Source organism: Salvelinus namaycush, chromosome 33, assembly GCF_016432855.1.
Source record: "Salvelinus namaycush isolate Seneca chromosome 33, SaNama_1.0, whole genome shotgun sequence".
NCBI classification, from domain to species: domain Eukaryota; kingdom Metazoa; phylum Chordata; class Actinopteri; order Salmoniformes; family Salmonidae; genus Salvelinus; species Salvelinus namaycush.
In genome coordinates this window covers 6998497-7070585 of record NC_052339.1, presented here as the reverse complement: position 1 = coordinate 7070585, position 72089 = coordinate 6998497, and the positions used below count along the sequence as shown (strand labels likewise).

Genomic DNA, 72089 nt, shown 5'->3' with positions numbered 1-72089 from the left:
AGAGAGGGAGTGGTGGGCCAGAGGGCGGGGCTAGGATACCGTCGGCAGTGTAGACTGGAATAGAGAGGCAGTTGGTTTCCTGAACTGGGACAGGGTTGCAGCTTGGAGGGCAGCGGTCCCGTGGGAATGCTGGCAAAGAGACAAGGTGACATGAGAGAAAGAGTGGTGGCAGCGGGACCTGAAAGAAAGCGGTTGACACTGGCAGAGAGAGAGGGTGAGCTGCTACTGGATCAGCGGTCACGGGGCCAGCGGGATCTGAAGTGGGGAGGAGAGCCAGAGGCTGTGAAGATAGTGCAGGCAAGGTAGCCAGGAGACCAGAGCGGGCATCCGGAAAACCAGTTGCGACGCTGGCAGAGACAGAGCGTGAGAGGTGGGAGGGGGGGTAAGCAGTTTACTGAGAGAGAGGTGATCTCTGGCATAGAGAGTGGTTGAGACACTGCCTAGGCAGTGGTCCCAGGGCCAGTGAGGCTGGAGAGATAAGTAGGAGCAAGAGGCAAGGAAGCCAAGGGGCCAGAGCAGACAAACAATGTGGGGAGGGCACTACTGGCAGAGGAGGAGACAAGGGCAGGGAGGGAGGGGTGGAGAGTGGGAAAAGCTGACGATAAGGTAGAAAAGGAGATGACAAAGTGAGAGATGGAAGGCCAGAGCCACGACATCCAGGAGTTTACTGGCTGCTTCTGGGTGGAAGCCATGTGCTTACCCCCCAGGGAACCCACATACAGGCAAAACAGCTCAGCCTTGTTGTCATTACTTCTTCTGTAGCCTGGAAATGGTCCAGTATGACAGCACTGGACGCCTGGATTTGGATGCCTTAGTGGTAGTAGCGGAAGCAGAGGGGAGAGCTTTTGTAGATGGGTGGGATGGTGGGGGACCAAGCCATCAACGCATGCGGAAAGGCTGGTGAGTTCCGATGGGTAGGGCGGTGGAGAGATCAGCCTGGCCACGGCATTTTGGTTCTTCGTGAGGCCTGGAACGGTAACGGGGGACTGAGACAACGGACCGCAACAATCTGGTTTGAGATTGTGTGTCCCTGATAATGGAGAATGTTGAACTTCGTCTGTAAACATCTCAGAATCAGAGTCGATGAGCTCAATCTCCATTGTAAACAAAGTAAGTAAGCTAACTAAGTTAACTTTGAGTTTACTTAGATAATCAATCGATGCTTGACACACACACACACACACACACACACACACACACACACACACACACACACACACACACACACACACACACACACACACACACACACACACACACACACACACACACACACTTTCCAGCATGCCTTTCAAGTGAATGTGAGAGATGCTCACCGCTGACTGAGACATGGTTGTTGCATTCAATCATTTCTATTTCTGAAGCCTTCACCAAGTGACTGCCTGAGTCACCTGTCAACCTCATGCCACGGAGGGCCGAGTGTCTGCGCGTTTTCACCCTTCCCTTGATTGAGGAATTAAGGTCACTGATTAGTAAGGAACACCCCTCACCTGGTTGTGTAGGTGTAAATTGAAAGGAGAAACCAAAAACCATTAGACACTAGGCCCTCCATTGAATGAGTTTGACACCCGCCGATTAATTGAATGTGTTTAAATTTAAAGTACACCCTTTATGACCACATATTATATACTCGGCAAAAAAGAAATGTCCCTTTTTCAGGACCCTGTCTTTCAAAGATAATTTGTAAAATATCCAAATAACTTCACAGATCTTCACTGTAAAGGGTTTAAACACTGTTTCCCATGCTTGTTCAATGAACCATAAACAATTAATGAACATGCACCTGTGGAACGGTTGTTAAGACACTAACAGCTTACAGACAGTAGGCAATTAAGGTCACAGTTATGAAAACTTAGGCCACTAAAGAGGCCTTTCAACTGACTCTGAAAAACACCAAAAGGAAGATGCCCAGGGTCCCTGCTCATCTGCGTGAACGTGCCTTAGGCATGCTGCAAGGAGTCATGAGGACTGCAGATGTGGCCAGGGCAATAAATTGCAATGTCCGTACTGTGAGACGCCTAAGACAGCGCTACAGGGAGACAGGACGGCAGCTGATCGTCCTTGCAGTGGCAGACCACGTGTAACAACACCTGTACAGGATCGGTACATCCGAACATCACACCTGCGGGACAGGTACAGGATGGCAACTGCTCGAGTTACACCAGGAACGCACAATCCCTCCATCACTGCTCAGACTGTCCGCAATAGGCTGAGAAAGGCTGGACTGAGAGCTTGTAGGCCAATTGTAAGGCAGGTTCTCACCAGACATCACCGGCAACAATGTCACCTATGGGCACAAACCGACTGTCGCTGGACCAGACAGGACTGGCAAAAGTGCTCTTCACTGACGAGTCGCAGTTTTGTCTCACCAGGGGTGATGGTCTGATTCGCGTTTATCGTCGAAGGAATGAGCGTTACACCGAGGCCTGTACTCTGGAGCGGGATCGATTTGGAGGTGGAGGGTCTGTCATGGTCTGGGGCGGTGTGTTACAGCATCATCGGACTGAGCTTTTTGTCAATGCAGGCAATCTCAACGCTGTACGTTACAGGGAAGAATTCCTCCTCCCTCATGTGGTACCCTTCCTGCAGGCTCATCCTGACATGACCCTTCAGCATGACAATGCCACAAGCCATACTGCTCGTTCTTTGCGTGATTTCATGCAAGACAGGAATGTCAGTGTTCTGCCATGGCCAGCGAAGAGCCCGGATCTCAATCCCATTGAGGACGTCTGGGACCTGTTGGATTGGAGGGAGGGGGGTGGGGCCATTCCCCCCAGAAATGTCCGGGAACTTGCAGGTGCCTTGGTGGAAGAGTGGGGTAACATCTCACAGCAAGAACTGGCAAATCTGGTGCAGTCCATGAGGAGGAGATGCACTGCAGTACTTAATACAGCTGGTGGCCACACCAGATACTGACTGTTACTTTTGATTTTGACCCCTCCTTTGTTCAGGGACACATTACTTCCATTTCTGTTAGTCACATATCTTTAGAACTGTCTCAGTTTGTCTCAGTTGTTGAATCTTGCTATGTTCATACAAATATTTACACATGTTAAGTTTGCTGAAAATAAAAGCGGTTGACAGTGAGAGGACGTTAAATTTTTTGCTGAGTTCAGATTTCATTATGACTTCAGTTATGGCATAGTTGTCCTCAACATTAGAGTCTTAAAGTTCTGGTTCATGGGCAACAACAAACCTGCAAGTCATATTAAACTGGTATATGCAGTGAATAGTAATTCCTGTCAGATTCCAGCCATTGGGAGCCTAGCCAACAATTTGAATAATTTATCTTCAACAGCACACACAATGCTTGGCTATTATGTTAAATTATTTAAAAACTAGACTACCTTAACCACCTAAAATGGAACACCCATCTCAGTAACGGGTGCAATAAGTCCAACCCCTCACAGATTGATGTAAAGTATATGATCAATTAATCAACCAATGTGCATGAGATAGATATTAAAACAAACTATTCTAAAAATCTACTTGCTACACAGCATGCTGGGAAATATGATAATTTAGCCCCTCCCACATCCTTTTCACTCTAAGAGGGTTAACGGAAATGAACTCTGCAAATCATATTGTGTGTTGTAAGGTGTGTGTGTATTTGGATTGAAGTATTTAGCAGTCTCAACAGTTGAGAAACAACATCATGGATTAAAAATGCTTTCTTGAATTATATGTCCTGTTCATTTGTGCTGAAATGTAGGTAAGGTGACAAACGTTCCTAATGCTGATCTGAATAAAAGGCATGGAAAGTCACATACATTTCTAATGATTAAATGTACTCTAAAAAGAACGATGGGGAAGTAAACACGTTTAAAATCTGAACACAGGAGATATATCGTAGGTGTTGTCCTGGTTGGAAACTGACTGGAAAAAGATGACTTTCATGTTTAATCTTGTATTCTAAACACATGTGTTTAAGATTATATCACTTAATTGGCAAAGCTAAATGCCTAAAGTTTACGTTTTAAACAATGACATTTGTTTAGGTTATAAAGATGTCACGTTTTATGCTTTTACAGTGTACTTACAAATGTCACGTTGGCATGAAGGATCGGGAGACAGACGCAGGAATGCATAATATTTTTTTTAAATTTAGCTCAAATTACAGTGTGCCGGGGACGAAGACCAAACAATCACGTAACAAAAACACGGGGTTGAAACCCAAACAAAAGAGCGAGGAGTACCTTGAATAAATAACACACGCGCACGTCGTTGATTAACACATGGGACGAGACACGTAATCATATGCACAATCCACAAGGGCACAAAAGCCCAAAACACACATCACAGGTACTCACACTCACCAACAGACATAGTAACAATAATCAACAGCACCATGGGGAACAAAGGGCACATATATACAAATACAATCAGTGGGAATGGGGACCAGATGTGCGCAATGAAGGTTCCAGAGGGATCCGTGACAACCAAATTGAATATTTTTTCCTAATTGGGATCCAAATGAAGAATAAAGTACAGTGTAGTCATGGAAAGTCTTCAACTGTTATGTACATTTACTTGGTAATCAATAAATAGAAGAGTGCAGTGGTGAAATGGCAGCAGAACCTGGAGCTGTCTCTGGTGGTACTGCTGGAAAGTAAATGGTATTGTCCATGTTGTTAGAAGCTTTCTTGTGAAAGTGCCAGAAGTTATTTTTATTGTCACATACAGCAGATAGGTGCAGTGAAATGTGTTATTTCACAGGTTCAACCATACTAGTACCCCTGGAGCAAATTAGGGTTAAGCTCTTTGCTCAAGGCCACATCGACTGATTTTTCACCTTGTCAGCTCGGATATTTGAAACAGTGACCTTTCAGGTACTGGCCCAAAGCTCTAACCGCAAGGCTACCTGCCACCCTATACTGTGCTGTGCTCTGTGCTGTCTTCTGTGCTGTCTTCTGTGCTGTCTTCTGTGCTGTCTTCTGTGCTGTCTTCTGTGCTGTCATCTGTGCTGTCATCTGGAGTGAGGACATCAGAGCTCTACAGCCTATTAGGAATGAAGCCTTTGTATTGCCCTACAGGATCCGGATACTTGTCTCGAACATGCCAGTCACAACAGCTAGGTATCACCACTCTGTTCTTGTGCCAGTGTTCCATACTGCCAAACAACATACTGTCTTTATGCTGCATGGCTGTACTCCTTGTGATCGGTGCCTGGATCCTGCAGATCAGCCAAACGCCAACATGTGATTTCTGGTAGACCGGACAAGCTGCAAAATCCCTTCCTCCAGGCAAAAGGTTTCCATGCACCTCAGTACTTCCTCTCAAGGTCAGTGGCCATCTCCTGGCAATTCAGGCAGGTGCACCAACGGGGCTGTCCTCAGTCTGGGATGTCTGGAGATCCTGTGATAGCTTCCCCTGAATGAGGACTGCGGCTCTTCAAAACTGGAATCCCACAGTGAAAACACATGTAAACAACATTGTTACTTAGGAATGTATTGTAATTTTCTGTACATGGTCTATTACAGAATGTATGACTGATAATGGTTTTCATGCAGAAGGGTCAAGTATTGTACTTCTACAATCAATAGGCTACATAACATATTGATAAACAATGGAGCTAATGAAATAACCACTTGTATATACCAAATAAAATCCAGTACTTATTGATAAATATAAAATAAAATGTAATGTTGTCTATGATTGGGCTACATCATACTCATACCATTGTTGCACATTTATCAATGATTGTCTATTTCACAAAGGTCTTGTCCGTACTCCCAAATTTCCCGCAGCCTAGACTGTTCAGAGAGGATGTTGCTGTACTACTTCATTCCCAGCCGACTACTCATGAGAGCGGTGGCTTCTGGGAAATCATGTTCAAATCTAGAAAAAATACTGCATTCTTGCCAGAGGGGTCTTCTAAACCCCCTGTACACACATAGTTATGCAGTGCAGCTTTAACTGGCTCCATTGTGGTTGTTGATGTGTGTCATAAGTGAAAGGCCCTCTCCGTGCCTCTCTAAGCAGTGGACATGATTAGGGGCTAACATGCTCTCTCTCTCTCTCTCTCTCTCTCGTTGTCTTTTTCTCTCTTTCTTTCTTTCTCCCTTTTTCTGCCTCTCTCTCCCTCTGAGGGAAAGAGCTGTTTTAATGGAACAAATGGAGGTGGTTAATTACCTTCCTGACAGAATGTCAATAAATATTTGAGGTGAAAAGAACAGAAAATGGAAGGATGTGAGCCAAGAAAAACATACTAATCAGACCTGTTTGTTTCACTAATTTGAATCCATAGTAAATAGCTAGTATATTTCGTTTTTCTTGGTTAAATTCAGAGAGGAAGGGGGGGGTTGTTAAAATATAAGACCAGCTAGGCCAGCTCGACCGCCATACCGGAAATGTAGGCTGCATGTTAAATACACCTTGGATCTGCAATGTAATTGGTAATTAATCTAACACATCTAGGGTGTGTTGTATGGTTTTCAGCTTTTAACAAATTAATTGCAGGATTGACACAAAATGTGTTGAAAAATGTACACATCATGTTGTGCCAACAAGGTGATTGTGTTAAAAGTAACACAACATGCGTCGTCCCTAACTAGACACACGGATGTGTTAAAAAACATTTTTGAGATATTTTCTGAGTGTAGAAATGGGCGGGGTTCATGACTTTGTGGGTATAGAACAGATTGTTATAGAAGCTAGTGACGACCCTGAAGGATTACAGAACACAAATGTGCGCTGGGAGAGGAGTGCATCTCTTCTATGAATGTGGTAGTGTGTCTAGAGTTGTGATGATTTTAGTTTTCCCACAAAAGTATTGTTTGTTATTATCTCACCCTGTCCAGCCTGGCCTCAAAGACATAACATAGTAAACGTACATCTGTGACACTCAAATTAGTATGATATGTTTGGAAATCTGTGACACTCAAATTAGTATGATATGTTACGTTTGGTACAGAGTAAGGATCTTAATTTAAACCAGTTTTCTACAGCAGGTAACAATCCTGCAGCAGCAGGAAATGTGAATTATTATGTGAATTATAATTAATGGACATTTCTTGTAGGGGTTGATCCATTTTTTCGTTATGGCAAATCAAGTCTAACATTTGAATGTGGAAATTACAAACTTTAGAAGCCTTTTTAAACCTCGAATATACCACAAGTTTGCATTTACTGCTGTGCAGGAAAATCCTCAGCAATAAAAATGTGATCAAATGAAGATCCTAAATCTGTATGGTTACAGAAGACAGAAGGTTACTTAAGGCAAACATGAAAGGGGGGAGGTTGTATAACGCAAGCGTCTAGCAAGCCAAAGGTTGTGTGTTCCAATCACATCACAGACAACTTTAGCATTTTAGCTAATTAGCAACTTTGCCACTACTTACAACTTTTTACCTACTTTGCAACTCCCTAGCATTTTAGCTAACCCTTTCCCTAACCTTAGCCCTAACTCTAACCCCCTAGCCAGGGTTGGGGAGTAAGGGATTACAAAAAAAACTGTAACTGTAATGCAACACGTTACCAGCAAAAAATATTGCAATCAGATTACAGATACTTTTGAAAAACTAGATGATTACTTCTAGGATTATTCAGAAATTCTGTTTGTGAAAAAATGATTTGACACCTTTCTGTTTTCTCATTAACATTCAAATCATCTTTGAAAAAAGACGCAAGTTTAAGTTTGTTCCACCTGAGCACAAGTCAGAGACCACTATGTTGACACACCAAATGCATTTGGTGGATCGCGGGGGAAAGAGCAGTAATAGGCTTTTGTAGGCTACAGTCCAAGTTATGTCTTCCAATGGTGTGACTGCTGTCAGCATCCAAAGATTATCCAGTTTAAATAAACGCTTGGAGGTAAGGATGACAGTAGTGGTGTATCCTACGAGCTATACGGATATCCCTTTTATTGATATCTACTCAGCACATTGATGTGAATCACACTGCTGCTCTCTCAATTAGCTATTTGCGGCTTAAGGATTGTGGTTGTTATGGATGGCTGTTCACAAATGTATGTGTATTTTAACCCAATAATGGTTGAATTGAAGCAGTTTGTAAACGTGAACAATAGGCCTATAGGAAATGCAGCACATGGCATGAATTTTTCACATAATAAAAAAACGTTCTGGTCGTGCTCAAAGCATGCCACTCCATGAGAGCAGAATTTATGTTCCAACTTGAAGCATTGAACCCAATCAGTCCTCCATGCCAACAAAATCATAAACAACATAGTAGGCTAATAATTCCTTAGATTTTAGGTTATGCCCAGGTAAAACTATTTGGCGAATGTATATTTTCATATTTCCAAGTCCTATTCTTGAAGATCAAGGGGTATTCAATTAATTGGAGTGACTGGACATCTGACAGACTGGTTTTTAATGTAAAGATATTGTATAGCCTAATCATATTATTATTTATAATAGAAAGCAATAGGTTACAAGAAGCCTACATACAGTAACCAACCCATAAAGTAAAATGTAACTTAGCTAGCTAATGTTAGCAACATACGGATTCCATATTCGTCACATATTGTACGAAGAGCAAATATGTGAAGAGACACACACAGGCACAGTCACATGCATACACACACACATGATAACATACACACTACAGACACATGTATACATAGATTTTGTGTTGTAGATATATGGTATCTTTGGTGAAATGGATATATGGTGAAATGGAGGATGAACATCCACAAATTAATACATACCAATGCGAAACGTGACATATCATACTAAATGGAGGGAGACAGATTAATATTTACTATGTTACGTCTATCCCTATGTTGAGGTTGCACGGTCACATGTAACTAAAGTTGCATATTTATTCATGTTCAGATAAGAACTCACATTTGTATGTGTTAGCAATAGTACTTCTTTATATTCATGCTTGGATTGGGTCATTAAGTTCCTTAGTTTGCCCAAAAACACAGTTTGTAACATTTATACTGCAAATTAACATCTTGAGGGTCTCATGTTGGTTGTTCTAGAGCAGTGGTTCCCAAACGTTCTATAGTCCCGTACCCCTTCAAACGTTCAACCTCCAGGTGCATACCCCCTCCAGCGCACTCTCAAATGTTGTTTTTTGCCATCATTTTAAGCCTGCCACACACACACTCTAAGATACATTTATTAAACATAAGAATGAGTGTGAGTTTTTGTCACAACACGGCTCGTGGGAAGTGACACAGTCTAGGGTCTATTTTTCTCCACTTCCTGTATGACTGACGTGCCCAAAGTAAACTGCGTGTTACTCAGGCCCAGAAACCAGGATGTGCATATAATTGGTACCATTGGATAGAAAACACGTTTAAGTTTGTAGAAATGTTAAAATAATGAACAAGACTATAACACAATTGATATGGTAGGAAAAAATCAAAAGAAAAACCAACCTGAATTATTTTTGTTTTGTGAGAGCCGATGCTCTTTCAATGGAAAACTATGGTCCAATGCAATTCCAGCTCCCAGATTGCAATTCCTATGGCTTCCACTAGATGTCAGAAGTCTTTGTTAAAGGTTTCAGGCTTGTTTCTTCCCAAACGAGGAAGAATTTTGAGTTTTGGTTCTGGGAGTCAGAGTTGGAAATCAGCGTGCACTGAGCGTGCGCGACGAAGAGGATGCGCACTTGCTAATTTTACTTTTCTATTGAACATGTCACGAATCCCGCTTCCTGAGTCTGTTTTTGCCTGTGTTCTGTCCTGGAGTGTTTTTTCCGGTGTCCTGGAACGCACCCTGTCTGGTTGCCGGGCGACGTAGCAAGTTGGAAGATCTCTGAGTACCCGCACCTGTATCCCATCAGCTATCTGCACACCTGGTCCTGATCATCACCCCACTTCATAAGCGCTGACCTGACATCCATTCACTGCCGGATCGTTAGCCATGAACAGTATGTTGTGCCAGCGTATCAGCCTCCAGTTTGATAGAGATGTTTTGTTGTTTTGTACGTCTTGCTTGCCTTGAACTTACCTCCGTTTGTTCTGTCTACAGTCATTCATCCGGAACACTCACCCCATCCCTGCCTGGTCGTCGGTGGCTTCTGTTACTCCCTTGGATCTGCCTATTCACTCCCATCAACTCACCTCCACTGCCCGCTCCGCCACCTGGATCTTTCTACCGCTACGTTTAAACTTGTAAATAAATACTCACCTTCGTCCTACTCTCCTTGTCCTAGTCTGCTTCTGGGTTCAATTGTAGAAGAAGCGTGACAGAACATACTTCTTTCTGTATGAAATATTATAGTTTAATTACATTTTAGGGTTGGTGAGGATTAAATATACATTTATTTTATCTTATATCAGCTTTTAACTGATATAAGACAATGTATGTACCTAGATGTGTCACGACTTGAACCGAGGCAGGCTCTCCTTCCCGTTCGGGTGGCGCTCGGCGGTCGTCGTCACCGGCCTACTAGCTGCCACTGACTCTTTTTCCTCCCCCTCCTTATGTGTTTATTTGTATCACCTGTGTTTAGGTAATTGGTAATTAGTGTGGCTTTATTAGTCAGCCAGCCCGTACGCTTCTTTGTGCGGGATTGTTCGTTTGTAGCTTTGGATTTCGGGAGTGGTTTATGTATTGTGGACTGGGTTTGTCTCCCGTGTTTTTGGACAGTTGTTTATGACACCCAGTAAGTCCGTGTTGGACATTTTGTTTGCCAGTTGGGCATGAAAGAATCAACGTATTGAAGCTCTGCTGTTCCTGCGTCTGACTTCACACCCCCCGACACCCAGGTCGTTACAAGATGTTTAATATCCATAATTTTTAGGATTATTTATTTGTATTGCCGCCCTCCAATTTCACCGGAAGTTGTCGACAGGTGTCCCGCTGACGGGACGCCTAGCCCTATAGGATCAGGGCACAAATAATAACATTATAACAATCAATAAATATTATAAGAGAGTCCCTGTAATCCTAGATTCCGATCATTCAGGCGAGAAAAAATATCACCCAGATAGGCCAGTCGTGTGAGAAACTCTTCATCATGCAAGCGGTCAGACAAGTGAAAATGATGATGTCAGTAATGAAAACTTTAAGCTCGTCTCTCAATTTAAAGAAACGTGTCAATACTTTGCCCCTTGATTACCAGCGCACTTCTGTATGTTGTAAAAGCGTTACATAGTCACTGCCCATATCATTGCATAATGCAGAAAATACGCAAGAGTTCAGGGGCCTTTAACAAAATTAACCATTTTCACTGTAGTGTTCAAAACATCTTTCAAGCTGTCAGGCATTCCCTTGGCAGTAAGAGCCTCTTGGTGGAGGCTGCAGTGTACACAAGTGGCGTCGGGAGCAACTGCTTGTACATGCGTTACCACTCCACTATGTCTCCCTGTCATGGCTTTAGCGCCATCAGTACAGATACCAACACATCTTGACCACCAAAGTCCATTTGATGTCACAAAGCTGTCCAGTACTTTAAAAATATCCTCTCACGTTGTCCTGGTTTCCAGTGGTTTGCAGAAGAGGATGTATTCCTTAATTGACCCCTCATAAATGTAAGGGACATATACCAGGAGCTGTGCCAGGCCCGCCACATCTGACTCATCCAGCTGTAAGGCATATAATTCACTGGCTTGTATGCGAAGCGGTAATTGTTTCAAAACATCTCCTGCCATGTCTCTGATGTGTCGTGAACAGTGTTTGATGAAGCCATTGTCTGTAAAGTTTTTTTGGGCAGCATTGTCCCAGCCATATCCGTGACAGCAGGAAGAATTAAGTCATCCACAATAGTATGGGGCTTGCCTGTCCTAGCCACTCGGTAGCTCACCATATCAGACGCTTCTAGACCCTTCTTATTAATGGTATCTGTTGCTTTTATACATGTATTACTACTCGAAAGTCATCTTTATTCTCACTCAAAAAACTCTTGTGGCTTATTTTTCAAATTGTCATGTTTCTTTTCTAAATGTCTGTGCAAGAGTGAAGGTTTCCCACGAGAGAGTAACGGTTAATGTGATTGGATGTTAATTATTTGACTAGGCTACCTGTATTTGACATTGTGTTGTTATTTCGCTGAACACTAGATGGTTAAAAAAAAATTGGGCAGTGAAACGAGGCTACTCAGGCAAGAAAAAAACCTCACCCAAATGTATAGCCCTGTTGGAAAATATAAATGTACTGTTTGAAAAAAGTGTGAAGATTGTTTGGGATAATCCATTCTAAAATGTCAGTGACATAATATTACATTTTGTGATCATTAAAATTCATTACACTATTTCCAATTACTATTATGTTTGTTGACTTGAAATAAACGTTTATTTTATCTCGCTTTGAGGTGCATTTGTTTCATGTGTGGTTCCACTTGGAGTACGTTCAGTTCAATGTTTGCTAAGTGGCTTGACTGTATGTACTGAATGACACGTTCCCCCAAAACGTTTTTCAGAGTTCTTGAACAGACTTTGAGGTACGTTTGCTCTATTTGTTGGGTGTGGCTTGAAGCAATGAGTGACATATTTAAAGGGCAAAGGTGCATTTTGAACACACAACCCAACCCCTCACCGTTTTTCAACTGGTTGTTCAGAACAGAAGTGAATGTTGCACACTTTTTTTTGTACTCAACAGCCCTGCCATTGGTAGGCCTACGTCACCATTTCCGGTTTCAGGCTATTTAACCCATTTGAGCCATTTTATTCTGGTTGGTCGAGAGAGCTGGAAGTATTTAGACAACGTGCTGCTGTTGCTTTAGATTTCAGGTATTAGACTTGAGTCTTTCTGCAGTTTGTGCAGTGTTTGGGCGTTTTAACTTTGTGTCCATTATCTTGCTACAGTAGCCTAAGTATTTTGGATCATTTTTGTTAATGTCGATTTTTTTGTCAATACATTTTGTTTTTAACTACAACCATTCTTCCATGGATTCCGTCATCACTTTTGCACTTTGGGCCTACACAAACTTTTTTTTTCACGCTACTCCGTCCGCTCTCCAACTGTATGCTCCAAAATCCAACTAACTAGGCTGCTGGGTCCGTTATTCTTAATAAGAGTATTATTTGGTTTAAAATAACAAGTATTTTTTGAAAAAATAAATTACTCAAAAAGACTGCAGGTGAATTTCAGACAGTTTATTTAATAGATCACTGAAACAGCTGTGTGTGTCTGTCGAACCTGACACAAACAGAAACTACTACTGGAAATTTACATCACTGACTGACAAACACACAGGCACAGACTTGACAACCCTTGGACTTCTTCTCTCTCTGTCATACACACTCATACATAATATGTGTTCTAGAGATAGAAAGGTGAATGTGTTGCAAATGGCACTGTATTTTCTATACAGTGAGCTATATAGGGAATAGGGTGCCATTTGGGACGCACTTTGCGTTTCTGACATAGGAGCAGCAGGCATGACTGGATGGGAATTCAAAAACATTCCTTGTTAGTCTTCTTACCAAATTACCCATATTCAAATGCCACTTGGTGTGTCTGTTAAGTAAAATAGAGGGCGCTTCAAACGATCAGAGCCATGAAATAAACACTGGAATAAAAAAAGTATCCTATCCAACTTTAGGCTGGTATTCAATTCGATTGCTAATTTGGTCAATGCGACAATTTATACGTCATTTCTGATTCAGCTGACATATGCAGTGTTTACCGTGAATGTGGAACATTGCCTTAAAAATGTGCATTGCCGGGCCTCCCGGGTGGCGCAGTGGTCTAGGGCACTGCATCGTAGCGCAAGCTGCGCCACCAGAGTCTCTGGGTTCGCGCCCAGGCTCTGTCGCAGCCAGCTGCGACCGGGAGGTCCGTGGGGCGACGCACAATTGGCCTAGCGTCGTCCGGGTTAGGGAGGGTTTGGCCGGTAGGGATATCCTTGTCTCATCGTGCTCCAGCGACTCCTGTGGCGGGCCGGGCACAGTGCGCGCTAACCGAGGGGGCCAGGTGTACGGTGTTTCCTCCGACTGGCTTCCGGGTTGGAGGCGCGCTGTGTTAAGAAGCAGTGCGGCTTGATTGGTTTGTGCTTCGGAGGACGCATGGCTTTCGACCTTCGTCTCTCCCGAGCCCGTACGGGAGTTGTAGCGATGAGACAAGATAGTAATTGGATACCACGAAAATTGGGGAGAAAAGGGGGTAAAATTTATTTAAAAAAAAACAATTTCAAAAAAAAAGTGCATTGCCGAAAAAGCATGATAGGACTGAATCGCAGCATAGCCCTTTCCTGCAGTCAAATGAGTTAGTGGCCTCATGGGTGGAATGTTATTAATATTTTTCATAATTTCATAATTAATAAACAACGATTTTTTTAACTCTGAAAATCCAATGTTTCTATGTCAAAACGGGTTTTATATTTTTCAGTCTTCTGTGATGTATATAAAGTGTAATATTGTGATGCAAACTCAAAATGTAATACATTTAAACTCTATGTCTGACATGGTACAGATGTCTTCTTTTTTAAGCCCACAACCATGTGTGTGAGGTGTATACTTTTGTTTCAAAGTAGATTTGTTTAATACTACCAAGAAACACTTGGTGTGACCCTGATTTAGCCCACTGCAGTAAAAGGTTAAGGCTACAGGATGTAGTCCTTGGCTTTGTACATGGACTGTTGTTAAGAGTAAACAGTGTCCTCTGAAAATGATTCCAGTTTAAAAACAGGCTTACTGTAGCATGGAAAGAAACATCTTAGCGCTGTCCTTAATAGCACCCGCTATTCCTATGGGCCCTGCTCAAAAGTAGTGCACTATTACGGAATAGGGGTCAATTTGGGAAACACAATAGATCTACCCAGGGACGCAGTCCAAAAATCCCCAAATCCCCATTCTAATGTTTCATAGCTTCATTGTGCACAGACACCTTTTAAACTATACTATTTGACATTCCTCTGTACCTTCATTTGCGTATAAAACCATATCCTCTACTGACTCCATCCAAGCAAAATCACATCATGCATCTTTTAACAATGGATCTATTGGCAGTACAACAGGGGTTTCAAACACATTGAGTCCATCGGTTCAAATCATTTTACTGGCTGTATGTATTAATACATAAAATAACACTGACCTAAAGCAGTGGTGGCTGGTGCCACTTTAAATCGGAGGACGGGCTCATTGTAATGGCTGGAATGGAATAAATAGAACGGCATCATATACATACCGTTCTAATAAATTCCATTCCAGTGTATGAGCCGTCCTCCCCTCACCACCTACCACTGACCTAAAGAAACCCTTTAGGGCCAGACAACTGCTTCCCAAATGGCATCCTATTTCGTAAATAGTGCACTACATTTGACCAGGGCCCATAGGACTCTGGTCAAAGGTAGTGCACTATAACATTAATAGGGAATAGGGTGCCATTTTCGGTTGCATCCCCATTAACCCCTGTTATTGCTGTTTACTGTGGTATCTATCTACAGACAATGTAACTGGACTAGTCTGGTTTATTGGCACCATAAATGTACATACTTAAAAAAAATGAAATCTTCAGTGTTTGTCTGATATAACAATACTCAGTGTGGCATATATAGTTTTAGATCATTCCCCAATATTTCCAGATATCCTGGTTGGAACCAATCACAGCCAGAGAGGAAAAGGTTGTAGACATGAGACACTCCAGTTGTTCTGGGGATTGGCTGTTCAGCTCTTACCTAAGGATAATTGTGGCTATCAAACTGAGATTTCTCACTCACTGACTGCCTTTTTAAGGAGTCCAATATTGAGTTACATTAGTGCCGATCACAGTGGCAGCCCATCAGGTCTGTTAGATTTTTTACAGGGTGGTGGGGATAGAGAGAGCCTGTGACCAATGGCACCCTATTTCCTATATCGTGCACTATTGGGAAGCATACAGAATGCTTGGGCAGAGGCTCCATCTTGACCGTTGGTGGTTCCAGCACCAGTTTGATAGCAGCCAGACCCAGTGCAATTATCTGTAGGTAAGCGCTGATCAGCCAATCCCCACGAAACCTGGAATCTCTCATTTCTACAACCTCCTCCTCTCTGGCTGTGATTGGTTGCAACCAGGATTTCTGGGAATATTGGGGAATATTGGAAAAATGTACAGAATTCTGCAACCCTAACAAAGAGCCTAACAAACCCACTGTCTTGAGCACTGACCCTAGACCAGTCTGAACGCATCTTCACACTGTCCACCAAGGTTTCTAACTTGCTGCAATAAGAACTGATTCTAGACCAGGCTACTATTACAGACAGACAGAAGTAAACATGTAAACACAAATAGAAAGAATGACCACTAGGATAAATACAATCCTTCTGTACACGGCTGCTATACAAAACAGTTCACCCTGTTTGTTTGTGATTACACTCAATTGCTTTAATACAGTAGATACCGGATCATAATCATTTTGTCAACAACAACAAAGACACTGTGTCCCACATTTCACCCTGCACTCTATATAGTGCACTAAGTTTGACCAGGTCGCTATGGGCCCTGGTCAAAAGCAGTGCACTAGATAGGTGATAATGTGCCATTTGGGATACAAACATGAAGAAGAAGAAAATATTTATAACTCTTCATAAATCAATGCGATTAGCATTAAGACTTGGACCCTCAAGCCCGCCCACTCCTAACCCCTCCCAGCACCCTCACAGCCCCATATGAAGATCAAAGACAGTATTAGCATGAAGGGAGATCAGTGTGAGAGATAGAGAATGTGACTTGAGACCTGGTTATCACGGACGCCCACCCACATGCTCTCTCTCGCACTGATCTGCCCTTCATGTTAATACTGACCAGAGACCTCAATATTAAAAGCAACGACCATCTGTTCTCAGTGAAGGGCATTGGGGTTAGACAAATCATTGCAACACTACATCAATCATTATTACTTTAGGCTGGCTGGCTACTGAAGACATGTAGTATGTGCTTTCTATCAAATATAGGCTGGTTTATAAGTATATATTACAACACAGAGATCACATATTTCCCTGTTTTTGTTTTTAAAACATTATTGATCAAAATACCACCACATACATACAGTACTGCATTATATATTGGAGCAACACTAGGTAAGCATTCTGTTTTTAGACCATCAGAGAGATTCTGACAAAATTTTGAAACACAGCAAGCGCTTCCCCAAAATGTCACCCTATTCCTACACAGTGCACTATATAATAAATAGGGTGCCATTTGGGACACAAACACAGCGAACAACCACCACCGGTATTGATTGATCAGTCCCTCTAGGAACAACCCTTGGCTCGAGGTGGTTTAGTGGATTCCACATACAGTAATTACTGGATTCACTGTCTGTTACGCCTCAGCACTGAGGTCAGAAATAAAGAAAGCAGACCTGGGTTTCAAATACTTGGAAAATCAATTGAAATACCTATCTGTTTAAAATGTCCTGGCTTAATAAACCAATAGAAAAGTCCCAAAACGTCATACCCCACCCATCTGGCACGCCAGGCAGACTTAACCAAACACTCAAAGTATTTGAAAAGATTCAAATTTTTGTATTTGATCCCAGGTCTACCAAGAGGTCCAAACACTGTATATTGCAGCTCCAGCTGGAGATACTATATGTGCTCAGTACTGACACCACCAGTCCCCAGGGGCACAGGGGTCCCCAAATTAGGTCCCCGGGTCCATAGGTCCACAGGATACCTCAAATGTCCACGAGAATTCCATGAGGCTGAGGCCCTCCTTCTGATGGGGGGGGGGGGGGGCAGTGTAATGGGGTTTGGGGAGTAGAGGGGTGCATCAAGTTGACGGAAAGGGGTGTGTGTTTTGTGTCTTCGGAATATCTCCAAATCAATAATAGGAGCAAATGAGTTTCAGTCCCCAGTTTATTTGTAGCAAACCCCCTCTCTCTCTGTCTCGGTCTGTTTGTTGTTTTCTTGGCCATCTATGATAGGTATAAAATCCTTTATCCTCATCATAATCCAGGCTGAGGAGGGTGGTGGAGCTACAGCAGGGGGGAGTGGGAGGGAACATGGTGATTGACATGATGTCTGGCCCCTTCCCTCAGCCACAGGAGATGACAGTAAAACGTTTGGAGATGCAGGACATGTTGTGGAGCACGATACCCAGGAGAAAGAGCAGGACACAGGCTACCAGGATCACTGTACACACCCCGGACCACGTGGAGCCCTTCCCCCCTCCACCACCTCCTCCCCCGGCTCCCCTCCTCTCTGCCTCCTCCAGGCCGTCGAGACTCATCCCCAGGGGCTGCAGCTCAGGCATGGCCACCACCGCCACATCCACCTTTTGCTGCCCGCTGCCACCTGGCAGGAACCGGCAGCCCAGTTCACCAGGCAACAGCGCTCTCTCCTTAGCGACGGGCAGGGGCAGCATGTAGCAGCCATTGCTAGGCAGGCGGATATAGACGGGCGTGTGCTCGGAGGCGTGCGGGATGGCGATGACGGTAATGATGTCAGGGTCATCGGGGAGCTGGGAGACGGAGAGGCCGGCGGGGAGTTTGGTGACGCCACGGCACCAGGGGCAGCGGATCTCTTTCTGGCTGGACCTCATCTGGGTCAGGCACACAGAGCAGCACGTGTGTCTGCAGTCCAGCAGCTTGGGCCTCCTTCGCGGGCTGTAGTAGTTAAAACAGATCTGACACTCCAGGATGGAGTCCTGCGAGAGAGACCGAGTCTCCATTTTGTTATGGATTGTTATTATGGGTCCTTTATAGTAGCGTTCACGTTTCCGTTCACTTCACTTGTGAGAATGTCAGCAATCACGAGAATAGGGTGGTTTCACAAGGCTAGGTGCTTTATAGTTTCAGGAGAAGGGAGAGAACGTGCTCAATTATTATCCTCTTGCGTAAACAAGTGAAACGGTGCTTGTAACCCTTTGATGTAACTGGCTGTTTTTGTGCACTGCAACACTAACCAGGATGACAAAGAAGAATGCCTCTTATTATTTGACTGTAGTAGCAGGAAGCTAAATGATATCCAGACCATCTACAAGGCACTTGAATCCTCCTCAGAGCAAAGCTGTGCTGTTTGAGTTCATAGCCTCTGCTCGGTGTCCTTCCACCCACCTGGCCGTCTCAGTGTTGGTGTGATGTCTCAGTGTCGGTGTGATGTCACAGGATGATCGAGGTCACATGGTGGTTCATCTGTGAAACAAGAGAGAAGACCGCAGTGTTAACGGGCTGAATAGATTCACGGGGCAGAGAGAGTGTATGTGTGTGTATGTACAGAAGTGCGCATCAACACTGATAGTGGAGCAGAAATAGGAGCAGGGGCATGGCCAGGGCAGTGTAGCGGGCCGCCAGACACGTAGGCTTTGTGTGTGTCCCGAATGGCACCCCAATTCCCTATACAGTGCACTACTTTTGACCAGAGCCCTATGGGGATTAGGGTGTAGCCTGTGTCCCCCTCAATCCCCCTGGGGCTGGCTCATCAGCCTGGATCTCTCGCATTCATTTTCACACAGATATATCAGTTAGCTGCCCTGCCCCTATCAACGCTCTGCCTGCCCGCCTGGCTTTAACATCAAAAGGAATCACACACACACACACACACACACACACACACACACACACACACACACACACACACACACACACACACACACACACAGTTAGCTCTCATCAGACACACGACAGAGAAATAACTAACATTACAGAAACGTGTGAGGAAGCTCATACACGCCACATCATACAGAGCAAAGAGAAAGGAGGTAATCATGCCACAACCACACGTGATGGAAAGTGACATTATCATCATCATCCGTGACATATCCACATCAGACACAATACGGTAACTCAGGGCACTAAGGCCAGCAGAGGAGATCTGATAGTGGGTGGGATATAAGCATTTTTCATAATATTGCTAATTATTTTTTATCTTCAGCCACAGTAGGAAATTAATTTTGGTCATCACACTGTACACAGAATACATAAAATCAACATACGTATTAGTTAGCCACAGGCTCTGTGAAAGTTTGTTCTCTCAGTCTTCTTTTTACATAATCATATCAGCCATTTTAGTTAGGGCAATTCCATTGGAACAGAATTACGCCCAGACTCAAGATTTTTCACTTCAAATGTAAACCAAACAAAAAACACTGATGTCTTAGCTTAACAAACCACACAGCTCTATGCACAAGGACTACTTTAACAAGATGTTACCGTAATTCTGTTACCAAACGTTGCACACTTTTTCCAGATGTTTGTATTTATTTACTGTGTACCTTTTTCTAAGGCACATGTCTTAGTAACTGACTGACAGAGGGACAGTGACACGGAACAACCCGTGAAACCTTTTTATTTTCAAGGTGACCATAGATACTATTCATGTCAACAGTATTGTCAAATGACATCTTGTCAATTAAACTCCTCAGCTCTCACAGCTGTTTGCTCACACGTTGTAATGGACTTGCAGCCATAGTGAAGACATCCATGTGACATACCGGTTGTGTCCCAAATGGCTCCCTATTGTCTATGGGTCCTGGCCAAAAGTACTGCACTACTTAGGGAACAGGGTACCATGTCACTGTCCCTCTCCCTTTTGGGACAGAAACATCTATTTCTTGTGCTAGGTTTCTAAATCCACTGTAAATGCGACACATTTGCAGCGTTTAGCGTATCCACCACACACATCCGAACCTCACCCACTTCCTCCCTTCCCCTCTCTCCCTCTATCCCTCCCCAGGCAAAATGTATCTTTCTGTTTTGGTTCTGATGTGATACCCCCTTCACTCCTCACTCTCTGCTTGACCTAGTTTCTCTAAACCCTTCTGCATTCTCTACCACCATTTCAAAGTCAAGTAAAATGCAGTAATTTTAGTTACGGGGAAGAGAGAGAGAGAGGGGGAAGATACAGAGGGAGAGAGAAAGAGAGAAAGAGGGAGAGAAAGAAAGGGAGGCAGATGAAGAGAGAAAAAGAGAGCGAGAGAGAGACCTGCCTGATGGGTAAGACAACCAGGGGTATTAGTAAAAACCCTTCATAAGATAAGGATTAGCTTTGATCTGACAAAAATGCTTTGTGGCTCAATATTCCCATACACTCATTATTTCATGCTCCTCTCTTTCCCTCCTTCATAATTTACTCTCTTCCCCTCCATCCTCTGTTATTTACTCTCTCTAAATACATTTCTCGACTGTTAGTCTGTCTACCTTTCTTTAGGTGACTCCTCTCTCTCTCTCTCTTTCACATTATAGTTTTGTGACCCATTTCAACATTTCACCTAGTGTGGGAGAGAAAACACACCTCACTGTCACTGAGCAGAACTATAGGAGGTACAGCAAATCTAATTTCTGAACATCCTCTATAAAACACTTAAAAGCAACTGTGAATGAATTCAAAAAAGTCTTAATACAAGGTTTGGTCCGTCATATCATATGACCGTAGGAAGGGAATATGATTAAGTAATGATGGTGACTTCCCTACTGGCACCCCTATCCCTGTCCAGAGCCCCTTTGGCCCCCTGGGACCATCCGAAAGGACAGACACACTCCCTCCGCTGAGCGTAACTGGAACACACACACACACTCTGTCCCTCCAGTCTCCCCTGCCTCGCTCCACAGCACACACAATCAGCCGAAGGAAAAAGCTCACTCCTCCTTAAAGACAGCGGCGAAAAATAACCAAAGAAAGGACACACACACACTCCCAAAAATGATAAACTGGTTGGAGCAAGTCAGAGGGGGGGGTAAAAAGTAGCAGGGGAGTTGGAAGACAAAGGAGGAGAGGAGAGAAAGGGAACAGAAACACAGGTTAACACCTGTCATTGCAAATAAGAATTAGTTCTAAACTAACGTGCCTAGTTAAATAAAGGTTAAATAAAATCAATAAATAAAAATTACCTTCAGATACTGAGGACTAAGTCCGAGTCCCAAATGGCACCCTATTTCCTTATAGGCTCCAGTCAAAAGTAGTGCACTAAATAGGAAATAGGGTGTAATTTGGGATGCAACATAGACATTAGACATGCATCAAAACTAAATTGTTCACTTTTCTGAAAGAAAGGCTGGCCTCCTAAAAAATAACATACACTTTCACAAAAAGTCATTACTATGTACATGTATGCATGAAAAGGCATTGATATTACACAACTTACACGGGTGGCCACTTACCAGTACTAAGGCCAAAAACTCTGGCACAGTCAGAAACAGTTACTGTGTAAATTGAAACTAGGGGTTAATTGACATTACATGGCATGAGGCTAGGTCTAGGACAAACCCTTGACTAAGTTGCCAAGTACTTTTACGCTCCACACTCACTCCTAGTTAATCCTCCACTCAACAATTAATCTCAATTAGACAACATTTTTATTATACATCGTAAGTGAAGCACACAGGTGAACAGAGAAGACCACATTTGCCCTTGAGAAAGGTATATCTCGATGATGAAAAGTGTGTGTGTGCCATGTGTGTCCAGAGGCCTGTGCAGCAGACTGCTGCAGGACACATTATGGCAATTTCCATCTTAAGGACCTAGTCCCCATCAGCAAACACACACACACACGCACACGCACACAGTCCCCATCCACAGACGTGCCTGCCAGGCAGCAGTACTATAAACTCTGGCCCACACACCCACATGAGCGTGACCAACAAACACACAATCCACTACCTCTCGGATACATCAGTAACACAGCTGAGGGGGGAGGTGTGTGAGTATGTGTGTCCATGTGTGTGTGTGACCTGTAGAGGGAGGCGATCATACATCTCTCGAGGAGCTTGCATCTCAATCACCAAAGCCAATATTTGACCACGTCCTTGGCTACCTTTCCTTTCTTATCAACAAACCATAGTGGAAAACTGGAGAGAATAGATCCAACACTAGGACCAGACTTACTGATTGAATTTCCCTGATCCTGAAACACAGACACCTCACATTGTTCTGTCTTAATCAATGTCTATCTAGCAGCTGGCTACATTATCATAGATACGGGTAACTGCCAAAATAAAGGAAACACAAACATAAAGTGTTGTAGCCCTTTACACTTGTACCTGTATACAGGTTGAAAATGGTTGATTTGGGCAATGACAAGTGCATAAACTGGAACGCAGTGGCTGTAGAGTAACATGCTATACATGACCTCAGGCTCTGTCTGTATGGGTTTTGACAAGAAGGAGGGATGGGGGAACAATTAGCCTTCAGCTAATTGGGCAACTTTTGCAAATGTGTTGTTTTCTGAGTGCGAGAAATGCTGTACATGTATTTTGAAAGATGAGACATTGAGGATTATAATAAATACCGCTTTGATGTCATACAGGCAAGCCAAACATCCATGTGCACTTCACATTTCCATCTCATAAAAATCATATCTATTGTCAAAGTGGAGGATCATTATGTTTGATGTACAGTACCAGTCAAAAGTCTGGACACACCTACTCATTCAAGGGTTGTTCTTAATTTTTTACTATTTTCTACATTGTAGAATAATAGTGAAGACATCAAAACTATGAAATAACACATATGGAATCATGTAGTAACCAAAAAAGTGTTAAACAAATCAAATATATTTTCTATTTTAGATTATTCAAAGTAGCCACCCTTTGCCTTGATGACAGCTTTGCACACTCTTGGCAATTAGCATCCCCCTATGCTCCTTTGAGACCCCTCTTTCAAAGTCTCAGATCTCTTCTTCTAGCCATGGTAGCCAAAATAATGGGCAACTGGGCATTTTTATACATGACCCTAAGCATGATGGGATGTTAATTGCTTAATTAACTCATGAACCACACCAGTGTGGAAGCATCAGCTTTCAATATACTTTGTAGCCCTCATTTACTCAAGTGTTCCTTTATTTGGCAGCCTCTTATTTTTTAAACTCCATTGCTGGTTAGGACTTGTAAGTAGCATTTCACTGTAAGGACTACACCTGTTGCATTCGGGCGCATGTGACAAATACAATTTGATTTTGATTTAGGATATACACTGAGTGCACAAAACATTTGGAACACCTTGCTAATATTGAGTTGCACCCCCTTCTGCCCTCAGAACAGCCTACATTTGTCAGGGCATGTACTGTTAAAAGCATTCCACAGGAAGGCTGGCCCATGTTGACTCCGATGCTTCCCACAGTTGTGTCAAGTTGGCTGGATGTTCTTTGGGTGGTGGACCACTCTTGATACAAACCCAGCAGCATTGCAGTTAAACTGGCGCACCTGGCACCTACTATCATACCCTGTTGAAAGGCACTTAAATATTTTTACTTGCCCATTCACCCTCTGAATGGCACACATAAACAATCCATGTCTCAATTGTCTCAAGGCTTAAAAATCCTTCTTTAAACTGGCGGATTTCATTTATTATGCTAATTCGATTTCAGCGGGGGCGCGGACATCGGCTTTAAGGGTGTAACCTTTCTCTTCCCCTTCATCAGTCGTGGCTGAACGACGACAACATTAACATACAGCCGGCTGGTTATACGATGTACCGGCAGGATAGAACAGTGGCGTCTGGTAAGACAAGGGGCAGCAGTCTATAAATGTTTGTAAACAACAGCTGGTGCACGATATCTAAGGAAGTCTCGAGCTATTGCTCGCCTGAGGTAGAGTATCTCATGATAAGCTGTAGACCACACTACCTATTAGAGAGAGCTTTCATCTGTATTCTTTGTAGCTGTTTACATACCACCACAGTTAGAGGCTGGCACTAAGAAAGCATTGAATAAGCTGTATTCCGCTATAAGAAAACAAGAAAACGCTCACCCAGAGGAGGCGCTCCTAGTAGCCGGGGACTTTAATGCAGGGAAACTTAAATCCATTTTACCATATTTCTATCAGCAGGTTAAATGCGGAGGAAAAAGAACAAACGGAGGAAAAAGAACTCTGGACCACCTATACCCCACACACAGAGATGCATAGGCTGGTCACAAAGCTCTCCCTCGCCCTCCATTTGGCAAGCAAAAATTAAAGCAGGAAGCACCCGTGACTAGATCAATAAAAAAGTGGTCAGAGGAAGCAGATGCTAAGCTACAGGACTGTTTTGCTAGCACAGACTGGAATATGTTCTGGGATTCCTACGATGGCATTGAGGAGTACACCACATCAGTTATTGGTTTCATCAATAAGTGCATTGATGACGTTGTCCCCACAGTGACTGTACGTCATACCCCGACCAGAAGCCATGGATTACAGGCAGCATCCACACTGAGCTAAAGGCTAGAGCTGCCACTTTCAAGGAGCGGGACTCTAACCCAGAAGCTTATAAGAAATCCTGCTATGCCCTCCGACGAACCATCAAAGGGGCAAAGCGTCAATACAGGACTAAGATCGAATCTTACTACACTGACTCTGACGCTCGTCGGATGTGGCAGGGCTTGCAAACCATTACAGACTACAAAGGGAAGCACAGCCGAGAGCAGCCCAGTGACATGAGCCTAACAGATGAGCAAAACTACTTCTATCCTCGCTTCAAGGCAAATAACACTGAAACATGCATGAGAGAACCAGCTGTTCCGGAAGACTGTGTGATCACGCTCTCTGCAGCCGATGTGGGCAAGACCTTTAAACAGATCAACATTCAAAAGGCCGCAGGACCAGACGGATTACCAGGATCTGTACTGCGAGCATGCGCTGACGAACTGGCAAGTGTCTTCACCGAAATGTTCAACCTCTCCCTGTCCGAGTCTGTAATACCAACATGTTTTAAGCAGACCACCATAGTCCCTGTGCCCAAGAACACTAAGGTAACCTGCCTAAATGACTACCGACCCGTAGCACTCACATCTGTAGCCATGAAGTGCCTTGAAAGGCTGGTCATGGCTCACATCAACACCATCATTCCAGACACCCTAGAACCACTTCAATTTGCATGCCGCTCCAACAGACCCACAGATGATGCAATCTCAATTGCACTTCCACACTGTCCTTTCCCACCTGGACAAAAGGAAAACCTATATGAGAATGCTATTCATTGACTACAGCTCAGCGTTCAACACCATAGTGCCCTCAAAGCGCATCAATAAGCTAAGGTCCCTGGGACTAAACACCTCCCTCTGCAACTGGATCCTGGACTTCCTGACGAGCCGACCCCAGGTGGTAAGGGTAGGTAACAACACATCCGCCGCGCTGATCCTCAACACAGGGGCCCCTCAGGGGTGCGTGCTCAGTCCCCTCCTGTACTCCCTGTTCACTCATGACCTCACGGCCAGGCATGACCTCAACACCATCATTAAATTTGCCGATGACACAACAGTGGTAGACCTGATCACCGACAATGACGAGACAGCCTATAGGGAGGAGGTCAGAGACCTGGCCGTGTGGTGCCAGGACAACAACCTCTCCCTCAATGTGATTAAGATAATGGAGATGATTGTGGACTACAGGAAAAGGAGGACCGAGCACGCCCCGATTCTCATCGAAGGGCTGCAGTGGAGCAGGTTGAGAACTTTAAGTTCCTTGGTGTCCCCATCACCAACAAACTAACATGGTCCAAGCACACCAAAACAGTTGTGACACCAAGACAGGCACGACAAAACCTATTCCCCCTCAGGAGACTGAACATATTTGGCATGGGTCCTCAGATCCTCAAAAGGTTCTACAGCTACACCATCGAGAGCATCCTGACTGGTTGCATCACTGCCTGGTATGGCAACTGCTCGGCCTCCGACCACAAGGCACTACAGAAGGTAGTGCGAACGGCGCAGTACATCACTGGGGCCAAGCTTCCTGCCATTCAGGACCTCTATACCAGGCGGTGTCAGAGGAAGGCCCTCAAAGACTCCAGCCACCCTAGTCATAGACTGTTCTCTCTGCTACCACACGGCAAGCGGTACCGGAGCACCAAGTCTAGGTCCAAGAGGTTTCTAAACAGCTTCTACCCCCAAGCCATAAGACTCCTGAACATCTAGTCAAATGGCTACCCAGACTATTTGGAGCGGAATCAGTAGAATGGTATCAAAATACATCAAACACATGGTTGCCAGGTATTTGATGCCATTCCATTTGATCCATTCCTGCCCTCAGAAGCCCCTACTGATCTACACTGAATGAAGTGGATATAACACGTGACATCAATAAGGGATTATCGCTTTCACCTGGTCAGTCTGTCATGGAAAGACCAGGTGTTCCTACTGTTTTGTACACTCAGTGTCTATACAGATATCATGACAGGAAGAAATACTGATGAAGTGACATCAATCAATTGAGAGAAGGGTCTTTCTGTGTTGTCTATGCATCCAAGAGCATAATACATGTTATCAACTGTGCTGTCCAAACAAATATCTATATTTTTTGTTAAATCAGACCAATTCAAAGCCCTTTATAGCATTATGTCTATTCATGTCTACTCAGAATCGTAGTCTGCTGACTGTTCAAAATGCTTTCAGTCATGACAGTGAGCTGGGTTGTGTGTTGTGCAGAGAAGTAAAACAAGGCAAGCTGGAGTCTAAATCCCCCTATAAAATAACTACTCATCTTTCTTCTCAAGGTCTCTCAGGTCAGGATTAAATCCGATCACTGGTAGATCCGCGTTATAGCAGGTTTGACATTTAAAGGTAATTTCCAAGATATGCAACATTCACTGTGAATGAGGTCTCCACGAACGTGGGAACATTGCCTTTGACAGGTGCATAGCTGACAAAGCATATCCGGATTGAATCCCAGCCTTAATGTTGTGAACTCTGTGAAATATATCCATGTTTAGTATCCTTTCCTTGATGTCAGTCACAGCTTACAAGCAATCAAGATTGCCAGTTTTGTATATCTTTGAAACGGAAATAATAAATATCCTAGTAATATCTAACCAGATCCAACGGATGATACAATGTTTCTGTCTTCTACATGCAATGGCATCCACCTGTTCTATGATGAAATAACAGCGCAAAGCATCCTATTTATCAACAGCATTGCAATCCCTTTGTCTGATGATGAAAGGCAAGTTTAGACAGCACTGATGAGAAGTAGAGATAGTAGGTATATTATCTCTGTGATTAAAGGAACAGTTGAAAGGAGAGGATTGGTGACTCTATCTACTATCTGCCAGACATATTTACTGATTGTGGAGATGTGAAGGAAACTACAACTGAACCAAACAGCTTGGAAAAAGTTGATCCTATTAGAAATTAACTCACAGTTTTTGACTCAAATTTTGCTGACCGTTAAGCATGAACCATATCTGTTAAAAATGTGAATAAGGGTTGTAGTTTCCTCGTGTGTACACCACCATTTTTAACAAAGTGCATACATTCTGCTGCAAACCAGCGGGTATTCTACACACACACACACACACACACACACACACACACACACACACACACACACACACACACACACACACACACAGGACTGGGAATGACATCATTCACACATCGGCAGACAACACAGCAATAGTGTATGTGAATGGGAACAGGAAGGGGATACCTAGTCAGTTGCACAACTGAATGCGCATGTGCACGCTTACAAACACTGAAAGAGACAGCTTGAGCTTCTTACCCCAAGCACAGCACTACAGTGCGAGAAGACTACATACACTCGGTGCTCTACTAATGCTTCATCTCTCAATGTCTTTCTGACGCACTCCGCTATCAGACAGTCTTCAAACGCACACCGCTTTTAACACACAAACTGTAGGTCTTCAAACACCCCCCCCCCCCCTTCAACACTTGTTTTCATTAACACATTATCTATTCTAGTGTTCAATAAGATCCCCGAGAGGCAAAACTTTCCTCAGCAAGTCAAGTCAAACAGATGATATCTAGAAACAGAGGGAAGCGAGCGGAGATCTAACTCATTGCTCAAAGACAAGAACTGTCACATTACTTGAGTGTAATGTTGCTGGCGGTTCATGGAAAGGAAGTGAAGATCTATTATCGAGAGAGAGAGAGAGAGAATGGATATTGTAGCACATTTTTAGAGTTGCCTGCCCTGAAACGGTTTCTTGTCACCTTATCAAGATCAACACCAGCTACTTTGTCATTATAATCATAGTAACAGTAACACATACTACAACTCTTAACCCTTCCGAGTCCCTCGTCAGTGTAAAACTATCATAGTGGGCAGAACTGGTTGAAATATGTCATTTCAACCAGGTTTTGCAGCTGAAAAGGTGCTATTTCAACCAGGTTTTGCCCACAGGGATATTTCAAGATCATACCATAGTTAGATCATCTTTGAAATAACACTGCCAGAGATATCAAGCAATAGGGGGGCGCTGTTTTCACTTTGGGAAAAATCGTGCCCAATTTAAATGGCCTCGTACTCTATTCTAGATCATACAATATGCATATTATTATTACTATTGGATAGAAAACACTCTCAAGTTTCTAAAACTGTTTGAATTATATCTGTGAGTAAAACAGAACTCATTTGGCAGCAAACTTCCATACAGGAAGTGAAAAATCTGAAAACGAGGCTCTGTTTCAGGGCCTGCCTATTCAACTGGATTTTATTTATCGATATACATGCACTTCATACGCCTTCCACTAGATGTCAACAGGCAGTGGAATGTGGAATGGGGTGTCTAGCTTGATCTGAGGTCGAACAAGAGCTTTTGGAGTGACAGGTCTGCCATTTTGTCAGTTTTCCAAGGCGCACGAAGGAGCTCCACATTGTCTTCTGAAAAGCGTTCGGTTTACACGGCGAATATCTCCGGCTCTGATTTTATTTGATACATATTAGAAAAACATCATAAAGTAGGTTTTTTCAACCGAGTTTTATCAGTTTATTCAACGTTTATTGGGACTTTTGGAGTTTTCCGTTCTTTGCGCCAAGAGAGGATGGGAATGTTAGCAACCTTGGCTAGCATTGTGGCGCGAATTCGACAGAAGAAATGGACATTCTAAAACCAAACAACGATTTATTCTGGACCAAGGACTCCTTGCACAACATTCTGATGGAAGCTCAGCAAAAGTAAGAAAAAATGTATGATGTTATTTCGTATTTCTGTGGAATATGTAAAATCCAACAGGGCGGAGAATATGTGAGCGCTGTCTCACAATAATGTATTTTGTATGTTGTAGTAAAGTTATTTAAAAAAGCGGTTGCATTAAGAACCAGTGTATCTTTCATTTGCCATACAACAAGTATTTTTATGTAAAGTTTATGATGAGTTCTTTGGTCAGATTAGGTGAGTGTCCAAAATATCTCCGGACATTCTGGGAAAATGTTGCTACGTATTCACAATGTATAACCACGATTTGCAGCTCTAAATATGCACATTTTCGAACAAAACATAAATGTATTGTATAACTTGATGTTATAAGACTGTCATCTGATGAAGTTGTTTCTTGGTTTGTGACTAATTATATCTCTATTTTGTCGGTTTTGTGAAAGCTACCTATGCGGTGGAAACATGGTGAAAATATGCGGTTGTGTGTTTGGCTATTGTGGTTAGCTAATATAAATACATATTGTGTTTTCGCTGTAAAACATTTTAAAAATCGGAAATGATGGCTGGATTCACAAGATGTTTATCTTTCATTTGCTGTATTGGACTTGTGATTTCATGAAAATTATATTATATGATATCCCTGTCCCGTTAGGCTAGGCTATGCTGATCAGCTTTTTTGATGAGGAGGATCCCGGATCCGGGATGGGTATCACTGAAAGGTTATTAATCAAGATTATACATGTTGTCAAGGGACATGTATGGTGAAAGTAGAGGGCGTCCGCTTAAACAATCACATCAAATACTTCTATTTCCCTTCAGGTCCCTCATACCACACACACAACACACAACACACAACACACACACACACACACACACACACACACACACACACACACACACACACACACACACACACACACACCTCTGTTGCCAGGCAGTGGAAAAGAGAAAAACAGCCAAACCTAGGCAGGCCTGAGAGTTTTAGTATAATCTCATATGAGAACCTTACCTGAGCAGCTTAGCTCTTCCCCAGGGCTGCAGAGCTGGTTTAAACAGCATCATGCATACGCTGACAACAGTCATATATAACTGTATCATGTAGACCCTGACTACTACTGCTATACACTGTACTGTGTATACCCTGAATACCGCTATAGGCAGTGCTGATACTGTTATATATGTATACTGTACTGTCTACTGTGCTAATACTCTCTCTCTTTACTGTAGCACAGCGACAGCAAAAGCACCATAGATCCTTGTGTTGTGAAACTGGTGCAGAGGTAGCTAGCTACTAGAGATAAAATCCATGCTCTGTATACCGAATACTGAGCCTCCTATCATGTAAAGAGAGCCACCCATAGACATTATTTACTTAACAACTAGCCAGTTTACTAACCAATCAACAGCCAACCACCCAGAGATAATATAGTTAAACGTAATGTCCCAAATGGCACCCTATATTCATAGAGCCCCATAGGGCTCTGGTCAAAAGTAGTGTACTACGTAGAGCATAGATAGGGTCGCACCCAATTAGGGATGCAGCCAAAGGCTTATCTTAGCTCAGAGGCAAACAATGGCAGGCTACAGCTATATCCCGTCATTAGTTACTAAGGAAGGGCCTTACCGTGGGCTTCAAAGACTTACACCTACATTCCAAATGGCAATTTTTGTAGGGGTTGATACATTTTTCGTAATAGAAAATCATCAAATACACTACGAGTTTTACATTTCCTGTAACAACACTAAACAAGCAAAACACATAAGAACTCTGGTCAGGACGTTACAGTACCCCCCTCCTGAGGTGCGGACTCCGAACGCACCCCTAAAACTCAAGAGGAGGGTCTGGGTGGGCATCTGTCCGCGGTGGCGGCCCCGGCGCAGGACGAGGACAACACTCTACCACTGTCTTTGTCCCCCTCCTTAGCGTCCTTTGAGTGGCGACCCTCGCCCCCAACCTTGGTCTAGGAACCTTCACCAAGGCCCCCCCTAGTTTCTTTGCAACATGACCAGATGTACTGCACTATAAAGGGAATAGGGCGCCATTTAGGACCCAGCTACACCATCAATGGGGATCAATGGAATAGCAGCATTGATTGGTCATTAATCAGTTTTGTTAGCTCACTGAGTGGATTATAAATGGCTATTTCAGTAGGAAAATCTCCCAGCTTGTCCCTGTGTGCATACAGACAAATACATTCTAAAACAGTCCTTAATTTCAAGGGGAAAAATTTGTCTATACTACAGTATATTTCTTCTTCTAAGTTAAAATAGCTGATAATTCTTTGAGTATAAACCAATTATAAACCCTAATTCAAGAGTTTCATTTTCTCAGTAAGGCTCTCTTGACAAACATGAATCAAATCATGAGCTAACAACATTCAGCTTTCGCACATGCGTTCTGCCTTTACTTGGTACCACAGAAATAGATTTAAAGAGCACTGCTACTGTATATGGAATAGCTTGGATTACAGTAACTCTCTGCTCATAAATCTATTCATGTCTAGTATGACATTATGAGTGGATCATAGTTCTCTCTCTCTCTCATATATTGAGGTGAAGAAAGGAGAGCGATATTTCATCTGACTCGTTGGCGTGCAGCGGTGGACAGCTCTGGCTAGTGAAAACACAAACAGATCGATGAGATGATTGGCACCACACGACAATCCCGGCCCTTGGGCAGCCCAGACACTCCATCTTCGTCCCAAATGGCATCATATTCCCTATGTAGTGCACTACTTGTGACCAGAGCCCTTTGGGAATAGGGTGCCATATGGGATGCAAACACTCACTGGCAATGACTGAAATTCATCCATCAATATGGGACACACTCATGCCCCCCCCCCCCCCACCCCCTCTGTCATCTCAATCAACTTCACACATGACCATTATGTAGGCCAACTCACACAGTATCAAACACACACACGCTATTTAACACCCTCCTAGATCCTTGGGTACATATTCTATCCACCCTAGTACGCACATGAAAATACAGTGATGAAAGCTACGAAAACCACTTATATCTTTCCAGAGGGAACGGTCTCTGTAAGTGAAATGGAAAAACGTTGAAAAAGGCTAACATTGATATATAGTGACAATAAATTAGCTTTGCTAGCGCATTAAATCCTCCACCCTCTGGGACCCTGCAGCTATTCATTCCTTTTTGAGGACAGTCAGCTATCAAGCGTTTTTCTTCCTTTTCATTCCCACTGGAAACATTCCCAGATGTTGGCAAGTCAACAGCCTTTAATATTCCTCTACCCCCTCATCGCATCTCGTATCCCCCCTCGTTTCTGGCAAACTCAAACGCTGAAAAATGAGCGCCGTCTATTCTTCTCTTCTGACAGATGAGGTGGCCTTTGTGATGTACGTGATTTCTCCAAACTGCACGACAACAGGCACAAAGCAGCAACGTCAAAGCAATGCGCTTCCTGACAGATATCCCAGCAAAACTCTGAAGAAATGACCAACCCAAACAGGTAAGAAATTCGAACTCTCGCGGACAATACTGATTCGGTTCTACACAAAGATCATCAAGTCCATCCTCACCTCCTCGTTTGGGAATGAGTAAGCCCGCTCTAAGGGCAAACTGCAGCAGATTGTCCTATCTGCTAAGAGGTTCATCAGCTGCCACCTGCCCTCCATCGAGGTCCTGCACGACTCCAGGGAAAGGAAGCGTACAGGAAAGATCATTCCTGACCCCTTCAACCCCCTCTTCCAAAAACTCCCTTCTGGGAAACAGTTCAGGGCCCAGTTTCCCAAAAGCATAATAAGGCTAAGTTCATTGTTAGATGAAGTATTCTATATGCAGCCATGACAGAAAGATAAATGTGGTCAGAGACCCACTAAAGCAGCACCGCACCCTCAAGATTTTGAGCCTGCCTGGCAGAGTTGGTCCTAACAGAGCCAAAGCCTCCAGATGGGTGAGCATAATATACAAGGAATTTCTCAAAGCTGCTAATGAGAACCTTGACTACCTTAAACCTAGCCGGTGGGGATTCCGGTGGGGTGCCCCAACCCAGGTAGTAGCAGTGCTGGCAACACTAGCTGCACTAACCCATGGGGAGGGGGTCACACTCTGACAAGGGGGAACATTATTGTGGCCCTGGTGGCACAACATAATTAAAGGTCTGACTGCACAGAGATGCTTGGGAAAATGGTCACAATGGGGGACCAGCGTGTGTGTGTTTCAGGAGAAAGCGGTGTATCTGAGCTCCATCAGCTAGGACATTGGTTAATCAAATCTCCCCATTCTTGCTCAATTTTGCATGCCTTCTCAAACAGCTACAACTGAATAGGCATTCGCACATCAAGTCCTTTAGGCTCGGGGATGGAACAACTGAGCTTGTTGTTGTTTGTGGAGGAAGGGTGGGGAGTGTGTGTGTGTGTGTGTGTGTGTGTGTGTGTGTGTGTGTGTGTGTGTGTGTGTGTGTGTGTGTGTGTGTGTGTGTGTGTGTGTGTGTGTGTGTGTGTATCCCACACCTGTTGCTATGGGGTAAAGATGTTAGGGACAATATAGGATGAATCACAATAATTGTTTTCTAAAATAATAATTGCTTGCCAAAAATGTAATTTTTGTAATGGCAATCCTGGTTATAGGTAGCAATCCTTCACACGAACTGCCTACATTATTACGCATATTGTTCATTAATTGTGGAAATTAAGATAAGCAAGATTTTTTTAATGTACACTACCAGTCAAAATTTAAGAGCACCTACTCATTCAAGTGTTTTTCTTTATTTTTACTATTTTCTACATTGTAGAATAATATTGAAGACATCAAAACTATAAAATAACACATTTGGAATCATGTAGTAACCAAAAAAGTGTTAAACAAATCAAAATATATTTTATACTTGAGATTCTTCAAAGTAGACACCCTTTGCCTTGATGACAGCTCTGCACACGCTTTGCATTCTTTCAACCAGCTTCACCTGGAATGCTTTTCCAATAGTCTTGAAGGAGTTCCCACATATGCTTAGCACTTTTTGGCTGCTTTTCCTTCACTCTGCTGTCCGACTCATCCCAAACCATCTCAATTTGGTTGAGGTCGGGGGATTGTGGAGGCCAGGTCATCTGATGCAGCACTCCATTGCCTAGTTAGATAAAGGTTCAATAACATTTTTTAAAACTATCCTTTTTGGTAAAATAGCCCTTACACAGCCTGGAGGTGTGTTGGGTCATTGTCCTGTTGACAAACAAATGATAGTCCCACTAAGTCCAAACCAGATTTGATGGCATATCGCTGCAGAATGCTGTGGTAGCCATGCTGGTTAAGTGTGAATTCTAAATTCTAAATAAATCACAGACAGTGTCAACAGCAAAGCACCCCCACACCATAACACCTCCTCCTCCATGCTTTATGGTGGGAAAAACACCTGCAGAGATCATCCGTTCACCCACACGGCGTCTCACTAAGACACAGTTGTGGGAACCAAAAATCTCAAATTTGGACTCCAGACCAAAAGGACACATTTCAACCGGTCTAATGTCAATTGCTCGTGTTTCTTGGCTCAAGCAAGTCTCTTCTTATTATTGGTGTCCTTTAGTAGTGGTTTCTTTGCAGCAATTCGACCACGAAGGCCTGATTCACACTGTGTCCTCTGAACGGTTGATGTTGAGATGTCTGTTAATTGAACTCTGTGAAGCATTTATTTGCCCTGCAATTTCTGAGGCTGTTAACTCTAATGAACGTATCCTCTGCAACAGAGGTAACTATGGGTCTTACATTCCTGTGGCGCTCCTCATGAGAGCCAGTTTCATCATAGCGCTTGATGGTTTTTGTGACTGCACTTGAAGAAACTTTCAAAGTTCTTGAAATGTCCCATATTGACATGACTTAAAGTAATGATGGACTGTCCTTTCTCTTTGCTTATTTGAGCTGTTCTTTCCATAAAATAGACTTGGTCTTTTATCAAATAGGGCTATCTTCTGTATACACCCCTACCTTGTCACAACACAACTGATTGGCTCAAATGCATAAAGAAGGAAATAAATTCCACAAATTAACTTTTAAGAAGGCACACCTGTTAATTGAAATGCATTCCAGGTGACTACCTCATGAAGCTGGTTGAGAGAATGCCAAGAGTTTGGAAAGCTGTCATCAAGGCAAAGGGTGGCAATTTGAAGAATATAAAATATATATTGATTTGTTTAACACTTTTTTGGTTATTTCATGATTCCATATGTGTTATTTCATAGTTTTGATGTCCTCACAATTATTCTACAATGTAGAAAATAGTAAAAATAAAGAAAAACCCTTGAATGAGTAGTTGTTCTAAAACGTTTGTGTCACGGTTTTCTTCCTGGGATGAAAGAGAGGACCAAAATGCAGCGCGGCTAGTGTTCAACATGTTTAATTAGACAATAAACAGTAACACTAATACAAGTAACAAAATAACAAATGTGAAAACCGAGACAGCCCTATCTGGTGCAGACAAAACACAGAGACAGGAAACAATCACCCACAAAATCCCAACACAAAACAAGCCTCCTATATATGATTCTCAATCAGGGACAACGATTGACAGCTGCCTCTGATTGAGAACCATATTAGGCTGGACACAGAAACAGACAAACTAGACACACAACATAGAATTCCCACCCAGCTCACGTCCTGACCAACACTAAACAAGCAAAACACATAAGAACTCTGGTCAGGACGTTACAGTTTGACCGGTGGTGTATCTGTTTAAAATAACTGTATATAATACAATTGAGGTGAGGCTGTTGGAAATGCTTTTGGCAGTTAATGTGCTTCTGTTCTGTGGGTGGCACTGTGTGCTATTTTTGAAGGATAGGTTCCAGGTCTCTTGGGGGCCCTGGGATCCCTGGGGACCGGGGTGGTCTGCCGGTCACTGGGACGACAACCCAACTTGGGATAGGTGTAGGTTTTAGCGGGTGGAATGGTGGAGAAGAATTGGAGGTTTACTTAGTAACAATGCAAATATCATGGTACAGCTACAGTTGAAGTCGGACGTTTACATACACCTTAGCCAAATACATTTAAACTCAGTTTTTCACAATTCTTGACATTTAATCCTAGTAAAAAATCCCTGTCTTAGGTCAGTTAGGATCACCACTGTATATTAAGAATGTGAAATGTCAGAATAATAGTAGAGAGACTGATTTATTTAAGTTTTTATTTCTTTCATCACATTCCCAGTGGGTCATAAGTTTACATACACTCAATTAGTATTTGGTAGCATTGCCTTTAAATTGCTTAACTTGGGTCAAACATATTCGGGTAGCCTTCCACAAGCTTCCCACAATAAGTTGGGTGAATTCCTCCTGACAGAGGACTGCTTGCTCACACACGCTTTTTCAGTTCTGCCCACATATTTTCTACAGGATTGAGGATAGGGCTTCATGATGGCCACTCCAATACCTTGACTTTGTTGTTCTTAAGCCATTTTGCCACAACTTTGTAAGTATGCTTGGAGTTATTGTCTATTTGGAAGACCCTTTCACGACCAAGCTTCAACTTCCTGACTGATGTCTTGAGATGTTGCTTCAATATATCCACATAATTTTCCATCCTTATGATGTTATCTATTTTGTGAAGTGCACCAATCTCTCCTGCAGCAAAGCACCCCCACAACATGATGCTGCCACCCCCGTGCTTCACGGTTGGGATGGTGTTCTTCGGCTTGCAAGCCTCCCCCTTTTTCCTCCAAACCTAACGATGGTCATTATGGCCAAACAGTTCTATTTTTGTTTCATCAGACCAGAGAACATTTCTCCAAAAAGTATGATCTTTGTCCCCATGTGCCGTGGGAAACCGTAGTCTGGCTTTAATATGGCGGTTTCGGAGCAGTGGCTTCTTCCTTGCTGAGTGGCCTTTCAGGTTACGTCGATATAGGACTCGTTTTACTGTGGATATAGATACTTTTGTACCTGTTTTCTCCAGCATCTTCACATGTTCCTTTGCTGTTGTTCTGGGATTGATTTGCACTTTTCGCACCAAAGTACGTTCATCTCTAGGAGACAGAACACGTCTCCTTCCTGAGCGGTATGACAGCTACGTGGTCCCATGGTGTTTATACTTGCGTACTATTGTTTGTCCAGATGAACGTGGTACCTTCAGGCATTTCGAAATTGCTCCTAAGGATGAACCAGACTTGCGGAGATCTACATTTTTTTTCTGAGGTATTGGCTGATTTCTTTTGATTTTCCCATGATGTCAAGCAAAGAGGCGCTGAGTTTGGAGGTAGGCCTTGAAATACATCCACAGGTACACCTTCAATTGATTCAAATGATGTCAATTAGCCTATCAGAAGTTTCTAAAGCCATGATATAATTTTCTGCAATTTTCCAAGCTTTTTAAAGGCACAGTCAACTTAGTGTATGTAAACTTCTGACCCACTGGAATTGTGATACAGTGAATGATAAGTTAAATAATCTGTCTGTAAACAATTGTTGGAAAAATTACTTGTGTCATGCACAAAGTAGAAAACTATAGTTTGTTAACAAGAAATGTGTGGAGTGGTTGAAAAATGAGTTTTAATGACTCCAACCTAAGTGTATGTAAACTTTCGACTTCAGCAGTAGGTACATGGTTGCAAAGGGCATCAGTGTCATAACAGCTCGATTTGCCAAGGCAGGATACTCTGAGCGCAGCCCAATCCAGAAATCTGGCAGTGGCTTGTGATTAAAATACATTTTCAAAGAACTGCTTGTTGCAATTTCGATGAGGCTCACTTGTTCAGATATCAGTAAGTGGACTGGAGGCAGAGCATGAACGGGATAACAAATCCAGTTGTTTGTGTCATCCGTTTTGGGAAAGTACCTACGTAATTGCGCAGCTATCTCACTCGGGTGCTTCGCTATATCACATTTGACATTGTCTGTAAGCCTGAGTTCATTTGCACACGAAAAATCATACAATGATGTAAAGACCTGTCTGTTGTCCAGAGAACAGCTCCAACTTCTTAATCACAGCCTCAATTTTGTCCCGCACATTGAACATAGTTGCGGAGAGTCATCAGGCGAGAAAAAACATCACCCAGATAGGCCAGTCACGTGAGAAACTCGGGCATCATGCACGCAGTCAGACAAGTGAAAATGATGATCAGTCAAGAAAACTTTAAGCTCGTCTCTCAATTCAAAAAATCATATCAATACTTTGCACCTTGATAACCAGCACACTTCTTTCTGTATGTTGTAAAAGCGGTACATAGTCGTTGCCCATATCATTGCATAGCGCAGAAAATACACGAGAGTTCAGGGGCCTTGCTTTAACAAAGATAACCATTTTCACTGTAGTGTCCAAAAAGTCTGTCAGGCATTCCCTTAGCAGCAAGAGCTTCGGGAGCAACTGCTTGCACGCGCGTTACCACTCCACTATATCTCCCTGTCATGGCCATCAGTACAGATACTAACACATCTTGACCACCAAAGTCCATTTGATGTCACAAAGCTGTCCAGTACTTTAAAAATATCCTCTCATGTTGTCCTGGGTTCCAGTGGTTTGCAGAAGAGGATGTCTTCCTTAATTGACCCCCCATAAACGTAACGGACATATACCAGGAGCTGTGCCAGGCCCACCACGTCTGTTGACTCATCCAGCTGTAACACATATAATTCACTGGCTTATATGTGAAGCATTAATTGTTTCAAAACATATCCTGATATGTCACTGATGCGTCATGAAACAGTGTTGTTTGATGAAGGCATTGTCTGTATAGTTTTTTTGGCCTTTTCCCCCAGCACTGGTCCAACATCCCTGTCTGTTGTTTGGTGCTTTCCAGGGCAAGGGGGCAGTAGCTCTTCGGCTGCATCAGATTCACAACTGTCAGTGTCCATGCCAGCTGGGCTAACAACAAATGTAGAATTACTGATGCTAGCATTGGATGTGCTCGTGGAAGCAAAACAACTTGTGTCGTCGACAGGTGTAGGTGTAGTACTGCTGGTAGTAGCATATAGAGAGAGAGATATAGAGAGAATATAGTGCCATTTTGAAAGCAACCACAGCAGCATCAGTCTGAATGGACCCTAATGAATGTAAAGTGCGAACGGCGAATGTTGTTTCCACTGTACGCTACCCTTCGTTCACACACACACTTCCGCAGTGTGAGAGACAGAAATCAGCATAGTAACAAAAGCATTTAGTGGGCTAATCAATGGGAATGACACACTATGAGCTGGTCTTTAAAGAGCCAGGCAAAAACACATTAAGATGAGTCAATAAAACACACACCGCAGCCCACACACAGTCAATGAAAGACACATAGAGGACCTATAGAATGCACAGTCAGCAAAGCCAATCAATGTGGAGCAGCGGCACACACATAATCAGAGAGGGGGAAGTCATACTATGTCAGTCAGGTACACACACACACACACACACACACACACACACACACACACACACACACACACACACACACACACACACACACACACACACACACACACACACACACGTCATACATCCCAGTCCAGCTGCTGTCTGTCACAATAGAAACACGCCTAATTATATCCTAGCTATGTCTCTCTTGGGGATATAACACAGGAGATATATATTCAAATCGAAGGTTGAATCTGAAAACTGAACCTGGGGTCAGAGGACTCCAGATAACCTCAATTTCTCCTGGCGTTTGGAGCAGTTGTTGTCATGGTAACAAGACACCAAAAAAAATTCAGATTGATCAATTCTATGACTTATTAACCAAAATAAAATAGGTATATCCTCTTTAGTAAAAGCCCCATGTACTCCAATGTTTAAAAAAAAAATCTGTATGTGTTACAAACAGGGTTAAGAACTTGTACAGAAAGCTGATGGTTATCTGCAGATTCTTTGGGTGGTCAGCTACAACCACAGATGGAGCGGAGCAGGCAGATTGGTTTACTATTTATTCGAACGCAAATGACAATAGAAATATATACTCACACAGGAAGATGATAAGAAGGAACACCCTGATAGATATGCTATCCTTTGTGAGACAGCGGTGCATCTGTAGCTGTATGATATGAGGCGATGAGACGACGGTGGTTAGTGCTTTGGTGGACGGGAAGGAGGAATCGAGAGATAAAAAAACACCCTCTCTCTCTCTTTCTCTCTCACTCTCTCATTCTCTCTCAATTCAATGTACAATTCAATTCTCTCTCTCACTCTCCTTTCTCTGCCCCCCAACCTCTATCTCTCTCTCTCTTTCCCTATGCCCCCCCCCCCTTCGTTCTCCCCCTCCCTCTGTCTTTTTCTCTCATTCTCTGTCTATAAATCCTGATCTATACTATCCCTGGTGCCTTACACAATGCCTTCAGAATGTATTCACACCCCTGACTTTTTCCACACTTTGGTGTGTTACAGCCTGAATTTAAAATGGATTAAATAGAGATGTTTTGTCACTGGCCTACACACCATACCCCATAATGTCAAGCAGTATTATGTTTGACAAATGTTTACAAAAGCTGAAATGTCTTGAGTCAATTAGTATTCAACCCCTTTTTTATGGCAAGCCTAATAAATAAGTTCAGGAATAAAAACCTGCTTAACAAGTCACATGCATGGACTCTGTGTGCAATAATAGTGTTTAACATCATTTTAGAATGACCCTGTAAGGTCCCAGAGATTCTATAAGGTCCCTCAGTCGAGCAGGTAACGTCAAACACAGATTCAACCAAAAAGACTATGGAGGTTTTCCAATGCCTCGCAAAGAAGGGCACCTATTGGTAGATTGGCAATTCCGTTGCCGGAGTAGAAGGAAACTGTTCAGGGATTTCAACGTGAGACCAATGGTGACTTTAAAACAGTTACAGAGTATAATGGCTGTGATAGGAGAAAACTGAGGACGGATCCACAATATTATAGTTACTTCACAATACTAGCCTAATTGACAGAGTGAAAAGAAGGAAGACTATACAGAATAAAACATATTCCAAAACATGCATCCTTTTTGCAACAAGGCAATAAAATAAAGTACTGCAAAGAATGTGTCCATAAAGACCAATCTGAAAGCCACACCCCCAATAGACCACGTCTCCTGAAAATAACCTATGGATTATATAAAAAAAGACCCATATGCTGGGTCAACCCAGCATGAAAGTGAATAAAAACCCAATTGAGGGTTAAATTATCCCATGTTTGGATAATCCAAATGCGTGACCTGTTGGGGGCGTGGCATTCATATAGTTCATTTTTGGCCAACCGTGAGAGTAAATGTCATTCATGTTCATCATGTTAAGTTTGTTCGCTGCAAGTCTCAATTTTCCTTCAAAAGATCTGCACAGTATGTTTCTTAATAGAAAATGAATAACATTTAAATATTACAACTATCCCAACATTGGGCTATGCCTTGCCACTTTTTTTTTTTTTTAAATAGACAAGTCTTTTATTAGCATGATATGACCATTCACTAGTGTAGCACATTCAGTTTCAATGTTTTGGCACTGGTAATAGTATACCACATATGACAGTGTGCATTGATACTGCATGTGTATTCACACAGCCATTCTTACTTTTCTCCACCTTTCTAAAATGTTTTAGTAAAAACATTTAGTTATTTCAGAAGAAAAACATGACAAATAATTCCAACAGGACATTTGTGCACACTTACAAATGTATACCCTCATGGTACAAAGAGAACATTAAAATCAGTAAACTATCTAATTATCATTATGGGCCAAATTCTTACTTACATGCACATAGCCTTAATTGTTCTCTCACATTTTAAAATGTTGTAAACTGTTCTTGTTCTGTAAACAAACAAAAAAATACATAAACATAATGAAATGCAAGCCTTGTAAGTAAAATTGACAAATATCTCTGGTGCACACATATTTTGTGAATCTTCAAGTGTGATGTGTGAACTGAACTACTCTAGCAAATCTTTTTCCAGCAATTTCTTGGGGTGATGAAGAAGCCCATGCTGGCCAGTGCGAGCCAGGACAGCTCAGCCGCAAGGTCCTCTGCTAGGGGACTCTACTAGGCAAAGTCCTGAGGAGTTACCAAGGGTTTCACTGGACAACTTGAAGTAGACACCAAAGGCATCAGTGCTTAGGCACATCGAAACTCCTGAGAGAATGAGAAGCTTTCTTCCAGCGCAGTCCATGACCAATGCTGCTACAGCAGCGAACACCACCTGGATTGCTGCTACTACCACCGTAGCAACGTTGCTGTTCTTAAAATGGGCTTCCTAAAAGATATTCTCAGCATAGAACATGATGGCGTTGATACTGGTGAGCTGTTGGAAGAGGATCAACATGATGCCCACCAAGGAGCTTGTAAACTCCCAGGTCCTTAAACTCATGCCTAGACACTTGTGTACAATTAATTTACACTACCAAAAGTGTTAGGGTCAATTTTAACATGGGTTGACAACAGAATAGATTAACCAGAATGACATTTACTCTCATGGTTGGCCAAAAATAACTATCTGAAAGCCACACCCCTCCTAAGTATTCTGATCTGACCTGGGGGATCATAGCTCAATAACCCAGCATCAACAACCCAACCTAAAGAAAACAATGGGTTGTTGTGACCCAACTGCCTGGGTCAATGTGTTCTGTCCAATATTTACCCAAATTGGGTTGTTTTTAACCCGGCATTTTTTTACCCAGCAGTTTATCTGCAAACAAGTTAGCTAGCTTGTTGGCTTCGTCTGCTCTGTTTTTGTTAATGGTAGCTATAATGTTAGCATACAAGTGACTTTCACTTCCTCTCCAGCTCCGGGGCAGCAGGGTCATTCGACGAGGTGGGATTTAACGCAAAAACAAACATTGCCCAGGAGGTCAGCCCAAGGTGGCTCAGGGCTCAACCCCGTTGTTTTCGTTCAAAGTGAAAACACTAGTGATGTTACGCTTGAAACCAGAGCTCTGAGGCATGCGTCGAAGTCGCTAAGCAGTTTCCTTCGAAGAAGTGTGCCGATTCCTGTATCACTTTATCAGAAGCATGTGAACAATGACGTTTGAAGCTGTGTTTCGTTGAATAACCAACTGATTGGTTTGGTATTGGTTTAGTAGAGGGAAAAAAGGCTACTTATTATTGACGTCATCAATAATAAGTTGGCTTCTCTAAATTATTTTCAAGACAATTGGCTGGAAAGCCTCAATGCTTCAGGAAGCTTCATTTCCCCATCACTAGAAAACCCTACAGAAAAAGTTTGACAACATAGGGCTGCAAACAACCTGTGGATCCCTGCTTTAACTACAACAACATCCTCAGTAATGGTTACAGAAACTGTGAGATGTGTTTTTTTAATCAACCTTAAATTAATGCTGACTGTAAATCGCTCTGGACAAAATGTAAATGTTGCTAAATGCCCAAAATATAAATGTAAACATGAACACTTGTGAAGCACACTGCTGAGTATTATTCTAGTGAGCTCCACCCTCAAATTACTTTTAATTTTGATCAAATTTGGCCTTGTTTCGGCAGACGCTCATATTCAAAGCAACTTACAGTCAGTGAATTGAACTAAGGTATATAAACAAGAACATATAACAGTCATAGCAAGTAAAAAGATCATGTTACTGTAACCAAGAATGTTAGTGTAGTTAAGCGGGCTACTTAGAAAATACAAAATAAATGTATTCTAATAAAAAAATTACAAAATACATGAATTGTGCTTCAGGCCAGTGAATTACAATTTACAAAATAGGTATTGAAACTATTGAAATACCTATATCAAATATATGTAACAGAAATGCTGCCTGCAATGTAAATCTGAAACAGTTTATTAACCACTATGCTTCCAGTAATGCACTGTAAATTCTAGATATACAGTATGTTGCATTAGTCAGGCGTTACAGTAATATGCTGTAAATTTGTGTTTCAGTAAAGGTCCTGTAAATCTACAGAAATGTACTGGCTTCTGTGCTGCAAGTATTTTACTGTAAATGTACAGTAACCTACTGGCTACTGTGCTGCCAGTAATTTACTGTAAAAAATTACAGGAAATGTTTTACAGTGTATGTAGGGAATGGGGTGTCATTTGGGACACAGAAATGTTAAGACAAGCCAGACATGGCTTATTCTACGTCCCTGGCCTTTTCCTTTTCACAGCAAATTTTCTCCCTTTCTCTCAGCTCTCCCTTTCTGCTGCTCTCTTTCTCTTTCATTCATTTCCTCCCTCTCTTGCTCCATCTCTTTCTTGTCATCTGCATTGTCTAATAGGCTTTGGTTCTACAGCCCAGCTGTCTGTAGTGATTAGACGGAATGGAAAGGGGAGGGAGAGAAGAGAGAGAAAAAGACCCTGTAGCAGAATGATTGTTGGACCTTCTGTGGGAAGGAATTCTATCACAAAACCAAGGTACATTTGATTTCCCTATCCTGCTAGATCTAGGCCTATTTGTGCCCCAGCCAACTCCTCAATCGTCCTTGTCTTTCTGGCTACATGTTTGGAATGACAATCAACACCAGAAGAGTTAGCTGAACCACATAGGTCGTGTCTACACTTGACACTAACATGCGACTTCTGCTATCAGAATAAGAAGATCAAATTGAAAAGATGGGTCTCGATGCACAAAAGTCAGTTTATGGTCTGATTGTGTTCAGATCTGGCTGACCTCTTCAGGAGATGTTCAGGGGTGCATTGTGTGACGATTTCTCCTCAGTCTGGATGCAAACAGGCTACCGAAAGATCATACAGTGGATGACATCATCAGCACTCCTCCCACAAGTCTACAGAAAACTTGTGTTTTGGGACCGAGAGGCACCTTTTCATTATAACGTTGGAGGTAATACAATCCTAGCGTGTGAGGAACATGTTCGCTGGCCTCAAACTCTAGCCAGCTAGCTAATATTATTTAGAAAAACTTTTTGGGGTCTGGCTAGAGTTATGCTAACCCGTTTGCAATCCCTTTAGCGTTGCTTGTTAGCTTGCTGGCAAGCTACAGATGTTTGCTGGCTTGTTAGAGCTACAGCAGTTAGCTACTGCCGTCAATTGTTGTTGTGTTATTATCAAATTTTACCTCTTCCACCGTTTGTAGAATGCATACTGGCATTTGAATACAATACGGGAAAAGGGAATCCGGACACACTGTGGACACATGTAAATGTACAGTTGAAGTCGGAAGTTTACATACACCTTAGCCAAATACATTTAAACTCAGTTTTTAACAATTCCTGACATTTAATCCTAGTAAAAATTCCTTGTCTTAGGTCAGTTAGGATCAACAATTTAATTTAAGAATGTGAAATGTCAGAATAATAGTACAGAGAAGGATTTATTTCAGCTTTTATTTCTTTCATCACATTCCCAGTGGGTCAGAAGTTTACATACACTCAATTAGTATTTGGTAGCATTCCATTTAGTAGCCTTGCACGAGCTTCCCACAATAAGTTGGGTGAATTTTGGCCCATTCCTCCTGACAGAGCTGGTGTAACTAAGTCAGGTTTGTAGGCCTCCTTGCTCGCACACGCTTTTTCAGTTCTGCCCACAAAATGTCTATAGGATTGAGGTCAGTGCTTTGTGATGGCCACTCCAATACCTAACTCTGTTTTCCTTAAGCCATTTTGCTACAACTTTGGAAGTGCGCTTGGAGTCATTGTCCATTTGAAAGACCCATTTGCTACCAAGCTTTAACATCCTGACTGATGTCTTGAGATGTTGCTTCAATATATCTACATGTATTTCGTCCTCATGATGCCATCTATTTTGTGAAGTGCAACAGTCCCTCCTGCAGCAAAGCACCCCCACAACATGATGCTGCCGCCCCGTGCTTCACAGTTGGGATGGTGTTCTTCGGCTTGCAAGCCTCCCCCTTTTTCCTCCAAACCTAACGATGATCATTATGGCCAAACAGTTCTATTTTTGTTTCATCAGACCAGAGGACATTTCTCCAAAAAGTACAATCTTTGTCCACATGTGCAGTTGCAAACCGTAGTCTGGCTTTTTTATGGCAGTTTTGGAGCAGTGGCTTCTTCCTTGCTGAGCAGCCTTTCAGGTTATGTTGATATAGGTCTCGTTTTACTGTGGATATAGATACTTTTGTACCCGTTTCCTCCAGCATCTTCACAAGGTCCTTTGCTATTGTTCTTGGATTTATTTGCACTTTTCGCACCAAAGTACGTTCATCTCTAGGAGACAGAACACGTCTCCTTCCTGAGCGGTATGATGGCTGCGTGGTCCCATGATGTTTATACTTGTGTACTATTGTTTGTACAGATGAACGTGGTACCTTCAGGCGTTTGGAAATTGCTCCCAAGGATGAATCAGACTTGTGGAAGTCTACAATTTTTTTCTGAGGTCTTGGCTGATTTCTTTTGATTTTCCCATGATGTCAAGCAAAATGGCACTGATTCTGAAGGTAGGCCTTGTAATACATCAACAGTTACACCTCAGATTATGTCAATTAGCCTATCAGAAGCTTCTAAAGCCATGACATAATTTTCTAGGCTTTTCCAAGCTGTTTAAAGGCACAGTCAACTTAGTGTATGTAAACTTCTGACCCACTGGAATTGTGATACAGTGAATGATAAGTTAAATAATCTGTCTGTAAACAATTGTTGGAAAATGACTTGTGTCATGCACAAAGTGGATGTCCTAACTGACTTGCTAAAACTATAGTTTGTTAATAAGACATTTGTGGAGTGGTTGAAAACGAGTTTTAATGACTCCAACCTAAGTGTATGTAAACTTCCGACTTCAACTGTAGGTGTAGATGCTTGACGCATTCAGAATTCCATGATCAGAACTCTATGATCAGATTACTAGAGCTTCATGAACTGTCAAGTCTAGACACGGCCAGACAGATCTGGCTATCCTCGATCTAACATTTCCCGGCTCTTGCTACCTAGAGCTCAATGATTTCGAAACTTCTGTGAAGTGCAGTTGGAATTTTTGAATTTTTTCATCCCCTACTGATTGTCTGTCTGGAGGTAGAGAGAGAGGGTGGGGTAGATAAATAGAGAGAGAGTGTAACGGCAGTCTAGCTCTTCCTCCTCCTCGGACGAGGAGAGGCGAGAAGGATCGGAGGACCAATGTGCAGCGTGGTAAGTTTCCATGATTTAATATACACGAAGACAAGACACTATACAAAATAACAAACGAACTAACCGTCACAGTCCTAGCTGGTGCAGACAAAACACAGAGACAGGAAACAACCACCCACAAATCCCCAACACAAAACAAGCCACCTATATATGATTCTCAATCAGGGACAACGATTGACAGCTGCCTCTGATTGAGAACCATATTAGGCCGAACACAGAAACAGACAAACTAGACACACAACATAGAATGCCCACCCAGCTTACGTCCTGACCAACACTAAAACAAGCAAAACACATAAGCACTATGGTCAGGACGTGACAGAGAGAGAGTACAGGGAGACAGAGAGAGAGAAAAAGAGAGACAGAGAGATAGAAAAAGGGCACAGCACACACACCTTGTACATACAGGTAAGCCTAATTGTTCATCTCCAAAACCATTACAGTGCTGTCCAGGCACTAAAGCAATTCATTACTGAATTATACCACTCTAGTTGCTGCCTGCTGCACAATGAATGCAATAGGCCCTGGGGTGCTCTCCTCATTACCAGGTATACACTTTCCCAGGGTGTGTCCCAAATGGCACCCTATTCACTATGTAGTGCATTATTTTTCACTGGGGCCCATAGTACTATGGTCAAAAGTAGGGCACTATCTAGAGAATAAGGTGCCATTTGGGACACAGACACTGTCCTGTACCAGGGAGGGAAGGAAAAGCTTTTAATAATAACATTTAGTATTCAGATTAAACTGCTATATAAATTTATATACAGCTGTAGCCAGAATGACAGGGCCTGTGTCTCAAATGACACCCTATTCACTATATACTGCAGAATATAGGGAATGTAGTGCCATTTGGGATAGAGATATGTGTTAGGTATTAGATTACAGTCCAATTAATTCTAATTGCGTGTGTGCATGGCTCACAAGCTTTACTATACACTCTTAGAAAAGGGTTCCCTTTTTGGTTCCAGATAGAACTCTTTTGGGTTCCATGTAGAACCCTCTGGGGAAAGATTTTTTTCCAAAGAACCCAAAAGGGTTCTACCTCGAGCCAATAAAGGGATCTTCAAAGGCTTCTCCTAAGAGGATAGCCGGAGAACCCTTTTAGGTTTTAGATGGCAATATCTTTCCAAGAGTGTACATACAAATAAAGGAAACAACACCATAAAGTATCTTAAAATCGGGCGTTGGTCCACCAAGAGCCAACAGAACAGAATAGCTTCAATGCACCTTGGCATAGATTATACAGCGCATTGGGAAAGTATTCAGACCCCTTGACTTTTCCACATTTTGTTACATTACAGCCTTATCCTAAAATGTATTAAATTAAATGTTTTCCTAATCAATCTACACACAATACCCCATAATGATGAAGCCATTTTTTTTGCAAATGTATTTAAAAAAAAATCTGAAAAAACGTATTTACATATGTATTCAGAACCTTTGCTATGAGACTCAAAATTGAGCTGAGGTGCATCCTGTTTCCATTGACCATCCTTGAGATGTTTCTACAACATGATTGCATCCACCTGTGGTAAATTCAATTGACTGGACATGATTTGGAAAGGCACACACCAGTCTATATAAGGTCCCACAGATGACTTTGCGTGTTGGAGCAAAAATCAAGCCATGAGGTCAAAGGAATTGACTGTAGAGCTTTGAGACACGATTGTGACAAGGCACAGATCTGCGAAGCGTACCAAAACATTTCTGCAGCATTGAAGGTCCCCAAGAACACAATGGCCTCCATTGATTTTAAATGGAAGAAGTATGTAACTTCTAAGACTCTCCAGAATTGCTGTGTTGAGATGGGAGAACCTTCCAGAAGGACAACCATCTCTGCAGCAATCAACAAATCAGGCCTTTATGGAAGAATGGCCAGACGGAAGCCACTACTCAGTAAAAGGCACATGACAGTCCGCTTTGAGTTTGCCAAAAGGCAACTAAAGGACTCTCATACCAAGATAAAGAAGATTCTCTGGTCTAATGAAACCGAGATTGAACTCTTTGGCCTGAATGCCAAGCGTCACTTCTGGATAAAACGTTGCACCATCCCTACGGTGAAGCATGGTGGTGGCAGCATCATGCTGTGGGGATGTTTTCAGCAACAGGGACTGGGAAACTACACTGCTCAAAAAAATAAAGGGAACACTTAAACAACACAATGTAACTCCAAGTCAATCACACTTCTGTGAAATCAAACTGTCCACTTAGGAAGCAACACTGATTGACAATAAATTTCACATGCTGTTGTGCAAATGGAATAGACAAAAGGTGGAAATTATAGGCAATTAGTAAGACACCCCCAATAAAGGAGTGATTCTGCAGGTGGTGACCGCAGACCACTTCTCAGTTCCTATGCTTCCTGGCTGATGTTTTGGTCACTTTTGAATGCTGGCGGTGCTCTCACTCTAGTGGTAGCATGAGACGGAGTTTACAACCCACACAAGTGGCTCAGGTAGTGCAGCTCATCCAGGATGGCACATCAATGCGAGCTGTGGCAAGAAGGTTTGCTGTGTCTGTCAGCGTAGTGTCCAGAGCATGGAGGCACTACCAGGAGACAGGCCAGTACATCAGGAGACGTGGAGGAGGCCGTAGGAGGGCAACAACCCAGCAGCAGGACCGCTACCTCCGCCTTTGTGCAAGGAGGAGCACTGCCAGAGCCCTGCAAAATGACCTCCAGCAGGCCACAAATGTGCATGTGTCAGCATATGGTCTCACAAGGGCTCTGAGGATCTCATCTCGGTACCTAATGGCAGTCAGGCTACCTCTGGCGAGCACATGGAGGGCTGTGCGGCCCCACAAAGAAATGCCACCCCACACCATGACTGACCCACCGCCAAACCGGTCATGCTGGAGGATGTTGCAGGCAGCAGAACGTTCTCCACGGCATCTCCAGACTCTGTCACATGTGCTCATGTGCTCAGTGTGAACCTGCTTTCATCTGTGAAGAGCACAGGGCGCCAGTGGCGAATTTGCCAATCTTGGTGTTCTCTGGCAAATGCCAAACGTCCTGCACGGTGTTGGGCTGTATGCACAACCCCCACCTGTGGACGTCGGGCCCTCATACCACCCTCATGGAGTCTGTTTCTGACCGTTTGAGCAGACACATGCACATTTGTGGCCTGCTGGAGGTCATTTTGCAGGGCTCTGGCAGTGCTCCTCCTTGCACAAAGGCGGAGGTAGCGGTCCTGCTGCTGGGTTGTTGCCCTCCTACGGCCTCCTCCACGTCTCCTGATGTACTGGCCTGTCTCCTGGTAGCGCCTCCATGCTCTGGACACTACGCTGACAGACACAGCAAACCTTCTTGCCACAGCTCGCATTGATGTGCCATCCTGGATGAGCTGCACTACCTGAGCCACTTGTGTGGGTTGTAGACTCCGTCTCATGCTACCACTAGAGTGAGAGCACCGCCAGCATTCAAAAGTGACCAAAACATCAGCCAGGAAGCATAGGAACTGAGAAGTGGTCTGTGGTCACCACCTGCAGAATCACTCCTTTATTGGGGGTGTCTTGCTAATTGCCTATAATTTCCACCTTTTGTCTATTCCATTTGCACAACAGCATGTGAAATGTATTGTCAATCAGTGTTGCTTCCTAAGTGGACAGTTTGATTTCACAGAAGTGTGATTGACTTGGAGTTATATTGTGTTGTTTAAGTGTTCCCTTTATTTTTTTGAGCAGTGTAGTTAGGATCGAAGGAAAGATGAACAGACCAAGGTACAGTGAGAGATCCTTGATGAATACCTGCTCTAGAGCGCTCAGGACCTCACACTGTGAAGAAGAATCACCTTACAACAGGACAACGGCCTTAAGCACACAGCCAAGACAACGCAGTGGCTTCGGGACAAGTCTCTGAATGTCCTTGAGTGGTCCAGCCAGAGCCCGAACTTGAACCCAATTGAACATCTCTGGAGAGACCTGAAAATAGCTGTGCAGCGACACTGTCCATCTACCCTGACAGAGCTTAAGAGGATCTGCAGAGAAGAATGGTCGAAACTCCCCAAATACAGGTGTGCCAAGCTTGTAGCATGATGTCAAGCAAAGAGGCACTGAGTTTGAAGGTAGGCCTTGAAATACATCCACAGGTACACCTCCAATTGACTCAAATGATGTCAATTAGCCTATCAGAAGCTTCTAAAGCCATGACATCATTTTCTGTAATTTTCCAAGCTGTTTAAAGGCACAGTCGCTCTTCGTGTATGTAAGTTTCTGACCCACTTGAATTGTGATACAGTGAATTATAAGTGAAATAATCTGTCTGTAAACAATTGGAAAAATGACTTGTGTCATGCACAAAGTAGATGTCCTAACCGAACCAAAACTATAGTTTGTTAACAAGAAAAATTTGTGGAGTGGTTGAAAAAATAGTTTTTATGACGCCAACCTAAGTGTATGTAAACTTCCGACTTCAACTATAAATGCTATATTTCCATTATTCTTTTATAGCTGTTTTTGCTTTTTCATTATGGAGTATTGTGTGTAGATTGATGAGGGAAACGTTTTTTTTTAATTACATTTTAGAATAAGGCTGTGACGTACCAAAATGAGGAAAAAGTCAAGTGGTCTGAATACTTTCCAAAGGCATTGTACATGTGTCTGGGATTCTATTGGAGGGATGCGACATCATTCTTCCACCAGAAATGTCATAATTTGGTATTTTGATGATGGTGCTGGGAAACTCTAAAATACACTGTGGTAGGTATTAGATTCCAGTCCAAATCATTATAAATGCATTTGTACGCGGCTCACAAGCCTTACATAAAAATAAACGACCTACAGGTAACTGCCCAAAAAAACGAAAAACAATCAAAATGTCAACTTTTATTGGCATGAGTCTTTGCCTGGAGGCAGAACTGAGTGATTTCCGGTAGATAGGCTGATTGCAAAGTCAAAATTAGCTATATTGTAAAATTCATGAAAACAAAAATGTACTTTTTGGTCTTAATTGAAGGTTAGGGTAAGGCTTTACAACTAGAAGTGTGGCTTAGTTTAGGGTTAAGGTTAGGTTTAAAATCAAATTTTATGACTTTGTGGCTGTGCCAGCGAGTGACCACTGTGCCAAGCTGCCTCCAGAACAAGATTCATGATGAAAAACGTCTCTTCATAGAGCGTTGGGCCACCATGAGTCGCCAGAGCAGCTTCAATGTAGCTTGGAATAGATTCTACAAGTGTCTGGAACTTTATTTGAAGTATTCGACACCATTCTGCCACCAAAAATGTCATAATTTGGTGTTTTGTGTGATGGAGGTGAAAAACACTGGGTGTTTCTCAAAATGCATACTATTGTACTCCGAAGACACAAAACTGAGCACAGAGGGCACTTCTCGAATGCGTACTCCGCTTGTAAATATTTTGACGCAAGCTTCAACGGAAAGTATGCAAAGAAATATGACTCAACAACGTAAAAAATGACGCAACATTTCTTGAAATCAATGCGTGCTGTGTACATGCTGTATTCATTTTTGCATGTTTACCTGCCTATGTTGGCCATTCCTATTGGAGATTTTAAATGGGGGAAATAATTGGGTTTTGAGATATATGCCGAAAATAAGGTCTGAGGTTAACACAGGCTTGGGATATCTTATATGTTTTATTCTTTGAGATATTATCAGTCAGTTAACATCCTTTGGGAATTATGAAGCCTTTCTGTGCTCAAAATACAGTGCCCTCAGTAATTATTGGGACAAGGAAGCATTTTTTCTTCTTTTGACTCTATACTCCAAAAGTTTGGATTTTAAATTAAACAATGACTATGAGGTTTAAGAGCAGATTGTCAGCTTTAATGAGGGTATTTTCATCCATATCAGGTTAACCGTTCAGAAATTACAACACTTTTTGTATATAATCCCCCCATTTTAGGGGATCAAAAGTATTGGGACAAATTCACATACAGTACCAGTCAAAAGTTTGGACACAGAGAATGCCAAGGGTGTGCAAAGCTATCATCAAGGCAAAGGGTGGCTAATTTGAAGAATCTAAAAACTTTCTGAGTTGGGTTACTACATGATTCCATATGTGCTATTTCATATGGTTGATGTCTTCACAATTATTCTACAGTGTAGAAAATAGTTTAAAAAAAAAGAAGAAAAAACCTTGAATGAGTAGGTATGTCCAAACTTTAGAGTGGTACTGTACATGTACACATGCACACACACAGGCACACACTTCCCTCTCGGGATAACAACCTGTTGACAACTCCCCTAACCCCACCCCTCGTTTCCAGCCTCACAGACTCAGTCAGTCCTACCCAGCAAGAAACCCTACCCTGTTTGACTCCAGCACAACCATGCCACCACCACAGCAAGACAATTCTTCGGTAGGGGAAATAACTTTCAGATTCATTCCCCGAGTCAAATCTGAAAGTAAAATGAGATGCCTATGGCTAGGCAGGCAGAGGGAGGAAAGAGAGAAAGAATAAAATATCTAGCTACCTGGCCAGCAAACAGAGGGCAGGAGGGAGAAACAAAACAGGACCCCACTTACATCCCAATTTATAAATCCCTCCTTCATGCATAAGTTCATTTACATCCCAATTTATAAATCCCTCCTTCATGCATAAGTTCATTTACATCCCAATTTATAAATCCCTCCTTCATGCATAAGTTCATTTACATCCCAATTTATAAATCCCTCCTTCATGCATAAGTTCATTTACATCCCAATTTATAAATCCCTCCTTCATGCATAAGTTCATTTACATCCCAACTGGCACCCTATTTCCTATTTGTTTTCTTTTGTCAAAAGTAGTGCACTTGCTCTGGTTAAAAGCAGAGCACTTCATAGGGAATAGTGTGCATTTTTGGAAGGGCCCCTAACCTCCAGAAGACTATATGCTAAATTTACCGTGCACTCTTAGAAGTAAAGGTGTCTGGAATAACCTTTTGGGTGGCCACACCGGCAGAACCTTTCCAATTGAAAAGGATCCTTGAGTAACCCCTCAGAAAAGGCTTTTGAGGAACCCCGGTGTAAAGGTTCAAACTGCAAACTAGCCGACAACAAAAGCTAGCTAGTTAGACCGTGGGAAAACTACGGCTCGCTCTTGCGCAGTGACCTGTTGCCATTCAACAAGGAAGAATTTTGTTAAAATGGTCCCACTCATTAAGTCAAAACGTGATTGGTTGATTCCACTGTCACTCCAAAAATGTTGCCCTAATAGAGTTGAATGGCAGATGCCATTATCTGGCTTCTGATGGCCTAGCCAATGGCTGACTTTGCTAGCCAGATTTATCTCCCCTGAGACCAGCAATGAAAAATCCTGATTGGTTACTTTTTTAAATCTTTTGTGTTAACCCTTTCCTTTCCATCAAAAACTGAAGAGATTAAATCAGAACATAATTTTAAATAAAATAATAATATAATCCTAATTTATATAAATCCTTAGCCCTTCTCTGAAGGTGTAGAAGGCCCATTGTTCCCCACTGTGCTCTATTTTTACCATAGTATTATTTTTTTCAGTTTTCTAAATGTCTGAAGAATCCATAAGTTGTCCTGAAATGTGAAGACAGAAATACTTAACAGTTTTTACTTTTATAATGGTGGTGATTTGACAAAATTACAATCATGTCCTGAATTGGACTCGCATTTTTCTGGTCTCGGTCTTGACTCTGACCCCGTGTCCCACATCTCGTTCTCGATCTTGACTCGGACTCGATATGTTCCTGTCTTGGTCTTGAATCGGTCTTGGTTTAGGTGGTCGCAAACACACCACTGCTACGAAGCAAGTGACAAATAACGTTTGATTTGATGTGATGTGAGAGTGAGTGCCTGTCAGGCAGACTGAGGCTGCATCCAAAATGGCACCCTACTCCCTACGTAGTGCACTAGAAAGAGAGAAAGAGAGAAGGAGAGAGAGCAAGGGTGAAAAAAAATAAGCCATTGTGAACTACGGTTGATGAGTCTATTGGCTGCAGTTCATCATCTGGTCAATAAAAAGGGCATGGGTCGACATGTGCAGTGTCACATTAACGACTGTACCTAGTAAATGACACTGCAGGAGTGCCAAATGCCATCCTATTACCTTTATAGTGCACTAGTTTTGACTAGACCCCTATGAGTCCTGGTAAAAAAATAGTGACCTATAATGGAATTAGGGTGCCATTTGGGAAGCAGAAATTATGCTCTCTGAGGGGTCATATCTCTCTTCTCTGTCACAACATCATTCTATAGTTTGATGCTCTAGAGATATTACACTGTAACCATCAATCTTACTCTGACAGGCATTTATCACCCTCTCTCTGTCTTTCTCATTTCTCTCGCTCATCTCTCTCTCTCTCTGGGCTTCTAATATCTCTTCTTACTTTCCAGTTTCTCTTTGGCATATACTGTAATCGACAGTGACTCTTCAGAAGTGAAATATGTTCCAGTCAACATGAACATTCAATTATCATATGACAAATTCCTCATTGACAGCAAAGTACTAGCTTCAAGGTCTGTTTCTCCAACCGTTGTATGTTAACCGTCCTCCTTCCATCACACACTCCATCCATCAATCGTTTCTGGATCATTTGACAAATAATGTTTCCCGAACAAAAATAAAAGCCTCTTCCTTCAAGGTAATGATGAAGATCATTAGAGCAACCCAATCAACGCTAAAATCCTTCCATTTTGAGTCCTTTATACTGGTTTCCTAACCTGGTCCCAGATCAGTTTGTTCTCTTGCCAACTCCATTGTTTGGCATGAAAATAAGTGACAATGGGTTGGCATGATGGTACACACAGATTTTCCCATATGGCCCAAATACAGATGGGGATGACAGGACAACGTTGATTTCTACCACTGTCTGTCCTGAGAGTTGTCCGGACTTTTCTGAGTATGTGTTAAAACAAGCAGGAAACACCATCCTGAGGCGTTTAGTATTGATAAGAACGATGAGCCGTGTCAGTGGCCAGACTGACTGACTGCCTGACTGTCTGGTCTGACGAAGGAGGAAAATAAGTCACCCCTGAAAGAGCCTGGAGAGCTCCAGGGAACCACTCAGTTCACCACACACACTGTTCACCTCTGTACCCTCTACACACTCTGTTGGAGATCACCATTCATCTACCAAACACACAATAGAGGCTGGTAAGGGGGAGATGGCCCCTAGTAGTGGCTGAAGTGAAATGGATGGAACGCTATCAAACCATTCCATTCATTCACCAGCCACAACTGCCACCGCATTTTCTCTCACACACTGGCTAACTACCCACTCATCAGCAATCCCTCAAGGTCGAAGATGATCTCTTCTTCACAGGTCTTTTAGGTGGCTTGATTCTGGGGGGGTTGTACACACTATACTACAATAACAAGGTCTGTTCAATACAAACCAAAATGTAACAGAAGACCACGTGTGCTGTGAAGCCATGCTGTGCTGTGCGCTGAAACTTTTCTATGAAAATAACCGAGTGTGGTTATGTGTTCTTTCACCTTTCAATGTTGTGATGGGTTAGCTGCAGCTAAATGCTAAAATAATCACTGCCTTCTCTCGTTGTCTTAAAGTGGCTATATGTAACTTTTTGGGAGACTTGAACAAATTCTCCTAGATATGTTATATGGTTATAGATCTATCATTCTACTTGAAAGCAAGTCTAAGAATTGGTAGATCTGTTCTATGTGCGCTATTTCTATGCGTCACGTTCTCATGTTTTGTTTTTTCATCTTTTACCTTCGGTTTTTTACACCAGCTTCAAACAGCTGAAACAACAATATTTTTGGTAATGGAAAAAATATTTCACAGCGGATTAGATGGTACAATGATTCTCTACACTATACTAGCTTATTTTCTCACATAAACTGAAATTAGGCAGACTATTAGCGTTTTAGCAACCAGGAAATTGCGGAGCCATTTCTGCATAGTGTAACTTTAATGGCTGGTTTGAAGCATAGTAAATCTCTTTCATCTGACAAAAATGGATGCATTCACCGTCGCCATTAGACACTACGTCCCAAATTGCACCATATTCCCAATGTAGTGCACTACTTTTGATCAGGTCCCATTGGGTTCACATAGGGCTCTAGACAAAAAGTAGTGCACCATGTAGGGAATACGGTGCCATTTCAAACACAGCCCCAATTTAGAATACATCCAGGAAGCTAGAAATAACAGAATTTATCAACAGGAAGAGATGTCATCTAAAACAAGAACACCTGGAAGATGGTGAGTGATCTAATTTGAAGACATTGCAGCAAAACTAGTAGGTGAACGAAAGAAAAACAGCATTTAAATACTGGAGATCAAGGAAGGCCTCGGAAATGCATTTAAAACTGTCATTAAGGATAGATGGCCTAGTCTATGCATCTAAAATGCTAGTAACTGAAGGGTTGCTGGTTCGGGACAAAATCTATCAATGTGCCCTTGAGCCAGGCAATTAACCCTAATTTGTTTCCAAGGGTGCCGTACTACTATGTCTGACCCTGATAAACAACACATTTCACTGCACTTATCTGGTGTATGTGACTAGAGCCTGGGATCTGGTTAAAAGTAGTGCACTATATAGGGAATAGGGTGCCATTTGGGACGCTGCCCGGTGTATCAATATGCCTGTGTGTTTGTATGCATGGAAAGCTAATTTTAGATAGGGCGGGAAAACAAAATGAATGTCGGGGAGAGACTCAAAGAATCAAACATATACACACCAATATCTGCTCACTAACAGGTTGTGGACCTGGACTATCACTTCTAAAAATGTCCCTAAATTCCTCAATATCACCTAAATTCAAATAAGTGCCAAAAAGTACATGAAGGAAAACATGAAACGACACCAGTACAGTCCCCTGGGCCATTCAGCCTCAATTTGTGTCTCGATTCTCAAAACCGGGCGGGTAACCTGTGGTCTCTTACTATGAAAGTTCTCCATCTCAATATCACTATTGAAATTTTCCCTTCTCTCTTTATTATTTTTGTGCTGAGAAAGGAGACGTAACATAACAGGGCCAAATATCTTACACCCTGTTTCATTCCGCCTGTTCACCCTACCTCTGCAAAATAAATTTCACTCATTTTTCAGATGGAAGATACAAAGACGTTCCATCATTATAGAAGGTCATTGCTGGCACCCCATCAATTGTCTTATTTTTTTATTTTTTATATGCATAAAACACATTTATTACAAACAGCTCTCACAGAGGGGAAGGAGATGAGAACCATGATGAATCACAAAGTCATCAGGTACAGAGAGAAAGAGAGGAGGGGGGAGAGAGAAGGAAAAGAGAGGGAGAGCAAGATAGAGAGATGAGAGAGAGATGGGTCAGCATGATGTGGAAGATAAAGTGACAGGGTATATGTGTCAACTCCAACATCTAGACTGGTAACGGTCCATAGTAACCCAGGCTAAATACAATTATAGCATGAAAAAAACAGAACACACAAACTATCTATCTTGCAGATTCACAGATGACTGGTACAAACACATTTTCAAACAGGTTGGATGTGTTTGATTTTACAAGAGAACCCGAGGGAGTCATACTACGCATTAATAAGAACAGAACATAAATGAAAGCCAAACACAGCATATGGTCTTATTGAACATTCAAGAGTTGCAGTGTGATAAGTTGTGCACAGTGGCCTAGATCCAATAGACTGCCTCTGCACTGGGTGAACTACCAATAGAATATCCGTAGGTAGGTAGCCTGTAGCACCAACTTTACGTCTGCATCCCAAATGTCACCCTACTCCCTTTATAGTCCACTACTTTTGACCAGGGCCCTTTTGGACACAGGCTATCCCCTCTATTTTACCTGTTAGAAGTTTTAACTCTTTGGTTAAAAGAGACAGCCATTTCTCTCATGCTTGTGTGAACAGGCACCTTTGTGTTGTGCGTCTTTTGCGATCCTCTTTAAGTTCTTGTTGTTAAGGGTGCTAGCATGCCAACTGCAGATCACCACCAAGCTTAAGACCTTACCACTTCCTCAGTACTGCGGGTAGTTTGCATCCTGCTTCTGAGCTGCTGAGGCTTGATGCAATCAGTGTGAGATTAAAGGCAGTGCAGAGAGCATGTGGGAGGAAGTACTGTACGTTTGGTTTTTACTTGGTCAGAACAGAACAGGAACAATAACATAGCAACAACACAGCTGTGATGAAGCCTTTATCTGTATGCACTTCAGCCTAGTCCTTATGTAATGTGGCTCGTGTTGCTTGTTTAACAGTATAGCTTCCACAATCACAAGTACACTATTGGGATTGATCTTGCATCTTCTGCCTCGCAAACACGCATGACCACCCTCTTGACAACGTCTTACCCAGCTATGATACCGGAAAAAATGTAATTCCATGGTGCGGGTGGAGGCATTTCAAGCTGAAGGTTTAGGTTACCCACACAACTCGTCATTACACCTTCAAAATATTAGCATACAGAATTGGATATGGAAGGAGCATTACTTGGAACATTTCTGCCCAGTCAGTCTATGGCACAGAGTCCATGAGCAACTACAAAAAAAACAATTAGGTGTTTGTGAGTCTAAGACCACTGAAACGGTGAACATGGTGCCATTGGCCCAGCAGAACTCAGTCAATATGGTAAAAATCCAGACACAAATTAGCCTGGATTCGGCACAGACCTCTCTCTCTCCCAACAGATGGGACCCAATTAGCCAGCTGACTCCAGGAGAAACACTTGGGCAGCCAGCCACATGGAGCGTAGAGCCAGGATGCAAATTAATAGAGGGGGGAGGGGATGAAGAGAGGAGGAAAGAGAGGACCTGAGAAAGCCATCTTGGGAAAGTAGAAATTAATTAGGGGGACAGCAGAGGTGGAGGAGCAGTTTTGGAAAACGTAACAAAGAGAAAGAGAGCGAGAGAGGGGGGAGAGAGAGAGCGAGAGAGAGGGTGGGTGATGAGAAAGAGAGAGGTGAAAGTGTTGTATTGAAGACAGGAGAGGAGAAGCAAGAGAAGGAGGGGAGAAAGTGAGGATGGATGGATCCCAAGAGATCTTAGACAAACACACACCTGAAGGGTGTGAACGTAGAAGGATGTATGATTGTAATAACTCCCGGCATTGAATCTTTCTCTATTTATTCATAAGATTATCCAACTGTAAAATCAACAGAGGCATATTCATTTTGAAACCCATATGTAGTTAGTATTCTATAATAGTCATATTTCTTCCTTCCAACCCATTGATTAAATTAGTGTGGGTGTCAATCACTGATCCATTGATAGTGGAGAAAAATACAAAAAGGTACTCCCACTGCCTCAGCTACTATGTATTGTCATGTTTTCACGCAAAACGTATAGCTGCATCTTGTCTTTAGAAAGGCCACTAGGCAAAAACATTGACCAAATTGCCATGTCCACTTTTGTGAACATACACTAATACAGACCAGCATCATTCTTGCCTCACAGTCTTTAAATGTTTTATTGGAAAATACTTGCAAACACAGTTAAAAGAAAGATGCATACCATACACCTATTCATGTTTATCCTAAAGAAAGTAGGTTGAACTAAAATTCCACATCCTTGCACATTCAGCGACACCTCCAAAACTGGATCATCAAACACCTGTCAGGTGGATGCAGCTTCGGTCACATCTAGAGGAAAGCTTTAACCTTTTCTGCCGCCACAATCACAGCTTCCAGACTGATTTCAAATGTCTCTCCCACTCACCTTAAAAGCAGGTAGAAAACCTCCCCAAAATAACCTGCCATAGAGCATTAAACTCCAAATGACAATTTTCAAAGCCTCAGATCTGTCAAAAGCTCTCCTCTCTCGTCCTCTGTCTCTCTTCTTATTTTCTCTTCCTCTCTCCTCCTCTCTCTCTCTCTCTCAACTTCAAGGCTGCATTGACTTTATTGCTATCCCCAGAATCATTCTCTGAAAGCAGCACAAAACCTTACTTAAAATAGTAGAACATTGACAAATCAGATGAATTAAAACACAACGTAAACACAAATGTAGCTAAATTTGTTGAAGCTTAATCAAGCTACTGGGTGATCATTCACAGAAAACGGTGGTTTAAATGAAAGGGAGAGATTTAAAGCAACATATACTGTATCTTCACCTAATACCTAACTGGAGTGGATCTTTAGATGGGCAATATGCGATTGGAAATACAACAAAATGGTCATCACACCCCTTAATTTGATAAACAGCCGAGGGATGGGGCTAAATACATGTTGAAAGTGAAATTCTCCACAAAAATGTGGCCTCTCTCTGCCATGTATGGGTCTCTAAGACATCTGGTTTGGAAAACCACCTCTTGTTCTGCTGTCCTTGTCACTTCTGATTATGCTTACAAGTCAATTCCCTCCATGGTTCTTATATACAGTTTGTAGGAGTATCCTTTACTGTTTAACCTCTATTTTTGGACCCGTGTAGGTATCAAAAAATATATAGAAACACATTGAATAGCACGTTCATAAAAGGCAGAAACACAAATAAGGAATAAGGTTTTGAAGCGTCTGTCCTATATCTAGGAGATATTACACATATTTAACCCCCTTTTTGGGGGGGCACAAAACAACTTCCACACTTCCATTCCTTTGTTTTACCTGTACTGAGTTACCTTCAGACAAGTCGTAGAACAAAACGGAGAACACCATCGTGTTCGTGAGAGTCTCATCTTTCCATAGAGGGGTCATATTAGTTCGGACGCTACAGACGTTTTTGTTAAAAGACAGATTTTCAGGATGTCTCCTGGTCTTACTAACAGCCCTGTAGCTCTGCCACTTTACACCGCAGATGTGGAAGGCCGACATAGGCGGATGGGGTGGATTGAGCCCATACAAAAATACAGATATCTCTAGCTTAAACAGGCTTTCAATTATTCAGTATTATTTTTTCAAAGCAGTACAGGCTAAAAGCCATGAAAGCCAAGCTCAAGGCTGCCTAAATGGGGAATGGGACATTCCCTCTGGTCCATACAGAAGGCTAGAATACAACCAATCCCAAACCACAGTATTCCTGCTATTTACAATATAATATGTTAAAGTATATTTTACCTCAAAGTGCACATATCACTCAGTATGCATATCAATAAATGATAGGAAAATAAAAACTTTGTGTGTGTGCGGGTGTGGTTGTACTATCCTTGCGGGTCCCAGAGGTCCTAAAGAAGTGGTTACAACTAGGGTTTGGAGTTAAGGTTAGGTTAAGGGGTTAGGGTAAATAGGATTTTTAATGGGAATAAATGTTTGTCTCCAAAAGGATAACAAAACAAATGTGTGTGTTGGTGATGTGCGAGTTATCCTCACGGCTATATCCAGAGGGGTTGAATAACGAGAAAATAATACCGAAAAATCCATAAATGTATCATTCTTGTGCAATTTATATCTATAGGCTGCATTTAGTTTTTTACTCTCATCATTTATCTGCCATTAGTGTGTAAGCCTAAACTTTAGGGCCTAACTTTACAAACGGCAAATAGCCAATCACCAAATGCTTTTGGAAACCGGCAGAAAAAGTTGCTGATGATCCACTGAGGCAAAGAGGACAATATCGGAGTACACTTCAATAAGGCAAAAGCTGCGAAATGGAGAGTTGAAAATAAAGAGAAGGGATGAGGATGGTGATAGCAGTGCCTACACTCTTAGAGATTTTTTTTTGATTTTTTTACACAACCCGCGTGTCTAGTTAGGGAGGACATGTTGACCGAACATGATTTGTGTACATTGTGAATCAATTCCTGCAATTAATGTTAAAAGCTGACAACCATACAACACACTCAAGATGTGTTAGATTATTGACCAATCACATTGCTGATCCGAAGTCATCGTGGAGCTACACTCTAAGAACAAATGTATAAAAAAAACACGTGTTATTTTAACACAATCATCGTTTTGGCACATTTAAAACATGATTTTTGTACATTTTTCAACACAGTGATTATGTGAAAGTAATACAATATGTCATCCCGAACTAAACACACGGATGTGTTAAAAAAATGTTTTATTTTTTATTTTTTTACACATAGTGTGTTGTAATCCACTTTAACATTCTGTAAATTTAACAGAGTGAGTGCTCCATATACAAAATCTTACATTCTGTACATGCAAAATATCCTTCATGAAAGACTTCAAACATTTTAGTGCCAGTTAGATTTGCAGTCCAGGGAAATGTTATAGATGAGATACAGGAGAACAGACTCGATAAGGTAGCCATTTATTCCTTGTCAGAGGCAAACATTAAAAATCTATCATACACCAGGTAAATGGTAAAACACTTCCACTGACAGGTGGCCAAAAATATCGAACTGAATGGCACGCCACCACTAAGCCACACCTCCAGTTGAATAAACCTCTACCATAGACCAGTTAAACTGGTACGTCACAGGTGGCCAAGAGGCGATAACTGAAAGCCAAGCCCCCACTAAGCCACGCCTCCAATATAATTTCCCAGTGTGCCTTGCCTTTTCGAGGGAATTGTAGTATTACCACCCATGACTAGTTAGTCATGTTAGTGATACAGACATGGTTATTGAATTTGTTTCTATTCAAACCTGTGGTTATCACCAATTGAGTTTCTAGGTGAGTGGTTTCATTCAAATCTTGTAAGGCCTTACTTTTAAAACTAGATTAGCTGATACAGTGGCCTGAAACTATTGGTTTTACAGGCCACATCAGGTCTGCAAATAGCATTGGAGAACTCTAGTATCTTTAATGGAAAACGTGGTTGAAGGAGTCGAGGTTTCCTGAATATTCCCTCCAGTTTCCACGAAGCTTTCAACTGGGATATCTGAAAATCCTGGGACCTTTGGGAACATTACCAGATTTTTGCAAACCCGCCTGCAAGTCACATTATGCAAAGTGATGTATAATTCCTATTGGAATCCAGCCAGCGTTAGAACAGCCAACAGTTGGGGTTTTTATTCCCCTGCAACCTGCATTCAGAATGACTGCCAGGGTTAGGAACATTGGGAGGAGACTACGCATTCCATTTAGACTGGAACAATGATTTCAGTAACAAATGCAAAAACTAACTGATTGGATTAGTTTAGAAAAAAAAATATTGTATTTATCTTAGCGTAGCATAAGATTAATGACTCAAACAATGTACATGCAAAAGCACAGATATAAAAAACTATTTTTCTAAATCAACCTGCAGTAGAACATGCTGGGAAATATGATATGATAACAGTTACGGTAGAAATTTGCCTAAATGTCCTAACTTCTTGAAAACTCGTCTGAGACACATTATATTTTTAGAAATCAAGGCTAAACTGTTGCCGTTCAGATAAATAATACATTTACGTTGTTTCATATTCCTTTTGCTGGCTGGCTGAGAATCACTGCAGGTTGTCAGTTGTCACTTCACTTTTCAAGATGTGTGAAGGCCAGGGTGTGAGGCCACAGCATAGACACATGTTGACTTCGGATCCGCAATTTGATTGGTCAATAATATAACATCTAGGGTGTGTTGTATGTTTTTCAGCTTTTAACACATTATTTGCAGGAATCGACACAAAATGTGTTGAAAAATGTACATAAAATGTACACAAATCACAGTGATTGTGTTTAAAGTAGCACATGCCGTCCAAAGCTAGACACAAGGACGTGTTAAAAAATGCAATACAAATTCTAAGAGTGTATGTTATGTGTGACGATTGTGAGGCGTTATGCAAATTCGACAGTCACAAGACAGGACTTCAAATAGGCCTATGGCATGTCAAGTGAAGGGGCAACATATAATGACAGAAGAGAAGCTGCATGTATCTAATTATAGACAAGTTGACTAACAAATAGCCGACCAAAAATGTCAGAGATTATAAGCAGAAACATCTAAATTTATCACATTCGGGAAAGTATTCAGACCCCTTGACTTTTTCCACATTTTGTTACGATGCAGCCTTATTCGAAAATGTATTAACAAAAAATATATATAATCAATATACACACAATACCCCATAATGACAAATCAAAAACAGGTTTTTAGACATTTTAGCACTTTTATTAAAAATAAAAAACACAGAAATACCTTATTTACATAAGTATTCAAACACTTTGCTATGAGACTCGAAACTGAGCGCAGGTACCCGTTTCCATTGAACATCGAGATGTTTCTACAACTTGATCGGAGTCCATCTGTGTTAAATTCAATTGATTGGACATGATTTGGAAAGGCACACACATGCAGGTCTAACAGTTGACAGTGCATTTCAGAGCAAAAACCAAGGCATGAGGTCAAAGGAATTGTCCGTAGAGCTCGGAGACAGGCTTGTGTCGAGGGTATTAGAAATGTAGGGTACTAAAAATGTTCTGCAGCATTGAAGGTCCCCAAGAACACAGTGGCCTCCAAAATTCTTAAATGGAAGAAGTTTGGAACCACCAAGACTCTTCCTAGAGCTGGCCACCCGGCCAAACTGAGCAATCGGGGGAGGAGGGCCTTTGTCAGGGAGGGGACCAAAAACCCAATGGTCACTCTGACAGAGCTCCAGAGTTCCTCTGTGGAGATGGGAGAACCTTCCAGAAGAACAACCATCTCTGCAGCACTCATCCAATCAGGCCTTTATAGTAGAGTGGCCCGACGGAAGCCACTCCTCAGTAAAAGGCACATGACAGCCCGCTTTGAGTTTGCCAAAAGGCACCTAAAGGACTCTCAGACCATGATAAACAAGATTCTCTGGTCTGATGAAACCAAGATTTAACTCTTTAGCCTGAATGCCAAGCGTCACATCTGGAGGAAACCTGGCACCATCCCTATGGTGAAGCATGGTGGTGGCAGTATCATGCTGTGGGGATGTTTTTCAGTGGCAGGGATTGGGAGACTAGTTAGGATCAGGGGAAAGATGAACAGAGCAAAATACAGAGAGTTCCTTGATGAAACTCTGCTCCTGAGCGCTCAGGACCTCAGACTGGGGCGAAGGTTCACCTTCCAACAGGACAATGACCCTAAGCACACGGCCAAGACATCGCAGGAGTGGCTTCGGGACAAGTCTCTGAATGTCCTTGAGTGGCCCAACCAGAGCCCAAACTTGGACCCGATCTAACAGTTCTGGAGAGACCTGAACATAGCTGTGCAGCGACGCTCCCCATCCAACCTGCAGCGACGCTCCCCATCCAACCTGGCAGAGCTTGAGCGGATCTGCAGAGAAGAATGGGAGAAACTCCCCAAATACAGGTGTGCCAAGCTTGTAGGGTCATACTCAAGAAGACTCAAGGCTGTAATCGCTCCCAACAGTGCTTCAAGAAGTACTGAATAAAGGGTCTGAATACTTATGTAAATGTATATTTTCAGTTTTTATTTCTAAAAACCTGTTTTCGCTTTGGTATTATGGGTGTTGTGTGTAGATTGATGAGACAAAAGCAATTTAGTACATTTTAGAAGAAGGCTGTAACATAACAAAATGTGGAAGTCAAGGGGTCTGAATACTTTTCAAATACACTGTATAGGCTTAGTCAGGCGGTTGCAGATGGGTTATTAGCAATTGCGGGTGGGTGCGGGTGAACAAACAGCTGACCCGCGCATCATTGTCGGTGTGTGTAAAGAAAGGAGTGTAAGCTCTTTTCCCTCCAAAGACTAGATAAAAGTTAGAAACACTTAGGCCTACACATTGCAAGGGACAACATTCTTTCTCTTTTCTCTCTGTCTGCGAAATGAGGATATAGACCGGAGTGGGCTCTGAAGTCAAATAGCCTACAAGCAACTACAAAAAGACTGTAAATCAACTGCATAACACAATTATTACATCAAATTATGAACAGGGTAGAACATTCGAATAAGTTGTTAGCGTTCTAAAAAAAAACGATTGATTTAGTTTCATTTTGACCTCACCTATCAATGCATTGCATTATAAACGTATGTGTAAACAAAATTGAAATCTACGCAAAAAAACGTAAAGTTTGAAATCTAGGTTAAATTATTTGTGGGAAAAAATAAAGATGTCTGTCCATCAGGGCAATGAATGTTTTATTTTCGCAATCGGTCTGATAACGCATGGTTAACATTTCCTTTAACATTATTATCGGAGAAAGGACAACGCACAAAGCCAACAGAGCGCTGCAGGCTCGAGACAAAGCGTATGATATTTCTTCCTAACATTGTCTCACCTAGCCGAATGTTGATAGCCTAGGCATTGCAACATTTGTAGACATATCCGATAAATAAGTTTATATTGTTTACAGAATCAATATAGCCTACCATACATTACAATATGCACGACAACAATATAATCTCAATCTCACCTTTAATATCCGCTGTTTGTCATGTATGCATTTAGTAGCCTACAGCAGCAATCCACATTCGGCTTCAGTGTCTGTTTGATAGTTTTGTCTGTCTGTACCTGGGCTCTGTCTCCTCCGAACGAGCATAGACTAGACTGGACTGGCAGCGATTGCGAAATTCTGGCGACTTCACGTAGTGGTGACAGCAAAGACCGTTTAGTATGTGGTTACCCAACTAGCAGATTTGGTTCCTTAGAAGTTGTGGGGACGTATGTTTTTGGTCTTACATTGTTTGTGGTAACGAAGCCATATGTTTCCTGACTGGTAAAACTGAATATTTCTTTTAATTTATTTTTTTAAAATTTAATCTGGGAACAGAAGTGAAAATTCACCTGTTCTGGGAATGTTTTTTTTTTGGATACAGGGATGGTTCCTTGAACGTTTTCCTGGGAGGTTTGAGAACGGAAATTATAAGCTATTTGTAAGGTTTTTAAATAACTTCCATAAAACTTTCACTGAATGTTTCAATAAAACTTTGAAAAACACTGCTAGCTTATTTTGAGTTTTCTCTTTTTAACTTCAAGCACAGATTGAACACATGCAATTTCATTTCCTTAGGCATTAATAATGCCGAACCCATTTGTTTTGACACAGTATCTGTGAGATTCAAACCTATAATTTTCAGTTTTCTAACCATGGAATTAGTCCACTGCTCCAGGATGGAGCTAGCATGCCATGTGAGTTTAGTCTATTCAAACAGACCCCATTTAAGAGGAAACATGCACTCAGGTGTGGCCAATTAGTGGGCGCGGCCAACATACCTGAACACACTTAACAAAATAGATGACAGAGAGAGTTTTGTTCATACTGAGAACAGAATGTATGTTTTTAAATGACATTTGTAGAATATTCTTTGAACGTTACAACATTTTTCTTGTGGTTTTTATAGAAACTTGTCTTCACTTTCTCAGAACAGGTTGAGGACATGACTTTATATAGAACCATGAGGAAACCTGTTGGAAACGTTTTGCTAAAGTACTGAAATTCGCACAGAAGAACATTGTTTCTTAACGTTCTTGGAGCAATTTGAGAACATGACTTTAAACAGAACCATGGGGAAAACGTATAGGAAATGGTATGCGAAAGTAGCCTACTGAAAATCCCACAGAAGAACGTTGTTTCTTAATGTTCTCTGAACTATTTGAGACCATTCCCAATGTCAAACCAGTTGTAAATCATTCCTAGATCATTACCAAATGTAAAATACATGTATCCATGTTTGAACTTTTAGGAAACGTTATGTTAAAGTAATGAAATACAAAGAAAATATTTCAAGTTCCTTAAATGTGCTGAGAATGTTCCAAAGCCAAGCAACTATCCCGCACCATTCCCAGAATGCTGTAGGACGGTTGTATGCAAAACAGTGGCTGCTGGTGTGGAGGAGCTATAAGAGGACAGGCTGCAATAAATGGAACAGAGTCAAACATTCCATTAATTCCATTCCAGCAATTACAATAAGCCCATCCTCCTGTAGCCCCTCCCACCAGCTTCCACTGATGCAAAATAACCATAGGCCAACCACGCTCTAAGAAACATATGGTTCTCAGAACGTTATGTGCTAGCTGGGAACAATGTGTCCGTATTCTTCCTACTAAACCAAATTAAGACCCTCCCACCGCGCTATTCTCAATTTTAATAGATCGATCAACATTCTGAAAGATTGATACGCCCTCTGATAGCCAATTACTGCTACTCGATCTACTTTATGACAAATACCGTTCTGTTTAATTCTTAGGAAATGTGAAAAAATAAACATTTTGTTCAGCACTTCCGATGTGTAGCGAGAGCCACCTTGTGTGACACAAGGTAGGTGGTCCTTTGCCTGGCTTTTTATCAATGTTCTTCCCATTTGTCAGTTTCTTGTTTACAATGAATTTCTTTATTCTTGACTTCACTTTTTTATTTTAAATTATAAAACCTGAGCTTCATCTAAGTGAGACAATGGTTCAGTCAGAGTTTATGATACATTTCCTGCATAGGCATACTTTACATTCCTAGTGAAAGTAGTGAAACACTGTAACACTGGGTTGAGTGGGGAAAATGGTTTTAATTGGTATTCATTGTTAATAAAAACATTACAGCTGTGGGAATGAATGCCTGATGTGTCTGGGAAATGAACCAACAAACATCTCTGTGAGGTCCACTGCTGAACCCATGACATCACTCCCTCTGGACTTTCCTGTTCGTAACACTGCAGTGGAAAGCTGTTGTTTGATATATTTGCTTAAAAGTATGAAGGATAATGTAATTTTAATGCATTGTGCATCTATCCTTGAGCCTGTAAATGAGTGATGTTGTTGAAGGGGCTAAGGGAGTTTGGGACATATAATGGAAGATTGGCTTGTGTCCCAAATGGTATCTTATGTCTTATTGCGTGCATTATTTTCAGTCCAATAGGCCCTGGTCAAAATTAGTACACTATAAAGGAAATAGGGTACCATTTGGGATGCGACGCTTATGGAAGATTGAGTTAATGAAAATGGATAGGGCTCTGAAATGATAATGTTGACTTTGTTACTCAAATTTAGTGGTTCCATAGGGATACCTAGCAGCAGTGGTTCACTAGATTACATACTTGGCTTGGATAGGGCACGAGAAGGTGTGTGTGTGTCAGTGGAGGCTCCTCAGTTGTGGAAGGGGAGGACCATCCTCTTCAGTGAATTAAAAGTTATCATTTTTAGATAAAACTATACAAAAAATATTCACATGTTACCAAATGTTTGATTAAAACACAATGTTTTGCAATGAAGGTCTACAGTAGCTTCAGCAGCACTCTGTAAGGTAGCACCATGTTGTAGCCAGAGGACAGCTACCTTCTGTCCTCCTCTGGGTACATTGACTTCAATACAAAACCTAGGAGGCTCATGGTTCTCACCCCCTTCCATAGACTTACAAAGTAATTACGACAACTTTCGGAGGACGTCCTCCAACCTATCAGAGCTCTTGCAGCATGAACTGACATGTTGTCCACTCAATCAAAAGATCAGAGAATGATTTTAGTACTGAAAGCGTAAGCTACAGCTAGCTAGCACTGCAGTGTATAAAATGTGGTGAGTAGTTGACTGAAAGAGAGAGAAAGACAATAGTTAATTTATTCAAAAATTAAGAAGAAGCAAGAGAGAGAGAGCGATAGCTATATTTGGTTGTATATTTTTTTAAACTTTCACTTTCACTTAGCTAGTGAATCCGCTAGCTAGTTTAGCCTACTCAAACACCCGTGTCTAACAGAGAGGGATGCTAAGTTAGCTAACTAGCTATCCAACACCGGAACTCTTCCAAATCAAGGTAACCTTTTTGTTTTATTAATTTATTGCCACCGGGACCCTCCGTTGTAACTGCTAAATGGCTTTCTGACTGTACACTGTACTGCATGATTGTAGTGGGTTTACTAACGTGTTAGTTCTAGTAGCTATGTTGACTATGACGAGACCACAATGTAGGCTGTGTGTAGCAGTTATCGTCATGATATGAAGGTTTGGCTTGGAAAGGTTTTTTGCCTGGTCACAGACAGGTGATGTGTTGTGCACTGAAGTCCACAAGCGAAGGGAAAAGGTGAGAGGAGGAGAGTGAGTAGATAGTTGCAAGAAGCAATTACATATACAATGAGCAAAGTGATCATGCTGTTTTTATGTGGCTGCTATGAAAGTGAACTGTTTGCATGTGATCAGGGGTGTATTCATTCCACCGATTCTGTAGAAAAACATTTCTTAAACGCAAGCAAAGAGAACTAAACGTGGATAAAAATAACTGAATTTGTCCAATAGAAACTCACATTTGCAACTGTTGGACTAATGATTATACCCTACATCAGCTAGATTCAGGCAAGAGTGTGCAAGGCAGTGTTGAATGTGTCACTGTCTTTCACCATGATTACAAAAAATTATTTTGACCTGTGAGCCTTCTTGTAAAACTTTCATTCATAGGCTAGGTTGTAGCAACCTCATGATGGGTACAGGGAAAATTAGAGTATCATGTGGTTGCCTGAACCTATCGATAATACATTGACCTAGGTGAATGGAATATGAAAGACAGTCATCCAATATGCTGTAATAGAAATAAGGCCATGCTCAAAGCATTTTTTATCATCCTCCCTCATCTTAAACGGCACTGACCACTACTGGTGTGTGTTTCGTGAATGCCTTTCGTGAACTAACACTCGCACTTTACTTTTTCCCCCTTTACTAGCTCAGATTTTTCTGATAGCAACTTTATTTATTTCCACCATCATTTCTCATGTAATTCATTTTTTCAAAACAAAACGATCCCACCATGTCAAACGAACAAATTATCTGTCGGCATTTATACAATTGTACCGAAACTTCCTGTTTCCATCACAGCTGTCGTGATTTGTTTTTATATGGTATGACTTTATTCGCATAA

At 42.1% G+C, this 72089-nt stretch overlaps 1 protein-coding gene across 1 annotated transcript; it reads right to left on the bottom strand.

Annotated features, from left to right (window-relative positions):
• Nucleotides 1-14385: 14385 nt before the first annotated feature.
• LOC120028147 (E3 ubiquitin-protein ligase RNF152-like) lies at nucleotides 14386-67799 on the bottom strand. The gene is made up of 2 exons (XM_038973348.1): nucleotides 67671-67799; nucleotides 14386-18972 (listed from the first exon to the last, which is right to left on the bottom strand). Exon 2 carries the CDS (start codon nucleotides 18507-18509, stop codon nucleotides 17874-17876), a length of 636 nt encoding a protein of 211 aa, XP_038829276.1. The 5' UTR covers nucleotides 18510-18972; nucleotides 67671-67799; the 3' UTR covers nucleotides 14386-17873.
• Between the last annotated feature and the right edge of the window lie 4290 nt (nucleotides 67800-72089).

Excerpts from the sequence above, each read along its gene's own strand:
- LOC120028147 (XM_038973348.1), bottom strand. The coding sequence starts at position 18,509 with ATGGAGACTCGGTCTCTCTCGCAGGACTCCATCCTGGAGTGTCAGATC.